A 70399-nucleotide genomic window follows, 5' to 3' on the forward strand; every position below is an offset into this window, starting at 1 on the left:
TGAAAACCTCGCTCCTGCCTCCTGCACCCACCTGCCGCCTCCAAGAGGTCGTTACCCCTGTGGGTTTCCGGAACCAGGGACTGCTCCCTCCGGCCCTGTGTGAACAGACAAGCCCGGGCCAGAGTGGAGGTTGCTGCTGGTGATGGGGCTGGGGTCAGGGCAGTCCCCATCCGCGCCCGGGGCCGCGCAGCCACTTCCCTGCCAACCCGCCGCAGCCCTCCCCCTCTCCCGGCCGCGCCGCTCTGACCGATTTGGCCCGAGTGGTGGCGCCCGGGGCGGGGGGGGGGGGGCGGGCGGGGGACGGCGGTCCCCGAGAGCAGCCCCGCCCCCTCCCGCGCACCGCCCCCGAGGAGTCCGCGGGGAGGAGGAGACTCGGGCGCAGAGCGGGGGCCGCGGGAAGCGGGAAGGGAGTGCGGGGGAGCGGCGGGGCCCGGCCGGCCCAAGGGCGCCCTCGCCTCCGACCTGGGCGCGGGGCCGCGAGGAGGCGGAGGCCGGTGGGGCCGTGAGCGCGGCGAAGTTTGGCGGCAGAGAGGCCAGGCGTCCCGGGGTCGCGAGGAGGCGGCGGCGCGGGGCCGGGGCCATGGGGGCGGGCGGCGGGGCTAGCGCGGAGGCTGCGCGGCGAGCACCGAGCCCCATGAGCGGCGAGGCCGCCGCGGCGCAAAGTTAGCCCGGCGCCCCGGGACGAGCCCCGCAGCCGCCGGCCGCCCCTGAACCCCGTCTCCGCCATGGGAGAGCACCCCAGCCCGGGACCCGCAGTGGCCGCCTGCGCCGAGGCGGAGCGCATCGAGGAGCTGGAACCCGAGGCCGAGGAGCAGCTGCCCGCAGCGCCGGAGGACGTGAGTGCCCCTTCCCCGCCCAGGCAAACTTTCTGGGGGGCGATAGGCGACGAGCTGCCCCCGTCTCGCCCCTACGGGGCAACTTGGAGGTTTCAAGGTGACGCGGGAGCGCCCAGGATTGGCCGGGGCCCCGCGGGCGAGAGGGGGCGGAGGGACCCAGCTCCCCCAAACGCACGCGCGCGCCACCCCTGCTGGGGCTCCCGCGGCTTCCCTGCGGGACACTGCTCAGCAACCCGCAGCTGCTGCCGCCGCGCTGGGGACCCGCCGGCCGCCGGAGCCCCCTCCCCGCAGCTGGTGCAGTGCCCGGGACACGGCGTTTTCCCGCAGAGGCGGCCGCGTCACGGCAGTGACTACCCTCCCCTGCCTCTCGCGACCTGCGGGCTCTCTCGGAGCCTCTAGAAGGAGCGGGTGCCGCCGAGTCCCCGGCCCCTGGCATCGCAGACCCGTCTGGCGACCCCCTTCTCCGCTCCCGGATTAGCTCTCGCCCTGCACCTGCCCTGTCGCGACACTGATTGAAATTCAAACTGATCCCTCTCGCTGAAGCCGGCCGAAGGAGGGAGGGAAGGGGGACTGGAGCACTTTGGCCCTTAGAAGAGGGCTTGGGAGTCCAGTCCCGCGTCGGTGCCAGGAACGGTCCCCTGGGCGAGGATTGGGAGGAGCAGCCCCAGAGGGCTTCCCTGCCATCTGGTGCCCGAGTCTCCCTCCCTACGGTCCTGGAGCCATCAGCGGAGCCGGCACTGTGGAGTCCTGGGAACTTGAGTTGCTTAAGCTTCTCCCTTCAGGGATTAAGCCGCGAATAGAGGAGAAACACTGGGCGGGCCTAAACCCTGTCCTGCCCCGTCCCCCCCTCAGGAACGGGAGATGGGAGTGAAGCCAGGCCCCCCAACCTACGGAGTAACCTGGGGACGCTTTATCTACAGTGATTAAACCTATCACTTTCTTCCGGCCCCAGCCCCCTGGTAGGATCTCCTGTACTCAATCAGCACTTACGTTCAGCCTTGGAAGAGATTGGATGTGCTGCAGGAGATTTGCAGCCCCCCACCCCCCCAAACTGTAGGCAAAATGTTAGTGCTTCTGCAGGAGTGAGTTTTCCTGGGTGGGCGTCCCTGGCCCTTAGCAGGTTAAGAAGGGCTGCAGCAGGGTCTGATGGAATTGCAGCAGGAGTGCGTTCCCTGGGCCTGGGTGCAGAATGTGCAGGACCCTTAGGCAGCCGAAGTTATTAGAGGCGCTTGGACAGAGTTGGACAGCTTTATCTGGTAATTGCTCAGAATCACCGTTGTTCTGCTCATCCCTCCACCTGCCTGTCCCAGAACTAGAAAACAGCCTCCAGCCCCACCCCGGAAGTTCCCTGCCTTTGCTCAGCGTGAACTCCTTTGAGGGGAGCTCCTCCCAGGTTTTCCCTGGTCTCTTGTGCCCATCTCAAGCCTGATGATGACTCCTGGGCAGCAGCTGAGAAGCTATGTCAGAAACATCAAAGGGATACAGAGGCCTCAGTGATAAGTCTGTGTTTCTTTTTCTCCTTTTCCTTTTCTCCTTTATGGCCTCCCTCTCTGCCAGCACTGGAAAGTCCTGTTTGATCAGGTATGTGAGCAGTTAAATCCTCCCTCTTCCTTCCAGCCCTCCCCACAGTCAGTCCCCCTGCTTGCGTGGGCTTCCCTAAGCTCTGCACTCCTGAGATGGAGATGTGGAGTGGGGGTGTGACTTAGTGCATCTCTGGGGCTGAACAACCATGCCGCTTTCCACTGCTCTCCAGGTATCAGGAGGAGGCCTTGGGCTTCCCTGAGACAATCCTTCCCGCCAGCTCCTCCCAACTCTGCTGCAGCAGAGCAGGGTTTATACTATGTGGAAATTGCACAATATGAATTGAATGCCCAGTAAATTCTCTATATGACAGGGGATTGCAGTAGGGGGCCAGGGAGGTGAAGAGAAGGGATTGGGTTAACATCCTCCCTCCCCTTCTACCGCCGCTACCAAAGGTCCATGGCCACCACTGAGGCCCAACCTCTGCCGTCCTTATGTGCTCTTTTGAAGGCTGATTCCACTTCTTTAATTCTCCGGTAGGGATGCGGGAGTGCTTGGGAGTTGCAGAAAGAAAATGGCATGTGATGGTTTGCGATGCCTAGAGCCTAGGTGTGGGGAGTGGAGTTGGGAGTGTCGGCTTTTGAATTTGGAGATAGGCATTGGACTTTCAGCAAGGAAATGTCTCTCTTCTTAGCTTGGTACTGGTGTGCTGTTGTATCTCCCAAGACTGTCCTGCTTTCTTTTCCCTGCTTATCCCATAGTGCAGAAGGAGAGGAGGCAGGGCATGTCCCAGCGTGGGGGAATCACGACTTGAAGAGATCGGTCTGGTTGGGCCAGGGGGAGTGTGTTGGGTTGGAGTGGGAGGTAAAGCTGAGAGAGTAGCTTGGATCCGACTTTAGGCAGGGGAAGCCTTTAGAAGTTTTTTCAGCAGATTGTTTCATGATTCCAAGCAATGCTTTGGAAAGATTCCTCTGTGATAGTGGGATAGAGGTGAGATAGTGTGCAGGGATGAGAGAGACTAGCCAGGAGTCTGTTCAATAAATGGAGACAAGCACCTTGACTTGGAAGATAACAGTGAAAACAGAAAGGATGGGATAATGGTAGGGCCTTGGCAGATGATTTGGCACAGAACCAAGCGTTATATGTTCTGTTATACATAAGGTCGTCATGATTCGGAAGTGACTCAACGGCAGCAACACAACAACAGGTGATTGGAGCTTTGAGCAGAATCACATATACAGCTTCGAGATTCTGAACCTAGGAGGAAACAGAAAAGTTGAAGCAGGGGGTAGTTGTCAAAAGTGACAGCTTTGGTTTCGAACGGTTTGAGGAGCCAGCCAAATGCAGGTGCCAAGAGTGGGACTGAAAACATGGAAGTGTAGCTTGAAAGACATGGCAGGCCTGGGGTGAGGGTTTGGGGTTTGGGGAGCACACCCTGACTCCTGTCCTGACAGGGTGGAGTATCTCTCCCTTGGCTCCCTCCCGAGTACCACCCACTCTCCCTCTGGCTCCTAAGAGCACAGGGGCTGCTGGCCTGGCGCCCTGAGGCAGGAGGGAGCTGGCTCTGCTGCCACCGCTGCTACTACCACCACCACCACCAAGCTGCCAGCCCTTCACACCTCCCGCCAGATTTAGAACCAGAACCTAGTACAAGATGTATCCTTTTTTTCCCTCTGTGTGGGTCTGTCGTTCTCATTTGGTTAATTTTCTTTGCCAGTCCCTGTGTGTGTGTGTGTGTTTATTTTTTTAAAACGAACCATTTTGGTGAATGGCAGAAGCTTCTAGTACAGAGATTTTGGAATTTGAGGGAGCAAAGAGATGGTGTAGCACCTGAAGTTACCAGGTGGCCTGTGGAACCTGATTTTCAAACTGGAGGGGATCCTGGATGTTACTGAGGTCGCCCTCCTGCTTCTGGGAATACCACGCAGAAACCATTCTGGAAGGACACAATGAGTTCTGTAAAAGAAGTGACCAAAGCTTACTCAGGGCAAACAGCTCTTCTCACAGTGAGTGGCCTCATGTCTGCTCCCCATCCCCATGCAGCATTAGAAGCCCATTTCTAGCTTCTGTCATCCTCCTGGTGCTTTGTGTTTAAGAAGGGCCATTTATGAGCAGGGCTTTGACCTCTGGTCAGATTTCCAGTCCCTCTGTGTTCATTTCTTACTTTGTTAAACCATCATAGACTGGTCCCCTAATAGGGCTAAAAGAAGAATCTGTATGAAGCTTCACAAATGGACACAACCTCAGCAGGATGCCAAGTTGTTCAGAAAGCTGAAGTGTTGTAGCCTTTCTGCCTCTTCCTCTAGACTTGCTTGAAGGTAGAGTTTGGTGATTGGTGAAGTTGGTACACTTAGGAAAGAAGGTTTGGCTGGGGGTTGCAGGCAGTCTCCCCACCCCTTCGTACAGAAATAGACACATCGATAGTCAATGGGGGCAGCTGTCAGTCCCTTCAAGCAAATGTGGCTCAGGAGTGCACCTTCCAGAGGTCAATGGAATGGGAGGCTGGGGACAGTTAGGTGTGTCCTCCTTCCCTTCCTGGGTCAAGGGGACACCAGTGGTCACCCAGGTTCAAACTAGAACCTGCCAGGACCTGTATTTCAGGTCTTAAGATAGATTGGACCAGTCCCTCCATGCTGTCTGGTTCTTCAGCTCGTGAAGTAGTCCTGACCTAGCATGAAGCCAACTGGACCCCAAGGGCTAGAACCCATGACCTTGGCCTTATTGGTCCTCTGTGGTCATCCTTCAACTAAATGGCCAGAGATACGTTTTGTGGGAGTTGGAGGTGAAGAAAACAGGTGGCCCAAGGTCCCTTGGAATTTTACCTGCACCACTGGTGTCCTGGGCATTTGTCTGGTAGCTTAAGCAGGGGTGTAGCAGGGCCAATCCATGCCATGACCTCTCACCCATTCTCCTGCTTCCTCCCCAGGAGTCCCAGAAGTTAAAGCAGGCAGGAACCCCAAAGGTCTTAAGTTCAGCCCCTGATTTTCCATGTATTTGTTTCCTGTTTGAACTTCTCCTCAAGGGAGTTGCCCTTTCATAACCTTAGGATCTTAGTGGTTTTCCTAAATATTTTCATAGATTTTAAAGTTACCATCAAAATTAATCTTTTGTAATATTTGATGCAAACACTTTCCCAAAACTTTTGCTTTCTCTCTTTGTCATTGTTGTTAGGTGCTGTTTGAGCAACCTTATAGGACAGGGTAGAGTTGCCCCAGAGGGTTCCCAAGGAGCAGCTGGTGGATTTGAACTACCGATCTTTTGGTTAGCAGCTGAGCTCTTAACCAGTATACCATCAGGGCTCCATCTTTGTTGTAGTGTATGTAATATTAAGCTAAACGTGACTTTGTTTGGTATCATCAAATCCATTGGGCTTTTCCTTCATGATTCCTTCAGTTGCTTCAGCCCTGGGACAGTTTTCATCATCTCTAGACCTCGTAAATATGCACTTCTGTTTTTCTTTTCTCTCTTTTTTAATTTAATTTTATTTTTTATTGTGCTTTAGGTGAAACTTTACAGAGCAAGTTAGTTTCTCATTTCCACTTCTATTTTTCTACTACTTCTATGATTTAAAAGCAATCATTTAACCCTTTATTCCATCTGTATTTTATTTCTATCCATCACTTATTAAGAAACCCTTCCTTTAAACATTGTTTGAGAAATTTTATTATTTGGTAGATTTTTATATGCAGTTGGGTTTATTTTTTATTTCTGATCTAGCCCATTAATATTTTTAATTTTGCACAGGTAATGTACCCTTTATGGAGCCCTGGTGGCAAAACAGTTAAGCCCTTGGCTGCTAAGCCACCCAGTGGCTCCGTGGGAGAAAGACCTGGTGATCTGCTTCCGTAAAAGATGACAGCCTAGAAAACCCCATGGAGCAGTTCTGCTCTGTCACGTGAGGTTGCTATGAGTCGAAATCGATTCAATGGTACCTAACAGCAACAATGTACCCTTGAGTTATTCCTTTATATCTGTTATGTAGGTTTCCTACAGGGTCCTCTTTTTCTGGTTGTGCTTTGATCACTTAACTCTCAGTCCCTTCCTGAATCCCAGGGTCTCCCCTGAACCCAAGCTGTCAAGGATCCAAAGTCAAATAGCAGGTCAGTGGCAGATATGGGACTGGCATCCATTTAACACACAAACTGCTTCCTGGGCTGGAAGAGCTGTTTCCAGATTCACCCTTAAAAATGCCTCCAAGATCTCCAAATGTTTAAGGAGCAAAAGAGTTTGAAACTGTTTTGTTAAGTCAACAGGCACAATAACTTTAGGAGCTCAAACCGGAAAGAGGGCAAATGAAGAATTGAAAGAAACTTGATTATATCATTGTGTTTCCCTTTTCCCCTTCCAGCTGGGGAGGATGCATTTCCCAGACCCTAAAAGGAGACCTCAACTTTGCTAATCTATCAGAAGCAGTGCCATCACTAGGGTTGGTGTTACCCAGTGTGGTAACTCATGGCGTCACCTCCCCATGCTAATTAGCACAATATTGTAGCTAAAACAGCAGAAAAATTGACAAAATCAGCAACTATACAAACACTGGCAGCAGCAACAACAACAGTGCATGCTTGTAGCATGTGCAGATGAAACCGTATAATTTGAAGGAGCATTTTGACTGGGTAATAATGACAGCTCTGACCAGTGTGCATTAGAAGATTCGAAAAGTAAATTAGCATAGAGTTTTAGCCTTGTAGGTGTATTGATACATGTAAGCTGGGCTTATAAAAATTTTTTTTGCTGTTATAACTAACTATGGGAATATTTTTATAAAAAATAATAAATTTCTGCAGAAACACTGTACAAAAATGTTATAGACAATCATTTTGGTGTCACCCCCTCTGACAGCGTCACCGCCTGCCATCCGCAGGCTGCTCACTCCCCGAGTGACGCCACTGATCAGAAGGAAAGCAGACAAGTCCTGGCTATCCCACTGAAATTATAAGTATGTGGCACGAACAGAGCACAAGGTAGCTTGGGTGGGCAGCTGCAGGCAGAACCTTGGATTTGGAGTCAGACCTACCTGGTTCAAATCTTACTGACTTTGTGATGGGGGGCAGGTCACCTTAGCTCTCTGAGCCTCAATTTCCTCATCTGTAATGAAAATCCCTTTGCCGCTGAGCCGATTCTAACTCATAGGGACCCTACAGAAACCCTGTACAACAGGGTAGAACTGCCCCATAGGGTTTCCGAGGAGCGGTTGGTGGATTTAAATTGCTGACCTTTTTTGGTTAGCATCTGCGCTCTTAACCACGTATGGGGACACTAATCTCTAACTCCATGGGAGACTGTGGGCATTAAATGGAAGTGGAAACTCCCTTCGCAATGTCTGATACCCAGTGGATGTTCAACACGTCTCTTGACTGGGAATCAGACTTTGCTGGGAAGACGCACACAGACCACGCCTTAGATCCAGGCTCCACAGAGAAGGCAGTGTCCACTCTAGACCAGCTCCCTCCCATTCTGGGCTCCTAGACAGAGAGCAACTCTGAGCCCAGAGGATTCCCGCTGCCTCCAGCCTGGGAGGCTTCCCTTGGCCTCACCCTGAAGCCCACCTCATTTGCAGTCCTCCTGCAAGCTGGCTTAAGGGGCTCTGGGAACTGAAAGAGGTTCAGATGGAGCGCTGAATGGATTAGCGAGTAGTCGCAGAGAAAACACCTGCTCCAGAGGCTGCAGCATTGGCCACGGGCCCCTGGAACACACGATTAACCAGCAGAGAGAGGTTCCCAGAGGGGGACAAAGCCATGGGCTTAACTGGAGCCTTCATGTGGGCTCTGCAGCCCCAACCCCTTATCAAGTGGCCTCCAGGGCCACTGAGGCCATGGACTTGCCTCCACCACAGAGCCAGCTTCCCTATCCCACCCTGTCCCAGTGACCCCATCAGTCATGCCAGAGTTAACCCTTTTACCCCTGACCACTCACGAAATAGCACTTGATAGTGTTTGAGCAGTAGGGCCCAGACCTTCACGATTGCGTGCTGCCCGCCTGCCTCCTGATGCAGTGAGGGAGTGACAAATTGGACCACGGCCCCAGGTGTATTGTCTTGGGTTAAAATATCCTCTCCAGGAGCAGGTCCTGACTGTGGGGCTACCTTGCCCATGTTGGCCCCTCTAGGTCTGCTGCCAGCTCAAGGCCCATGAGAAGATTGGTGGAAGCGTTTTTCCCATCTGCTCATTTTGCAAGTGAGGAAACTGAGGCCACAGAAGATGAGTGACCTTCCGAGGTCATGTTGTGTGCTGGTATCAGAGCTGAGACTAGAGTCCAGCTCTCTGTCTCCGACCAGAGTTCCTGCCACCAGGCCTTCCATTTGATCACTGGGCAGCCTGGGGTGACTAAAGCTGGCGGGGTCCTTCAGTGGAGAGGGCACAGACTCTGTAATCAGGCAGATGTGGGTCAGGTCCTAGGCCTGCCCCTACGAGCTGTGTGACAAAGGACAAGCCAACTAACCACTCCATGCCTCAGCCTTCTCCTCTGTAAACTGCTTAGAATAATATTGTCCCCCCAGGGCTGTTGGAAAGATTAATGAGATAATAAAGTGTGTGTAGTACTAGGCACAGGATACAGTGAGTACCTGGTACAGATATTGTTATCATGTTACTGGAATTTAAAGAAATAAACACCGTTTTCAAAATGAGCACTGACATTTGATAGATCCAGACCTTTAAGTGTCCAGATCCCCAGTCTGGGTGTTCCCTCTACTATATCAAGCTGCCTCCTTTGGGGCAGAAGCTGGAAATCCATGTCCCCCCTGAACTTTCCAGAGAAAGGAGAGAAGTTTTTAGACAAAGGCTGCCTGGGGGAGAGTTAATGCCCAAGCCTTTCGCCTCTGCTCTCCCAGCTTGTCCACACCTGTGTGGCAGGAGTGGGGCTGAGAAGGAGGCATCTGGTCATGGGGGGTTGGGGCAGCCTCCCCTCTGCCCAGTGTCCAGATTTGTCAGTTCCTGCTGGAGCGTTAGTTAGTGGTTCACCGTGAGATTGAGACCAGAGCAGCGCCTTGTGTTACAGGAGTGAATCCATGCATATTTGAGTTGTGAACAACCAAAGGTAGCTCCCATCCCCGCTCCCCCAGCTTTTTTGAAGTGGGGTACAGGTTTGAGATTGTAAACATTTCTTTGAGAGAGCAAACACCAAATGTCTACTATGTGCACATACCTGTGTTGTCTTGTTTTGTTCTCTCAGCAGCCCTGTGAGATAAAGGATGTTCTCCCCTCTTTACAGAGGAGGAAACTGAGGCCTGAGGGTGCGGGGCTTGCCCAAAGACACAAGAGCAAATGAGGGCCCTGAGCCGAGGAGGGGTGTGTGTGTTTGTACAAAAGGCTCTGACTAACTTCTGAAACAGGGCTTTCCCCTGGTCCCCAAATCATTTGGGCTCAGTGCAGTTGGCAGAAGGACCACGGGAAGTGAATGGGCAGGTTACTGGTAGCCAGACCTCAAAAGTGGAACTGTGTTCCATTGAGTTTTCAGTGGCTTATTTTTTGGAAGTAGATCTCCAGGCCTTTCTTCCAAGGTGCCTCTGGGTAGACTCAAACCTCCAACCTTTTTGGTTAGCAGCTGAGCGCATTGACCATTTGCGCCACCCAGGAACCCCAATGGGCAGTTCAGTGCCTGTTTATCCTTCCCGCCCTGCTCCTCTTCCCTGCATGGCGCGCCCTGGATCTCTGAGTCCTCTCTTCTTCCCAGGGGAATGCAGGGACACTTGGAGGCTGCTGGGAAGCAGAAGGAGGAAATGGGTTTGAGCTTCAGGGCAAGAGAAGAAGCAGATGTAAGACCCTCCCCCCACACTTAGCCCCACCTCTCCCTGTCTGCTGCTCCCCTGAGACTCCAGGGCTGTGACTCAGCTGCAGTCCCCAGGCAGCTGTGATGGCTGGGCACCAATGAGTCAGCACAGTCATTACGTCTGCTCCTAGGTGCCCAAGGGGCCTACCTCTGAGTCACAGCCCCGTCCTGCTCCCTCAGAGTCTGTGGCTATGGCAAAGGCAGGGGTCATTCCTGGAGCAGAGCCTTTTGTATGCATCGAAGGCCTCCCAGGCCCTAGAGGGGAAAGCAATGTCTTCCTGGGGCTGGCTCCTCCATAGTGCAGACTAACAGGCCTGGAGGAATGAAACAGCCCCTTGCCCCTCACTGCCCACCCAGCCCCAGCTTCCTGCATTCCAGGGAAAGTCTGGTGCCTCTTCTTTCCCTCACTGGGCAGATGTGGTTTTCTGGAAGCATACTGACTGTCCAGTGGCTCAGCCAGGACATAGGCCTGGACACCAAGGGACCACAGGGATGAGGCTTCCCCACTGAGAAAAAGGTGTTCTAGTTCCCTAATCACCCCTAGCCCCAGATCTGGGGGTTCAGCTGTCTGACTGACATGAGGGGTGCTCAAGAGTCTGGCTTGGGGCCCTTGGGAGAAGCCCATGTGATAGTGCTGAGCCATCTTGAGCTGTGGTGACAGCTGAAAGGACAGAAATAATCCACTGGGAATCCTGGAGCTGCTGAGCTTCTCTAGCTGTCAGAGGCCTTGTCTGGTCAAATCCCAGAGGAGCAAGGGCCATAGTGCCTCCATCTGGGGAAGCCCGAGGACAGGAGGGGCCAGAGTCTGGATCCTAGAAACTGGTCTCTCTCCCTCCCAGGGAGGCATAAGACCTTTGAAAATCCACTCCCAGCCCCAGCTTGAGGCAGGCCAAATGGTGGCTTTTATACTCACTCTTGCCTCTGTGCAAGCCATTTACCTCTGTGTACCTTGGTTTCCTTGTCTGTTAAATGGGACTAATAACACTTGAGGTAAGAATGTTGTTGTTGTTAGGTGCCATTGAGCCGATTTTCGACTCACAGTGACCCCATGTGACAGAGTAGAACTGCCTCTAGGGTTTTCTTGGCTGTAATCTTTTACAGGAGCAGATCACCAGGTCTTTGTTGCAAAGTGCTGTAGGGTGAGTTCAAACTGCCAACCTGTTGGTTGGCAATGGAGCACTTAACAGTTGTGCCACCAGGGCTCCTTTGGTGTAAGGATAAAAATGATAAAATATATGTGAAAGGAAGTATTTTAAAGAGGCAGGGGAGGGGGAGCCAGGGAGAGGGTGTGAGGTGGTTTTCTTTCTGGGGTGAATTAGCACCCTCATTTGCAAGGAGGAGGAACTGGAACAGAGAGCTCCTGCTCTCATGACTTCGCCTCCTGACCTCAGCAGCTGCAGGCCTGGACCTAATTTACAGGGCTGTAAATATCCGTGAATGAGCCCGAGGTCCCTGGTGGGCTCTGGCTGTTGGGTGGGGACAGTTGACTCTGCTCTGCTCAGAATCCGTGGTAATGATGCCAGGAGCTGACAGATGAGCCATGGTAACCCCGCCCCAAGAGAGGAGGAGAGACAGCTGCTTGTACCTTAGCCCCTACCCCAGCACACAGGCCCTGTGTTCATTTCCCAGGGCTCCTTCTGCCTTGATGGACGGGGAGAAGACAGTGAGGATGGAAGTGGGAGACTTGCCCTAGATCATACAGGTCCCTACCTGCTCGACCCCACAAGTCTTCACCAGGATGGCAGCTGGTTCACTGGCCCCAGGTGCTGACTTTGGGATCCTTGAAAGTGCCCACACCCTTGATTGAGGTCCTGGGTTCTCCAGATCCCAATGGAAGAGGTTCTTCTTGGGAAAAGAGGATCAGAGAAGAGAATTCATGTGCTGGGAGCAAGTACCAATGTATGATTGTCCTGGGAATGCCACTTGTGCAAGTCACACGTATATAATGGATATAGACTAGATGGTTCCCTTCACTCCTTTCTGCTTCGTAGCTGCGGGTGAATTTGGAAGCCTTAGCAGGGCTTGCTGGCCTGGATCAGGGAGGGGAGAAGTGGTGCTGCTGTCCGGGGTGCTGAGCAGGCAAATCCCGCTGGGGCGGGGTTTGCTCCCTGAGAGCTCAGACTCAGCGGCCCCATTAGGTCTGTCACTGATATCTCGGCCTCTTCCGAGGCTTGGTGTCCTCAGTCAACCCTCTGGCTGGGGCCTGGATCCTGCAGACTTCTAGCTTTGCTGGAGAATTCCAGGCAAAGTGTCAGCAACGCCGAGGGCCTCTGGTCACTCACAAGATGGAAGCAAAAGGCTGGTTCAGAACTACCAAGGAAGGGGCTGAGCTCCACAAAAGGGAAAAATGGACTCTACTCTGGACTTGTGCATTTTTCCCAAAGAGTGTCCCATGGAGTGGAACTAACCCTAGAGCAAGTGTTATTAGTCCCATTTAACACGTAAGGAAACTGAGGTACACAGAGGTAAATGACTTGTGCAGAGGCAGGAGCCAGTATAACAGGCACCATCTGGCTGTCCCAAGCTGGGGCTGGGAGTGGGTTTTCAAAGACCTTAAGCCTCTCTGCTAAGGAGAGAGACCAGTTCTAAAAACCGGCTTCTGACCCCTCTCATGAAAAAACACTATGATCAAAGATCAAATAAGTTTGGGAACTGCTGTGCTGAACGAAATCAGACAGATTTTTCCACTGTAAGACTTTGCGGTGCTCTTAATAGGCTTCTGTGTATCATGGCTCTCCAAGAGGGTTTCCCAAACTAATGGAACCATAGAACCCTTATTTCTTGCACCATGTTAGGCCTGGTGTTCCGTAAAATGCACATTGGGAAACCCTGAGCATGTGACTGAATTTCATACACCTGAACAGGCCAGAGAAAAGCAAGGGAGGGGGAGTACAGGGCTGGAACCAGCCAACCCCAGCAGGGGAACCTGAGTCTAGTCCCATCTCAACCACTAACTCAGTCTGTGACTTCAAGCTCTTGCTCTCTGCGCCTCTATTTCCCATCTATAAAATGAGCACAATGCCTGGCCCGTAATCAGCCCTTAACAGATATTTGTTAAATGAATGAATGAGAGGATTGGGCTGGGATCTGCCAAACTCCTTTTAGCCGCAGCATCCTAATGCTGGAAGAGGGTGCAGCCTCTGGGCCCCTCTGGCTGGGTGTAAATCCAGCTGCACCAATTACCAGCTGTTCAAACTTGGGCAGCTCAGCTCTCCGTGCCTCAGTCCTCACCCCTGTAAAATGGAACTAATAATAGTATCTACCTTATTGGGTTGTTGTGAGGTTTAAACGTTGTTGTTGTTATTACTTGATTCCCATTCACGGCAACCCCATGTGTACAGAGTAGAACTGTGCTTCACAGGGTTTTCAAGGCTGTGACCTTTCAGAAGCAGATGCCCAGGCCTATCTTCCAAGGCACCTCTGGGTGGGTTTGAACCGCCAATCTTTCAGCCAGTAGCTGAGTGCCTAAGGAACCCTGGTGGCACAGTGGTTAAGCAGCTGGGCTGCTAACTGAAAGGTCAGCAATTTGAACCCACCAGGCACTCCAAGGCAGAAAGATGTGGCAGTCTGCTTCCGTAAAGATTTACAGCCTTGGAAACCCTGTGGGGCAGTTCTACTCTGTCCTGTAGGGTTGTGTGAGTTGGAATTGACCCAGTGGCAATGGGTAGCTAGGTAGGTAGTCAAGTATTTAACTGTTTGTGTCCCCCAAGAACTCTGAGGTTTAAATAGGGGGACCATATAATTTTTTTTTTAATGTAAAAGTGGTTCTTTTTTTTTTTTTAATAATTTTTATTGAGCTTTAAGTGAATGTCTACAAATCAAGCCAGTCTGTCACATATAAGCTTATATACACCTTACTCCTTACTCCCACTTATTCTCCCCCTAATGAGTCAGCCCTTCCAGTCTCTCCTTTCATGACAGTTTTGCCAGTTGCTAACCCTCTCTACCCTCCCATCTCCCCTCCAGACAGGAAATGCCAACACAGTCTCAAGTGTCCACCTGATACAAGTAGCTCACTCTTCATCAGCATCTCTCTCCTACCCATTGTCCAGTCCCTTCCATGTCTGATGAGTTGTCTTCGGGAATGGTTCCTGTCCTGGGCCAACAGAAGGTTTGGGGACCATGACTGCCGGCATTCCTCTAGTCTCAGTCAGACCATTAAGTCTGCTCTCTTTATGAGAATTTGGGGTCTGCATCCCACTGATCTCCCGCTCCCTCAGGGGTTCTCTGTTGTGCTCCCTGTCAGGGCAGTCATCGGTTGTGGCCGGGCACCATCTAGTTCTTCTGGTCTCAGGATGATGTAAGTCTCTGGTTCATGTGGCCCTTTCTGTCTCTTGGGCTCATAGTTATCGTGTGACCTGGATGTTCTTCATTCTGCTTTGATCCAGGTGGGTTGAGACCAATTGATGAATCTTAGATGGCCACTTGTTAGCATTTAAGACCCCAACGCCACATTTCAAAGTGGGATGCAGAATGTTTTCATAATGGAATTATTTTGCCAATTGACTTAGAAGGGGGGGCCATATGACTTATTATTTAAACTGGGATGCTTGAGAGTGAAAGGGGCATTGTGAGGTTGTGGGTTTCCTTTCCCCAGCCACCATCTGTATAGGGCGTGTTTATGCACACAGGGGTGGGTGTGGACTCCCTTACATCTCCTTGAGAATACAAGGAAGGGTTCCTACCACTTGGTTTAAGGGAAGACTGAGGCAGGTGGTTAAATGATCTGTTCATGTTGGCACAGCAGCTGGGGATGGGGCTCCTTCTGAAACCCTCCTCCTCCCCTATCCCCTTGCCCCAGAGAAGGAGAAGGAGCCCCTGGTGGCGGCATTACAAGAGAGGGCCATTACAGAGAGGAAGAGGGCCAGGGTGGGAGATGGGAGATATGGCAGTGGTGTGAGGCTCCAGGCTGGGGAGAACTGGTGACCTAGAGGATTAGGGGCCAGCAGGCTGGTGCTGGCAGGATTAACGTCCTAAGGAGCCTCTTGCCCTTGCCGCTCTTTTCAAGGGCCAGGCAGGTGGGCGGGGGAAGCTGGAGGGAGCAGCTCCTCACTCTGTGTCTTTCTCCTCCCTCTGCCCCCAGCATGCTCCTTTTTGGCAGAATCTGAACTTGGCCCCCCTCCTTCTATAGCAGCAGGCCCTATTCAGGAGGCAGCTGCGAGGATGCTCCTTGAGTCCTGGCTCCCTGCGGGGCTCCTGTGGCCCGTTCACAGCCCGCATTCCTCTGACTGCCCTGGGACCATCCCCAGACCAGGCCAGGCAGCCACCTCTAGTGGATCCAGCCCAGACCTTATACTGAGAGTGCCCTCTGCCACTGTGGGAAAATGCAGGGCGCAGAGTACCCAGGGGAGCTTCTAGGGCCTCTCCAAGGAGGTGGCCTGTATAGGACCTGTTTTTCCAAACACTCCAAACCATGGTGTTAGTATCACCTCATTCACACAGTAGGCTGTGAAGGAGACCAAAAAGGCAGAAGCGTGCCCAGAGAGGGCCACCTCCGGCTTTGCAGGTACTTCACCCCTTGATTCGACCAGCCAGTGAAGGCAGGCACTGAGTCGGTGCCGCCTGGTCCTGGGTGAGCTGCTGTCTACATTTGCTTGGTTCAACCCACCACAACCTGAAGGGACACTAGCCCCATTTAAGATGAGACAGCACAGCTCAGAGAGGAGCCATTTGCCTTAAATATACGAACCAGTTAGTGGCCAAAGGAGCCCTGGTGGCTCAACGGTTAAGCACTCCACTGCTAACTGAAAGGTTGGCAGTTCAAACCCACCAGCCTCTCTGAGGGAGAAAAGGCCTGGCCATCTGCTCCCATAAAGATTACAGCCTCGAACACCCTCTGGGGCCGTTCTGCTCTGTCATAAAGGGTCTCTATGAGTCAGAATTGACTCCATGGCACACAACACAGCAACAGTTAGTGGCCAAAACAAGAATGGGATTTTGCCTTGATCCTTGCTACCCCTGGGGGAGGGTGTAGCCTCCTTTAAAAGCTCTCTTTTTCCCTTGAGAGCAATGGGACCCTCTGTCTGCTGCCTTCTGTGTCCAAGCTCTCTGGTTCTTTGTCTCTGTTTCTCCCTTTGTCTCTCCCACCTCTCTCTGTCCTCCCTCTGACCTCCCCTCCCCAGCTCAGTGCCCACTGTCAGTCTCTGCTCCTGCCCTCATCTTCTCAGGTGTTGGGGAGTGGTTGGAGAGTGTTCTGGGTACATCCGTGGGGCCCAAGCAGCCAGCCCTATCCCTGGCTCTCCCTCACCTCCCCCAGTGTCCCTGAGGCCTCATTATCAGGGTAACGGTGACCCCCACTGTCTGGCCTGTCTGGCCCTGGCACGAAAGGTAGAGTTTTGGCAGAGAAGGGAGGCTCGGCCTGATTCCAGCTTGTTTCTGCAGTCTGGAGCCTGTGGTGTGCCTGGGCAGGGCAGGGCAGGGCAGGGAGGCTGGTGGGGGCCCTGGAGGAGACACAGGGCAGCCCCTGTCACTAGGCCAACAGCAGGGAGCCCTCCGGGTGGGGGGAAGGGGAGCAGGTGGTTCTTTGTCTGGAGCCAGAATGAGGGAGAGGGGCCCTTGCCTGATCCCAGCCTACCTCCCTCGCCCCCTGTCCTCCCAAGCCTCCAAGGCAGCCCCTGGGAGAGGACTGGTGTCCCTGTTCCCAATGCACACAAGGCCCCTGGGCTTCCTCCCCCAAGCTGAGGCGGGAGAGGCACCATGCTGAGTGGCCGATCACTGCCCTGCCCACCCTAGTCCCCCTGTGGTGGTCACTGGGAATCTTTCCAGGACTCATGGCTACTTCTCAACCTGTACCCCCTACCCCACCCCCATGCCCACCCAGCACCTGAGGGCCACATGGGACCAGGCGGGTCCAGGGTAGTGAGTCCCTGTGATGGAGTCGGTGTTGGTACAAGTGGCCTGTGCCAGCCTGAGGAGAGTGGGCAGCTGGGGAGACTCAGGGGTGGGAAGGGTCCCAGTCACTGAGGGAGGAGCTGCTGATTCAACCCACCACAACCTGAGGGGGTGCTAGCCCCATTTAAGATGAGACAGCACAGCTCAAAGAGGAGCCATTTACCCTAAATACACAAACCCTAGTTAGTGGCCAAAAGGAACCCTGGTGGCGCAGCGGTTAAGCACTCCACTGCTAACTGAAAAGTCGGTGGTTCAAACCTACCAGCCTCTCTGAAGGAGAAAAGACCTGGCGGTCTGCTCCCATAAAGAAAGATTACAGCCTAGGAAACCCTATTGGGCCCTTTACTCTGTCATATAGGGTCTCTGTGAGTCGGAATTGACTCGTCAGCTCACAACAACAGCAACACTTAGTGGCTGAGACAAGAATGGGATTTTGCCTTGATCCTTGCTACTCCCTGGGTGAGGGTGCGGCCTTATTTAAAAGCTCCGTTTCCCTCCAGAGCGATGGGACCCCGTCTCTCCTACCTTCTGCATCCATGCTTTCCCTTTCTGGCTGGTTGCCACTTTCCCTCCCTCTTCAACTCCCTCAGCTGAGCAGTAGGGTGGTAGAATGGTTGCTGTTTGGGGGCTTTTCTCTGTTTAGGGTGGAACCTGGACACCCCTGGGGCCCCCACGTGTCCTGGGTTGACACTTACCTCTTTAGCCCTTGAGGCGAAGGTCAGCGCCTACCAGCAGTGTTTTAGAGGCAGCACTAAGCTCCCTGGGTGTGGTATCCTGGCTCTGCTGCTTGCAAGGCAGTTACTTAACCCCTCTGTGCTCACTTTTCTGTGCCTCCATTTCCTCGTCTGTTATATGGGGATAATAATAGGACCTACTTTGTAAAGTTATTGGAGGGGTTCAAAGAAACTATCAATGGAAAGTACTTAGAACAGTACTTGGACCCAAGAAAACATTCAGCAAATATTAGGTGTTTTTATTCTTGAGGGCCTTCTTTAAAGCCTGGGCAGCAAGTCCCATCCCTGACTCTCCCTCACTCCCAGGTATCCCCCAATGTCCCTGAGGCTTCATTATTAGGGTTGTGATGATCCCCCACCGTCTGGCCTGTCTGGCCCTGGCATGAAAGGTAAGGGAGGCCCGGGGTAAGTGAGTATCTTAGTTATCTGAGTATTTCTGCTATAACAGAAATACCACAAGTAGATGGCTTTAATTAAAATTTATTCTCTCACAATCTAGGAGGCTAGAAGTCCAAATTCAGGGCACCAGCTCCAAGGGAATGCTTTCTGTGTCAGCTCTGGGGAAAGGTCCTTGTCATCGATCTTCCTCTGGTCTACGAGCTTCTCAGCACAGGGACGCGGGGTCCGAAGGATGCGCTCCACTCCCAGTGCTTCTTTCTTGGTGGCTTGAGGTCCCACTTCTCTCAGTCTCATAAGAGATTGACTTAAAATACAACCCAGTCCTACAGATTGAGCTTGCCTCATAGCAAAACTGCCTCTAATCCTGCCTCGTTAACATCATATTTGCAATACATAGGATAATCAGATCAGATCACAAAATGGTGGACAACCCCACAATACTGGAAATCATGGCCTAGCCAAGTTGACACACATTTTTGGGGGACACAATTCAATCCATAACAGAGTTTCCTGAAATACTTGATGGTGATAACCAAATAGATATCATCTCTGAAACTTGGTATTTGGGGGTGGAGGAGGGGTATGCAGATTTTAAAACAGGCCTCAGTAGAGATGTCCTCTTTTGTTGAGTTCTGGGGAGAATTGAAATAGCCCCTGACATGTGGCTCCTGGCTCTTTCTCTTGGATTGTCTCAGAAATGCTGCAGAGAGAGGCAGTTTTCCTAAAATAACCTGGAGTGACCTTAGCTATAAAAGGGGGAACAAGTCGTCTGGACTTCCCGGAAGCAAACCTGGCAGCACAGGAAGCCACCCCTCATCTTCCACACACATACACCCCAACATCTGTTTGCCTTTTAGAATCGAAGCAGCCCACAGTAGAGCCTCTGTGAAAGCACTTTGTGACCAGGAAAGCTCTCGCACCCAGGAGAGACCAGGGTGTGTGTGAGGGAAGAAGCGTTGGGTAGACTCTGTGAGGAAAGAGGGGCTATGGAATAGGGACAGAGAGGTTGTGTTCTTCTCTTGGGGAGATTAATACAATCTTGGATTTCTCAGTGAGCCACTGAGACTTCCTGTAGAAAATTAATACCCATCCATGGTGGCACACTGGTTGAATGCTCAGCTGCTAACCAAAAGGTCACTGATAGGAACACACCGGCTGCACCATGGGAGAAAGATGTGGCGGTCTGCTTCCACAAAGATTTACAGCCTTGGAAACCATATAGGGTAGTTCTAGTCTGCCCTGTGGGGTCGCTATGAGTAAGAATCGACTCAACAGCAACAGGTTCGGTTGATCATCTGAGTGGAGTCCCTGGGTGGGGCAAACTGTTAAGTGTTCAGCTACTAACCGAAAGGTTGGCGGTCGGAGCCCACCCAGAGGCACCTTGGAAGACAGGCCTGGTGATCTACTTCCAAAAACTCAGTCATTGAAAACCCTGTGGGGCACAGTTCTACTTTGACACACACGGGTTCCCCATGAGTCAGAATCCAGCCAACACCAACTTGTTTGGTTTGATTTGGCTTGGGTATCCATCCAAATATCCACTATTGCATGCCAATTACGCCAAGCTCTGTGCTGAGCGCCAGGGATAAGATGTGATGCCAGCCTTCCAGGAACCTGCAGTCTAGTGACGAGGCGAAAGAGAGAGGTATCAGCAGGCAACCAGAGAATAGTGTGAGAATGGTGCTAGAGGTCTGTCACAGCGCAGGGGGCCCATCAACAGGTGGACAGATCAACAAAACACAGTGTATCCGTACAATGGAACATCACTCAGCCGTAAAGAGAAGTTCTCATACGTGCTACAACAAGGATGAACCTTGAAAACATGCTAAGCAAAAAAAGTCAGACTCAAAGGGACAAATGTGCTATGATCCCACTTAAATGAAATATCCAGAATAGACCAAATTTTACTAGAGGTTACCAAGAGCAGGCGGGAAGGGGGAAAGGGGGCCTTCTTGCTTAAGGGACACTGAGCTTCTGTTAAAGGTAGTGAAGAAAGTTGGCAACAGATAGTGGAGATGGGCTACACAACATAGTGAACGTAATGAATGTCACTGAATTGTACCTTCAGTCGGACATTACGAACGGTTGGAATGGCAAATGTTTTGCCATATACACTTTATCACACACACATAAAAAGTTGCAGGGGGAGCAGAAGGACCAGGCCATGTCTGAGGGGAGCCTTCCCAGGGAAGGGGTCACCCGATTCGTCAGGAAGCATAAGTCGGGGTTTTCCAGGGAGACGGTGAGGTAAGGGAATTGGAGGCAGAGGGCTCTCGTGGGCAAAGCTGCAGAGGGCCAAAGAGCACAGTGTCTTTGGGAGCATTGTACAGTTCTGTGTGCCTGGGTGTAGGCCATGCGTGAGGCGAGGGGACATCAGAGGGACCATAGTCAGATGGAAGGGCTTGCAAGGTTTGCTTCCTGCTCCCCAGGCCCTCCAGAATTCCCCACTGGAGTCCCTTGGCCCAGCCCTCTTCCTCTTTGCCTCTCACCCCTGGAAGGCCTTCTGTAGAAACTTCTTCCTCCTTCTTCTGCTCTCTTCCCTGTCCAGGCCCCAGAAATGCCTTCTTTGCCTCCACTCACTGCGTTTTCATTCTCGCTTTCCTTTTGTCCAGGGTCAGTAGTGAGGGTGGAGGGGAGGGAATCCTTGAGCCTTTTTGAGCCTCAGTTTCCTTATCCGCACATGAGACGGCTGGATGAGGTGATCTCATAGGTCACCAGGGTCTGCTAGGATTTAAGTGGTTGCCCATGCCCTATTTGGATGTTTCCCATGAGGGCCTGGGAGATACCCCCAGAAACTGCCTGGGCCTCTGTTGGCAGAGGGCTGGGACCAGGAGCTGGTGAGTGGTGGTGAAGATTGGGCACCTGTGCTGAGAGGAGGGGGTGCCCGCTGACGCCATGGCTGTCTGTGCTTCTCCCCCAGTTTGACCCTGGGAACACAGGCTTCATCAGCACAGGCAAGTTCAGGAGCCTCCTGGAGAGCCACAGCTCCCAGCTGGACCCGCACAAAAAGGAGGTGCTCCTGGCTCTCGCTGACAGCCACGCGGATGGGCAGATCTGCTACCAGGACTTTGTCAACCTGGTGAGCACTACGGGGCCCTTGCCACTGGGAGGGACCTGTATGGGGTTTGTGGCTTAGATGACCCTTTTAGACAATTGAAAGGATCTGTTGGCCCATAGCAGTGAAAACGTCTAGGCTTCAGCAAGTGAAAGGATGTCACCAACGACCCAGTGTCTCTTTATGTCTTGGTTCTGCCTACTGCAGAGTCAGCCCATCCTCAAAGCAGCCCCTGACAGTTCCAGACCTTCCCCCCGCTTGTGGCAGCAAAATGGCTGCAGCTGTTCCAGCCCTCACACCCTCAGTTCACATCATGCAGGGGAGGAGAGGGACTGTTGTGGTAGCTCCTGCACAAGGCCTGGGATTCCTCCCTCCCATTGGCCTAGTTGGGGTCAGGTGGGATCTGTTAATTGGTTCAAGTCAATCATTGTCCACCCTGGGAGCTGGGAGTGGTGTCAGTCCTATCAAAATGAAGGTCCAGGAGTGAGAAGGGCATTGTTGGCAGGGGAAGGGGGTGGGGACTGGATGCTGGGGCAGGGGGTCAGAACAGATGTCCCCAGGAGCAGTGGGGGTTATTGCTGTGCTATTACAGGGGCTACTGTGGCAAAATTGGAGTGGGGTTCAGTGGGGTTAAGCAGGCAGCATTTTACCTATGGTGGGATGGATAAGACATTGGTAGATGCAGTATGAACCAGCAGGATGACTACAAGGCCAGAAGTCTTTACAGTTTCCCTATCGGTGAAACGGAGACTCGCCTCTCTTCAGGTCACACGTGGAGGTGGCAAGAGTGAAATGACTTGTGTGAAGCTCCCTGGGCTCCCAGAACCTGAAAGCATGTGTAAGGGGGGAGCCGCTATCCCTCATACCTGTCACTGTGCCATGTGAGCTCTCCGATGTGAATGCCCAGGCTTCCGAGTTGTGTGAATATCCTCTCGGTCGAGGGACTGCCTTTGCCCGGGAGTTAGTGGGGTTGCAGGGAGCAGCCATAGGGCTTCTTGGGGTGGAGGCCTCTGCTGCTGCTCAGAGCAGACCCAGGGAGCAGAGCTCATGGGGGGGGCGGGCAGAGCTCAGTGGGCAGGCAGAGCTGAGCTGAGTGTAGGAGTTGGGGACAGTTGGGATTCATGGGATGGGCCCAGCAGTGCCACCAAGGCCAGGGCATGGGTTTGAGCCCACACAGCCTCTTCAGCAGCCTCAGTGCCAGCATGCTTGCTGAAACAGGGTGTCTTGCTCAGCCTCAGAGCAGAGTGAGGACGTTGCTGGGCCCATGAGATGCTTTGTCTGGGCCGGATCAGTGAGCTTGCTTATTACCGATGTCGAAATTTCTCCGTTAAAATTCCAAGCTGGGCCAGTCAGCCATCACCTGGTCTCGTGTGAGTAGGGCTGCCCTGGAGAATGGGACCGAGAAGGGGCTCACTGAGGGGACAGGTAGGGGAGAGAGCTCAGGGGCTGAAGTCAGGCAGCCTGGGTCCTCGTCCTCTTCTACCTTTGCCACTCCCTGTACAACCCTGTCAGCCTGGGCTTTCCTGTTGTCAAGTGAGGCCACAGAATGCCCTCTTCAGGGTTGTTGTAAGGATTAAATAAAATGAAGGTTTTCTTGTCTTTTAATGTTTTTGCACCAGGTGAACTCCTCTGCATCCCTCGTGAACCCTTCCCAGCCCCCAAACCAGGCAGAACGAATCGCCCTTATCCAGGGCTCCCACAGTGCTTTGCTCAGACTTTTTATATATATATATATATATATATATAAAATATAGCATTACAGCTGAGTGGCCAGGGTTGTCATGTATGCGTGTGCAGGTTGTGTACTGTACAAGGGTGCCTGGCTGACAAATGAGTGGGGACTGAAATCTGGCCTGGGCACGGGGTGCATCCGACTAGAAGAGGCCTCTTTATCTAATTGGCACAAAAGTGCCATGTGGGCTAGCATGACTCTGGATTTGTATCCAGCTCTGTGATTTACTAATTATAGGTCCTTGGGGAAATTACTTACCCTCTCCAAGCTTCAGATCCCGCGCTTATAATGTGGGGATAATACTATCTACCAAATAAATACGATGATATCACTTCTTGCTGCTGTTTACATATCTCTCTCTCCTTGTAACCTTTGTGATTCCGGAGACCAGGATTACCACTATGTTTGAAACGGTTCTAGGGCTATCAAGGGTATAGGGTGAATGGTGAGTGTGTGTATGCACAATTGTACACACCACTTCTCCTGTACTCATGCTGAGTCTGTCCCCACCACAGGTCCTCTTGGCTATGAGCGTGTTTGGGAGCATGTGTGCACATCTGGGGGGTGGTAAGGGTGGCTGCAAAATAATCTGACAATGTGGCCCTGCCTGGGGCTCCCAGTGTACATGGGAGCCCAGCCCCTGCCTACATGTACAGAACTCCTGAGCCATTCAGAGCCAGAGCCAAGCTTTATCGGTACAGAAGGGATGAGAACAGGGAAGAGGTGGCAGGGGTTCACCTGGGGAGGCCTGCTGGAGGGGGTGACTTTAAGCCAGATTTCGAAGATGAGGATGGTAGAACCCAGGAGTATGGTAGGCACTGCAGATGGAGGCTCATACCATCTGGTCTGGTCTGAACCTAGATCCTCTCCAGCTACCTCCCCCGACAGTTCAGACCCCTGTACCTTGGTCTGGCATGGTTCACTTCGCCAGCCCTGTCTGGTTCCTGCCTTCAGGCTTAGCCTAACGTTAACTGCTGGCCCATAGTCCCAGGTACACTTTGATAATCCCCACACCATCTTCCATGGACCAGCCACTCAGGCAGTACTATGTGGTCTGGGGTTGGGAGAGCTGTGTCTCTAGGACACATCTCCATAAGAAGGGGCTAGAGTGTGGCCATGGAGGGCAGGAAAGGCAAAGGAGGCCCCCCCAGGTGGAAGTCAGCAAGGCCGCCTCTGGTCTCTGAGAGTCAGGCGACCACTGGGTGAGGCAGCAAGAGCTGTACTGAGGGATGTGTCAGGGCAGCCTCAGGTCCCACCTGAGGGCAGGGCCAGTAGTCAGGTGGACACTACATGTGCCTTGAGGGTCCAGCCAGTCCCTCGGCTCACTAGGGGTGCTGGGTCCACAAAGGCACTCCAGAGTGGTGGCCTTCCACAGGCACAACTTTGGCTCTGGTTCTGGGGATCTCTCACCTGCTCTGGGATCCTCTCCACCCCGGGAGTCCTGAAAGCCTCTCATTCATGCTCAACTCCCAAAGAAGAGTGGAAGTTTTGGAGGGCCCTGCTCCAACTCCAGAGGCTTTTGGCGGGGGTGTTTCTCCACAGCCTGGCAGGAGAGGCAGCTAGTTGGAGTGGGGTGGGAGAAAGGGGGTGGAAGCTATCTCTGAACCCTCACCCAGGCACGTGCCCATCTCCCCTTATTTCCCTTCTCCTTCCAAGAGGAGAGTTAGCAGTTGTGATGCTATAAGGTGGCTGAAGGGTCTGAACACGTGAACAATACCGTTGTACCATGTATGATGATGTGTAATAAACCATTTATTGTGCATTTGTCTATGTTTCCAGATTTGGTGGCCACCTTGTAGAATCAGAGTCAGGGTCATATCCCATTGAAACCTAGGCATGCCTGACTCAAGGAATTGGACTTTCACCACTTGGCCATGGCTTCTGGGTCTCCAGCCTTGAAAGGGGCAGGGAATGAGCTGCTGTGGCTCAGCGTGGATGGGGGAGGAGGCAGGCTCACTGGCTGTGGAAGAAGAGGGTGTGGGTTCCCTCTGAGGCAGCTTCCAGGCTCAGACTGGGGTAGGGATGAAGGAGATGGGGCTGAGGTCCTCCAGAGCTCCTGGCTCTTCTTGACCAGTGAAGCTCAGGGTGTGTTGAGCATGGTGCTGGTTTGTGGCATGAAGGAGGTTAGGGTGCTAGAAATAGAAAGGAGGGTATAACTAATCTGGACCAACCCTTCCCCTCCCCTTTAGAAGATAAGGAAACCGAGGCCCAGAGAGGCTAAGTGACTTGCCCAAGGTCACCTGGCTGTTTAGTACAAGACCCAAGGCTGGAACCCAGGTCTTCTGACCCAATGCTCTTTCCTTTTCTCTGAAACTTGCTTCTCTAACCGAGAGTTACCTTCCTCTTTCTAAGCTAGTGTGTCTGAGGATGCTAACTCCCACTCATCCTTCAGTTCTCACTCAGATATCACCTCCTCCAGGAAGCCCTCACTGACCCCTTTAGGACTGGGTTGGGCTCCCCCTGTGCTCCCACAGCAGTCGTCACTCTGAAATGTGGTTGCTGATCACTTACCTGTCTTGAGCACCACTGTATCCCGTGCATCCGGCGATGTGCCTGACACGTAGTCGTGGCTCAGTAAATTGTGATGGATGATGGATGGAAAGAAGGCATAGGGATTAAGGATACAGGCTCTGAAGACTTACTGGGTTTGAACTCGATAGGTTACTAGAACTCTGTTACCTCAGTTTCCCCACCAGGTAGGATGAGGATATTCATTACCTTACCTTATCTAACCTTATCATTGCTAGAAGAAGGAATATTATGTTTGGTAAAATAGAGGGTCAGTGAGGAAAATGCTCATTGAGATGGATTGACACAATCCCTCAACAACGGGCTCAAACATACCAATGATCATGGACGTGGCTCCGCACCGGGCAACATTTCGTTCTGTTATATATAAAGTTGCCATGAATCAGAGCCAACTCAATGGCATCTAACAGGTAGACTAGTTGTATTAAACGAGCTAAAACATGTGAAGTTCTTAGAACAACCCCTGGCCCATATTTAAGAGCCCAGTGGGTGTTGTTTCTTATGAGCTATTATAGAACTATTGACGATTATGAAAGAAAAAGGAAGCTGGGTTAGGCCAGGCCTGAGTAGACTCTGACCCGGTCCCCCACCCCGTGTCCTGTGCAGATGAGCAACAAACGGTCCAACAGCTTCCGCCAGGCCATCCTGCAGGGGAACCGCAGGCTCTGCAGCAAAGCCCTGCTGGAGGAAAAGGGGCTGAACCTCTCTCAGCGACTGATCCGCCACGTGGCCTATGAGACTCTGCCCCGGGAGATTGACCGCAAGTGGTACTACGACAGCTACACCTGCTGCCCCCCGCCCTGGTTCATGATCACGGTTACACTGCTGGAGGCAAGGACGAGTGTGGGGAAGGGGCTGCTCAGCCTTGGGGTTGGGGAGAGGAGCAGAGAGGATATCTGGGATCATGAGGAGAAGGACAGAATTCTCCACTAAAAGGGGTGGTCAAGGATCAAGTGATGGTTGTCATTACAAATTGGGCCCCTTACAGTGACTACAAGTGTTAGTAGACTGTATTATAGAGAGATAGTCCAAAGATTATTTCAAGCAATATTCACTACAGCAAAATCTCTATGTAACCAAAACCAACAAACTGTTGACATCGAGTAGATTTCAACTGCTCGGGACCCTGTAGGACAGAGTAGAACTGCCCCATAGGGGTTCCTGAGAGCACCTGGTGGATTCCAACTGCCAGCGTTTTGGTTAGCAGCCAGACTCTTAACCACTGCACCACCAGGGTTTCCCCTACCCCTGTACCATTCATCTATTTAGAGTGAGAGGATGGGTATTGATGTTTTCTGAACACAAAAGCATCCCACTAAAAACAGTTGCCGTTGAGTTGCTTCTGGCTCATGGTGACCCCACGTATGTCGTTAGAACTGTGCTCCGTAGGGTTTTCAGTGGCCGATCTTTTGGAAGTAGACCACCAGGCCTTTCCTCTGAGGCACCTCTGGGTGAATTTGGGCCTCCAGCCTTTCGGTTAGCAGCCAAGCACATTACCCATTTGACCATCAGGGACACCACAAATATCCGTATCTATATAAAGCCCATTGTGGCCGAGTCAATTCTGACTCATAGCAACCCTATAGGACAGAGTACAGCTGCCTCATAGGGCTTCCAAGGAGCGACTGGTAGATTCTAATAGCCAACCTTTCGGTTAGCGGCCAAGTGCTTAACCACCGCACCACCAGGGCCCCATGCCCATACATATATATATGTGTATATACATATATATTCATATACATGTATATGTGCGTGTAGATAGATAGGAGCATGTGTTTATGAACAGGTAAATATGGGCTTAACATATTGTCAAAGAACATTCTCCCCTTAGGGAATCATTCATACCTATTGTTCTGCTGAAAGTCCTGCTTATGTAGTAGAAATCCAAAGGTACCATTTACAGAACGGGTGCCTTTCTGTGGTGAGCTCTGAATTCTTTCGACTCTTCAGCCCAAGGACCTGTAGCCTTCCCACCCCCACTCCTGAATGGATGCTTGACTTTCCTTTGGCGTTTTATTATCTCCACCGCTTCTCTTTCAGAGCCGTGGGCCTAATTACCACCTCTGCATGTGTTTTTGCAAAGTTCCTGCCTAATCCAACGGCTAGATGGTTAAGCTTCATGCCATCCTTCTTCTTTTAGGTCTCGGAATATCTGGTCTGCAGGCCAGAGCACCTCTGTTTGTTGTTATGGCTTCCTCCAAGTACATGTTGAAGTTATGATTTTCTGAAGTATGCTTGGATTTCTTCTTAAAGCGCGTACTGTGTCGGTCTATTTATTAACTTCTATTTGAGGACCAATAATAACAAGATGCCTTGGAAGCTGTTGTATTTGCTGCCAGGCCACCCACATGTTGTTTGGTGGACAGAATGGCTCCCCACAGAGCTCAAGGGAGCCCAGCTGCCGGGGGGCCAAAGGCATTCCCAGGTTTAGCACAGGGAGGTTTTAACCTGCCACTAATTATAGCTGCTTTCACTGAGTGTGTGCCAGGCATGGAGCTGGCTCTTCAGGCACTTCGTCACTTTTCAACCTCATGACAACCCTGGAAGTACAGGTATTGGTGTTCCCATTTCCAGATGAGGAAACCAAGGACCCGAGAATTCCAATAATTTGCCCAAGGTCATCCTGAGGAGCCAGATTTTGTGTCCAGGTTCTCCAACTGCAGTGTGCTTTCGAATTTCCAGAAGCCTCAAGTATGCCAACTCGAACCACCGATCTAGAGGAAACTGAAAAAGTTCCAATAGCTGAAATAACTATCTCAAAGCCCTTGTACTAACGCCAGGGTCCCTGGGTGGCACAAATGGTTTGCGCTTGACTACTAACCTAAAGGCTGGTAGGTTGAACCCACCCAGCAGTGCTGTGGAAGAAAAGCCTGGCAATCTGCTTCTGTGAAAGATTTCAGCCAAGAAAACTCTATGGAACAGTTCTATTCTGCAACGTATGGGTTCACCAGGAGTTGAAATTAACTCGATAGCAACAAGCTTGTTTTTTTTATTTTATTTGTTTTTTGTACTAAAGCCCAAGGCTTTTGCTTTACATACAGTTCTAATAACCTGGTTTTCTGATTTCTTAACAGATAGAAAATTAGAAGGGATGTGGTGGGAAACTGTTAGGAGGGACTCACTACCAGCAACCAACAAGAACTAACAATTGATGACCTTGCAGTAAGGGGAAAGACAAAAGAAAACTTAAAAGCAGACCCAAGTCTTAAAGAAACACAAGAGTCTGGGGCCATTGAGTGTAGGAATAAAAACCCCGTAATCTCCATTGCTGGAAAGAACATCACTGTCATAGTCCAAATCAATCCCTGTGACACCCTTAAAAGGTTATACATATGCCCTTTTAAAGAAATCAGGGACATGAATTTTTTAGAATGATTTCCAGGAAAAAAAAAAAAAGTTAAAACAATATGCCTTTAGGGCTTAAACAAGTACACTTCAGTCACTGGCAGAATCTACTCATGTGGTTTGCCTCATCTCCCAAGTGAGTGTGTCAGTTGTTACTGGAATAAAAGCTTTAAAATCCTCCAAACTCTTTCTGCTTAGTACCAAGGAAGTGTGAGCAACGAGACCAGGTGACCATTTCTTGAGGATTTGATAATCAAACAGAAGGGTGACCAGGAAGAGCTGGTTGAAGGCTAGGTTACCTGCTGGCCATGGGGTGCCCCACATTTTCTGGGAAGGCTAAACGATGGACAGCTTCTGGTAGTGGTTATGAAAGTCAGGGGAAGAGAGACAGTCCTGGGCAGTTTCACACCTAGTAATAGGTCCTCTCCATTCTGTGGCTTCATCCAGGTTGCCTTTTTCCTCTACAATGGGGTGTCGCTGAATCAATTTGTGCTGCAGGTAACCCATCCACGTTACCTGAAGAATTCATTGGTTTACCACCCACAGCTCCGAGCACAGGCTTGGCGCTACCTGACGTACATCTTCATGCATGCGGGGTGAGTGCCTGACTTCTTTCTATCAAGAGTCCCTACAGAAAAATAAGTGGTCTAGGTAGGCTGGGTTGAAATCTATTTTTTTAGTTTATTCATATCTACCTGGACCCAGGGTTTGAGGTGGTTCCTTGAAACTCATCTAATACCAAAATATAAAAATAAATTATTGAGAGTATCTTGGAGCAGAGAAAATATAGAAAAGAAAATGCTGAAAGCCAGCAGTGAAATCAGAGCTCACATACATAGCATGCAATTCTGTGAACTTTCTAGAGGTAGGTTGCAAATTCCTTCTGAGCTTCCTACTGGCCAAAGCAAAGAAAGAAATGTGGTCAGCTGCCAGATTCATTGTCCATAAACCATGTAAGGGCTCCACAGGTGGAATAAAGGACTTATTTGTTGAAATCACCTTCCTGCTAAGGTTCTTCACATATGGTGAGGGTCTTCCTGAAGAACTCTAGCAATATTCAGTTTTTATTTGCAAAGCCCTGTGGCCTCTTTTGGGGATGGAGCACAATCATTTCTCCCTGGTGCCTCCTACCCTAGTTCCATAATAAGGATCTAGTAGCTGGCCAGAAGGTCATTCAAACTAAGTCTCTGGAAGAGCAGCGCCCTTAACTAGAGACAGTTTTTTCATAGCAGAGGCACTGAGTTGGGAAAGCAGAGTCCTAGGACACCAGGCCTCTGTTGTGTTTTCTACTGACTTTCCAGAGAAGTGAAAGCTCACTGGTAGCCTGGAAAAGCCCTGGGGGTATCTGACCCTGGAGTTGAAAATGAGAAGGGGATCACTCTGGTTCAATGGCTCCGTCATTCCCATTCCTCAGCAGAAAGATCCACAGTGGCCAACAGGGAGCTCTAGTATAAGACTTCCTTCCTGCTGAGCCTCTGAAGTGGGCACTGGACCCAACACCTAACTGGCTGCACCTGGTGGGAAGGGTGCTTTGGGATAAGGAGACATCTCTGTGGTTGCCAGTGAATGTCTCCCACCCAGGCCAGTGGGGGCAGTCAGTAGGGGCCATCTACCCTGCCTGTGTGTCCCCAGGCTTTAATTTCACAAAGTTAAGGAGCAGAGTAGAGGAGAGGTCTCACACTTTAGTCTCCTCTGTAGCCAAGGTTCTGGAGCAGCAAGAACTGGGGGCTTCCCTACGCGGGCTCCTCAAGCCTGTGGCTGTGCATGGTTTGGAGCTGCCTGCCTTACTTCCAGGCCTACCCTCTGGCCTCCCCTAATTCCTGAGGGTGTGGAAGGAGTAGGGCCATAGCCTTCTTGCTCCATTATTTGCCACCTGGAGCTGAAAGCCAGGAGGCCGCAGCGAACAGGGCACAGATGCCTTTAGCTGTGGCCCATGAGGTGGCCTCGGGCCTTTCTTTGACAGTTGCTCCTGATGGAGCAGTGCCTGCTGGGGAGGGCCCTGGGGGGGAGGTCTCCAGGCCTATGGAGCTTGAGGGAGGAGCTCTTGACTAGTACAATGAAAACAGGAGCAGCAGTAGATAAGAGATAGGGAAAGCTGGCCAGCATCTAGGGAGGACCTAGTAAAGTGACACACTCAGAGCACGCTCTTTGTCTGGGAATCCAGAAGTCGCTGTGGTAGAGGAGAAAGAGCTTAGGTGTATGAGACAGAGGCCCTAGGTCCTCCTCAGCTGGGTTCTTCTAGCCTCAAGTTCTGAGGCTGTAAAACAAGGGATAGGACCAGAAAACCCCTAAGGTCCCTCTGACTATGAGTCTGATGCTCTCACTCCTCATGTCCATGGAATCCTTCAGCTAGCACAGTCAGAAGAGGGTAGAAGGTTCTAGACCTGATAGGAATTTGGAACAGGAAGTAGGTAGCCACATGTACTCCAGGTAGCAGCACAGCAATTGGGCCCCAGGCAGGGCCCTGTGGGCCAGTGCAGAGCTGCATTCCAGACTAGCGTCCTGGCCCCTTGTTACTTGCTCTGTTGCGCCAGAATTTAAGTGGTGCCAGGAAGCCACCCAGCTGCTGTCAGCTCAGTTTAAATGAGATAATAAATGTTAACATGCTCTGTAAACTTGAAAGCACCACTTAGGTTTAATAATATTAATATCACAATCTTTTCTGGTAATACACACACTCAACTAGACACCCCACACATTTAGCGGCAAGATCTGGTCGTAGGAGGCCATCGATGGGGTAAGAAAACCTGGGACCCCATCTCCAGCTGGGGCAGAACAGGCTGTTCTCACACCAGGAAGGAGAAGCTTCCCTAGCAGCTCACCTGGGAGACTTTAGGGGATGATGTTGAGTTATTGAGCAACAAGGGACATTCGTATTGCCTGCACTTGTTTTGAATCCATCTCTGTCTTCAAATATCAGTAGCTCTTACAAAGACAATAGACAGGCAGAGAGACTGTGTGGGCTGGTGAAAGGAACAGGTCAGGCAGATCAGAGACCTGGGCTGTGATGGTCCCTATGCAGCCACTAGTCAGCTGTATGACTTAAGCCAGTCAGTGCCCCTCTCTGAGCCTCAGCTTCTCATATGTCCACTAATGGAGTTGCTGGGCTGGCTGGGGCTGGTCCCTCACCGTGACAAGTGCGGATACTGCCAGTCACCGCCCAGGCCCTACACACACGTTCCTGTCCTACCTGGCCGGGAAGGTGTAGAAGGCACTGTCATCCCTGGATCTTCTGTCTGCATTGCAGTTGCCTGTTTCTGTGCCTCCCCCCATGAGACTGTGAGCTCTTCGAAGCCAGGGCGAGTCTTGTTCACCGCTAGAATATGCAATGTTTGTTAAGTGAATGAATGACTCTGAATGAATGAATGTCATCTCTTTGTTATAGGATAGAACACCTGGGACTCAACGTGGTGTTGCAGCTACTGGTGGGGGTCCCCCTGGAGATGGTACATGGAGCCACCCGCATCGGGCTTGTCTACGTGGCTGGTGTTGTGGCAGGTAGCTGGTGGGCCCCAGTGTTCACAGGGTAAACCTCCCCAGGGTGGGCTGTGAGATCCCCATGAGCTTGAGCAAGCCCCAGGCTTCCAGGAGACACACAGGACCGTTATCACGAAGGCTGGAAAGGGACTGCCACCTAGAGAGGGAGGGGGGTGATGACGAAGGGAGGACAGCAAAGGGTTTGGACCTGGCTGACTGACTGGGTTTCAGTCTTCACGCTGCTGTGTTGTAGCTGTGTGACCTTGGGGAAATTCCTTACCCTCTCTTGGCCCTATTAAGCTTTCAGGTGGCACTAATGAGATGTGCCTACAGGACTATTGGGAGGATGGAGCCAGGTGATACATGGGAATGACAGCTGTGTAAACCTGTTGCCGTCCAGTCAATTCCGACTCATACCGACCATACAGGACAAAGTAGAATTGCCCCATAGTGTTTCCAAGGAGTGCCTGCTGGATTCGAACTGCTGACCTTTTGGTTAACAGCCATAGCTCTCAACCACTATGCCACCAGGGTTTTCTAAGATGTGCAAGTGGTGTCAAGGTAGGGGCATCAAAGGTGTGGGTGGAGCCAGAGTATCACCTGTACCCAAAGGTTCAGCACCTGTGCCTCTGCCCAAGCCAACCATTGTCCCATTGGTTGAGCCTACAAGACAGAGTCTGGGCTAAGAGGTAATGAGCACTCACCCAAGTGGAGGAGTTTGGGGCCTCGGCTTTGGCAGGTGATTGTGCCATGTCTGGCGGATGGTGGCCATGGTGACCACAGTAACTCCAACTGAGCCCCTCCCACCTCCCCCTCCCCCCTCTTACATCCCCCCGCCCCAGTGGGAGGGGAGGGGAAGTGGAGTGAGGTGACAGGGGAAGCACAAATCTGCAGGAAAAGTCAGCTGGCTTCTGAACATCGTCGGGGCCCACTCTCATGATGCTTCCAACTAACTGCTGGCTTTTTAAAATATTTTTTTTAACAAGGTTTGCCGCCTTAGCTCTTCAGCTTGACAGCTGCGCCCAGGGGAGCTTTGTGTGTATGTTTAAAAAAAAAAAAATGTTTAAGTAAGATCTTAATCCTTTCCGAGTGGCATTAAAGTTGTCATCAGGAGAGCGGGGCAGCGCCGGCCTTGTAAATAATAGGCAGGCAGGGACTCTGGGAGTAACTGAAGTGGTTTCAGGAATCAGAGGGGAGGGTCCCACCTACACGAGGCGCATTTGCTAGTTCATGAACCCTCAGATGGGGAGGGTCACCCAGGTCATCTCCTTGACTCCTCCCTGTGGAAACTGTAACCTTGGCCTCCTCACACTGCACCCATGAGCCTCGCCCAGCATCCAGCACCCACCACGCCCTTGAGCAAAGGTCTAATGAGCATCTCTAAGTACCAGGCTTACTCAGCCATTCACACTGCCCCAGCCCTGACATCTGGGGATATATGGCTGCATTTTCCACACCTAGACACCCAGAGACCCAGATGTTAAATGGCGAGGAACAGGAAGATGGTTGTAACACTTGTGTTAGTATTCAATTACATGGAATTGCCAATAGCCCAGGAGACAGAAATAAAATGCAAACCGGGTGACACTCCATGGGAAGCCAGTGGAGGTAGTGCACTTCCCAGCGACACCTGTGCAGAGCGGGGAAGGCCTGCAGGTGCTCACACCGAAGCGGGTTCACCCACTCAGTGTGAGGGTGTGGGGTTGTCAGAATTTGTAAGGCACATGACTGCGGTCTTCTGTATGAGTCATTGATTCAGATCAGAGGGCACTCAGGTCACAACATGTCACGTCATTGATTGCCAGGATTGAACTGATTGATCTGGCTGCACTGCCCACCCCTGCCTCCCTCTCCGCTCCAGGCGCATCCCTCCTGGAGAGGAAGGGCCATTTCCAGACAGTCAGGCCCCGTATTTATCAAGCGGGAGCCCTGGGTAGCACAGTGGGTTAAGTATTCAACTACTAACTGAAAGGTTGGCAGTTTGAACCCACCCAGAGGTGCTATGGAAGAATGGCCTGGCAATCTGCTTCCGAAAGGTCACAGCCGTGAAAACTCTGTGGAGCACAGTTCAGTTCTGAAACACATGGGGATACCATGAGTCAGAATTGACTTGAGGGCAACTGGTTTGGTTTTGGAGTTATCAAGTAGGAGTCCCTGCTTAGCACAAATGATTTACTGCTCGTCTGTTAACCAAAAGGTTGGCTGTTCAAACCCACCCAGAGATACCTCGGAAGAAAGGCCTGACCATTGGCTTCCGAGATGTCACAGCTTTGAAAGCTCCATGGAGCACAGTTCTGCTCTGCACAGTTGGGATTGTCATAAGTCAGAATCGAACTTCACAGCAACTGGTTTGGTTTTGGGCTTATGTAGTAAGTGCCTACCATATGCAGGCTGTATTTAATCCTCACAACAACCCTCTGAGCAGGTACTATTACTATCTGCTTGTTTTAGAAACCAAGGCTTAGATAGGCCAAGTAACTTGCCCCAAAATACACAGCTCATAAAATGGTGAAGCTGGATTCAAACCCAGATTGTCTAACCCCAAAGGTCGTGCCCTTAACCACTACCATAGTGTTAAGAGAACCTAAGGGCAGACCTTTTCCTTTGTGCAGATTATTTATCATCGGAAACCAAGAGAGGTCTTGGCCCTGCTCTCTAATTCCTGCCCAGTGGACCTACTCAAGTCCAAGGCCATCCATCGCATTTTATAACAATGATAGCTCACCTCCTCTGGGCATGTATGGAGCTCCAGGCATGTGATAAAGGCATGACCCGTTATCTTTACACTCATCCCAACAATCCCATGAGGTTCAGAGAGGTGAAACAACTGGCTCCATCCGCCCAGCTAGGAAGTGATAGAACTGAAGACAGACCCTTCCCATGTCTATCCTCCAGTCCCTGTGCTTTTAACCAGTGCCTGAGGCCAATGTGTAACTCACTTAAGGCTAACAATCAGATGGCTAACAATTAAGTACTTTAAAAATCAGTGTATTAAATACTGCACGGAGAACTCAGTTGATAACCCACACGTACATCCCAGAGCAGCCTGGCAGAGGGTTTGGCAAGTGTTCCAAACCTAACCCATCGCCTTCAAGTTGATTCTGACTCATGGCGACCCCATGTATTACTGAGTACAACTGCTCCATAGGGTTTTCTTGGCTGTAATCTTTATGGAAGCAGGTCACCAGGGCTTTCTTGTGCAGTGCTGGTGGGTGGGTTCAAAACACCCACCTTTAGGTCAGTAGCCAAGTGCTTGTACCACCCAGGGGCCTTGGGACGTGTTAGGCAATAAATAATTGTAGAATGAATTAAAACTACATAAATAAATACAGTTTCATGGCTTAAAGTTAGATGTTCTTCAGATTTTTATTTGGATTTTTTTTTTTAATGGCCCAGGGAGATGTTAGCGAACACCTGCTTTACAGTTTTCCAGGCCAAAATTATCGCAGCGTGCGTTGTGCACCAACTTATCTGTGTGCTGGCATGAGCCCAGAATTTTTTTGGGAAAACTTATAGCCCTGACTAGAGGTAGCTTGGCATGTTCACCCCATCTTCTGCCCCCCACCCCACCTCCATGCAGTTCACACCACCTGCCCCAATGGAACAGTCATCCATTAGGTTCACAATAGCTTGTAAAGAGGTCCTGCCTGGCCCACACTGCCTGCCCCGGGACATCCGTCCTCCGCTGGATTTTTTATTACTGTGTCTTTTCTTGTACATCCTCATGCTTGTGTCTATTCTCTCCCACTCACTCTAGTCTAGGACTACCCACTATATACCCATTGCCGTCGAGTCGAAAGCTGCGGTTATTGAGGGGAAGTTTTTCTGCCACAAATGTCTAGGTCATCACCCTCAAGATTCCAGAACCAGGTTAAGAGCCTCGGACCCTAGGCGTTAGGCCAAAACTGGATCATTGAATTTCAGGTCTGGAAGGCACCTCGGGGTTTCCTCCAGCGGGGGGCCACCTTTGTTCCCCAGGCCCAGACCCCGTTCAGCTGAAGTGGCTCACTGTGCTCATAACCCTGGGTTAGGCTTCTGGGTCAAGTTTCCTTTGAAAAGAGGGTCTCGCTGCTCAAATGTTGGAACGCTTCAGAAGTCCTCATTTCACAGAGGTGGAAACTGAATCCCAAAGAATTTGGGCTGTGCCCAAGGTCACACAGCTAGCCAGACACGCCCCCATTCAGTACTCCAGCCACAATTGCAATCTGTTCCCTAGCCCTGGGCTCAGGACTTGGAACCATGGGTAGGGTGAGGAAAAGGTCAGTCAATGTGTGGAGGCTTGACCCCTAGCAGGGCGCCCCCTGCCCTGCGGCTGCCCTGATACCTTTGCAGACCAAGCTGGGGAAGGAAGGGCTCAGGGGCTGGCTGGTTGTGGGGACTTGGGCTGAGGAAAAGGGCCAGCCCAGGGAGCTAGGGCTTCCTCTGTCCCAGCGGTAATTAATGAGCAGCGGCTTGGGCAGCCAGCCCTGCACAGCCCTGCAATGCAGCGCTCCCAGACAGCCCTCCCGGGGAGCGAGCGTGGGAATCCTTTGTCATGCAGATCCTGGTGCGTGTTTGTTTGCCACCCTGGGATTTTTTTTTTCCCCCTGTTATATATGGCTGACCCCATAGCTAGGCAGTAAAAAAAGAACGTTATCTGACAATAGGTCAATACCTAATTAAAGCCAGAGGGAAGGCATGAAAGGGGAAAAGAAAGATTTATAGCTGCCCTGAGAGGGGAGAAAAACAAAAGAGGGGAGAAGGACTTGGAAATTCTCTGTTCAGGACAGTTTTTTTTTTTTTTTTCCTGAGAGATTACATTCCCCTGTGAGACAAAAAGGTGTTGTGAGGATCTCGTCTTTGAAGGATCTTAGTGAGTGGAGGTGGCTTGGGAGAAGGTGGAGAATGTTCCAGAACGGGGGCTGCCCATGCCCAGGGTTGCTGTCATTCCTGGGATGGACCCAGCTTCCTCCTAGGTGGTGGATCCTCGCCTCCTATGGAACCTGGAGAATGTGGCCTTCTGCCTGTCTCTTCTCTCTCCACCCAAGCAGGGGCTAATTGGTTGATGAGCCTGCAGGCATTTTTGAGTAGTGATTTGTGCACACTCATCCCAGCCAGCCCCCTCACATCCCCCCAGCCCTGGGCTCTACCTCCCAGTTATTTTTAGTCTCCGTGTCCTTCCCTGGAACCCAAACCATTGATCACACTTAAATGAGACCAGAACAATAAATTTCCCATCTCCTCTCTGCCCAGCTCCCCCTCCCGGGACAAGAGCTTGTCATCCCAGACACCCTTCCTTTCCCCCAGAGGGTGTGACATCATCCTTCTCTCTTCTCGCTGACTTTTCAAGGGCATTTTCCCTCCAAAGGATCCCCACTTGGGAGATCCTGTTGGCCTTTTGTGATTTAGCTCGGCTGGAGGAAGGTTGGAGGTGATGTTAAGCTGATTTCTAGCTGGTGCTGGTGAGAGAGAAGGTAGAAGGTGGAGGTTAACTCTGTACCAGTGTGGGGAGATGTTACTTTAGAGGCCAAGAGCATGGGCATCATGTCAGGCAGACCTGGACTCAAATCGTGGCTCCAGCACTTTTGATCAGGTGACTCTGGTCTCAGTTTCCTCGTCTGTGCCATGAGATGACTAGCACCTGCTTCAAAGGGTTATCTTGAGGACTAACGGTGAAAATGTGTATAAAATGCTTGGCCATGTATCTGACACACCAACCATAAAAATCCCCATTGTCGTCAAGTTGATTCTGACTCATAGTGACCCTATAGGACAGAGTAGAACAGCCCCATTGAGTTTCCAAGGAGTGCCTGATGGATTTGAACTGGTGACCTTTTGATTAGCAGCCGTAGCTCTTAACCACTACACCACCAGGGTTTCCACCTGACACACAGTGCCCAATAAATTCAGCTGTTTCTGCAATAATTTAACCAGTTGCCTTCCTGTCAATTCCAACTCATGGCAACCGCGTGTGTGTCAGAGTATAACTGTATTCCATAGGGTTTCAATGGCTGCTTTTTTTTTTTTCTGAGGTAAGTCACCAGGCCTTTCCTCCGAGGTACCTCTGGGTAGACTTGAACTTCCAACCTTTCGGTTAGCAGCCAAGTACTTTAACCGTTGGCACCATCCAGGGATGCCTCTGCAATAACTACTGTTACTATTTTTGGTTAATGTCAGGCAGGGGTTGGACTGAGAGGCAGAAGATGTGGGTCGTAGTCAGAGTTCTACTTCGGGCAAGTCACTTCCCTTCTTTGAGTCTTTGTTTCACATCTGTAAAATGAGAACATTGAATCATATGGTTCTTTTGGCCGTAAATTCATCCTCCATGTGATCCACAATGAGTTCCAAGGTGACATGGAATCCTAGGAGGAAGAGCTCTAGGGTCTTACCCCCAAGGCTGCTTGGCCCTGTTTCTGGACCTTGGGGCCATCCACCCCAAGGACCGTGGGGTGGGGAGCGGGGTCCAGGAGGGAGGTGTGAAAGCAGTTTTTTATGTGTATTCTGACACTCACAGGAATTCCCGTGAGGGCCTAAGGCTGGGGTGGGGAAGGCTGACTTCAGCATTCTTGGGAATTCTCTGTTTCTTTCTGTACCAGGGTCTTTGGCGGTATCTGTGGCTGACATGACTGCGCCAGTTGTGGGCTCCTCTGGAGGGGTGTACGCGCTTGTCTCTGCCCATCTGGCCAACATCGTGATGGTGAGCCCCTCCTCATCCCAGCATGTCTCTCTTGCCCTCTCTTCTGTGCTCCCTGGGTGTGGGTGTTAATCCTCCAGAGCTGGGTTTTAGATCCTCATCCGCCTACTCTCCAACCCAGACCTGTCAAGCGCCAGGCAGATCTGGCTAGTAGCAGAGTTCACACTCCTCACTCTCTGCAGGCCCATTTCAAATGGGTCCCTTCCATACACAATTCATATTTTCTCCAGTCCTGGATTTTCCTGTGTTTGCCCATCTTCTTAGTCCACCTCAGTCCCACTCAGTGACTTAAAAGTGTTTAAATTCTCCTTTACTAGAGCCCATGATAATTACAATTCATGGTTTTTTATAGATTGTTAAAAGGGACCTTAGAGATTATCTCATCAAAATTCTTAAGTAGGAAAGGAGACTGAGAGGTTAAGTGATTTGCCCAGAGTCATAATCAAGTTTGTGGCAAAACTGGGCCTTGAACGCACATCTTCTGACAACCATTCAAGTGTTGCTCCCCTGCACCAGCTTCTCACAGTGGCAGGATACTACCTTTCCACTTCTCACCCTTTTCTTTGCCTTTTCCTGTAAGAGTATGGGCTGTGGAGTTCAGCCTGGATCTGAATGCCACTTCCTAAAGGGTGACCTTGGGCAAATTACTTAACTTCTTTGTGCCTCAGTTTCTACATCTGTGAAATGGGATGATATGTGATAAATAAAGCAAGAAGTAATAGCTCAATATAAATGTTAACTTAATGAATTCCCTACTCCTCACAGAAGAGGCCATGGTGGGCTCAGAATAGAGACAGAGTGGTCAAGGCAAGAAATCTCAATCAGTCTGATAGTCTTAGAGGAGACCAAAGTCCTTGTCTTGAAGGAATGCTGAAGGTTGGAGGCTGGTGGAAGAGTTCACTGGAGGTGCTTGGATAACCCAATCTAATGCTCCTGCTGGCCTGGAAGCCTCCAGGTAGGGCCCAGGGTTATTCATCTGTTTCCCCAGGCACAGGGCTAGGCACGTGGTAGGTGGTACCCACTCAGTTTTGGTGAAGGAAGGAAAGAAGGGAGGGAGGAAGTCCAGAAAAAGCGTAGCTCTTTTTGAGGTCCTCCTTACCCCACCTCCCTCCTCCATCACTGTTGCCACCCATCTGGCAGGTGTGTGAATGCTCAGTTACAGCAGTTTTTGGAGTTCTTGAATTTTCCCATGTTTTCCTTCTTTATTATTCCCACTCTCACCTGCCCTACTCCTTAACGCCATCCTTTTCTTTTCACCTAAGTCATATTTGTACATTAAGAGAGAGAGAGAAAGCACGGGAGGGAGAGAGGGAGAGAGACACACAGACAGACAGACACAGGCTGACTGCACTTGCTGCTTGCCTGAATTTCAGCAACTTCAAGTGCGTACTTGGAGAGCTACTGTGGGTATCAGTGCATGTGTGAATGTGAAGGTCTGAGTGTGTGCTTGGGTGTGTTTGCACACACAGCTCAGTCTGCTGAAAACCTGGAGCACAGGGCTACCTCACATGGGCCCCTTCTAAATGGGTCATTCTGTATCAGTGCCACATCTTTCCCCAGACACAGGTTTCCTCTGGATTCTGCCTCCTCCACTGCCCCCTCCCCCTGCCCCAGTTCCTTTCCGTAGGGGAAGGAGATGCTAACCTCCCTTCTCTTGTCCCTCCATCCAAGGGGGTGTAGGGGAGGGATAAACAAGCACAACCAAAAGAGAACATGGGAAAGAAACAGGAGTTTATAAAGATACCCTGTTCCTACCCCGCCCTTGCCCATTCTCATGGGAAACAGCCCTGATGCCCCGAAGTTTCCATGGTGAAGGGCCAACCACCCCAAGGACTGTGGGGTGGGGAGCGGGGGTCGAGGAGGGAGGTGTGAAAGCAGTTTTGTTCCAGTTTACACTTCTTTCTGGCAAGGAGCCCATGGCCCAGGCTGTGGAGATGAACAGCCCCACGTGAGAACCCATTGCCCCTCCAGAAGGAAAGGGCTTCTCTTGGCCAGTCAGAACCTTTGCCATCCCCAGAGCATGAGATACTATAACCCTTCTCTAGAAAGTTGTCTGGTACTTATGATGAGGAAAAGAAGACTCATTTTCTCACTAGAAAGGTCAATTTCCTTTTGACAAAAGGCCTTCTTTACCCAAATTAGCCCATTGCCCAGCAGTTCAGGAAGGCGTTGCATCAAACCATATGAAATTGCCGTTTCTGCAGGTCAGAATCACCGAAACATTGGCAATTTCATATGATTCTGCCTAATAGACATACTATTGTTTTTAATTCCAAAGTGAAGATTTGTTCTGTGTGTGTACACAATAAAACACCTCATCAGACCAGAACATAGAAAAATTATGGGTTGGACCATCAGAAAATTGGGATTTGAGTACCAGTATCACCACTCGTTGGCCATGTTGCCTTGAGTGAGTTCCTTAACTTCTTGGGGCCTGAGTTCTCTCAGCTGTAATCCCTTCTTCACAAGGTAGTTGTGAGGAAAACGTGGAAAAAATGGACATGAAAATGGCTTCCATATAGCAGATCACTATACAGCTGTGAGATCCTGTGTGTATATGTGTGTGTGTGTGCTGGAGTGTGTGTGTGTTTATATGTGTGTGTATATACACACATATACATGATTTTTATCTTTATTATTGCTACCTGATATCCATATGGAAACCCTGGTGGCATAGCGGTTAAGTGCTACGGCTACTAACCAAAGGGTCAGCAGTTTGAATCCGCCAAGGGCTCCTTGGAAACTCTATGGGGCAGTTATACTCTGTCCTGTAGGGTCGCTATGAGTTGGAATCAACTCGACGGCGCTGGGTTTTTAGTTTGGTTTTGGATATCCATACGGAGAACAATAAAAAAATATGTTCTTTTTGCTTCAGATACGTAATAGAAAATCGTCTAACACTTCTTTATCAGGGCTGATTAGATAAGAGATTCAACCTTAAAGGAAAGTTATGTTTTTTTGTTTTTTCGTAAAAATACTGAGTTTCCAAAAGCTTGCAGTTCACATCAAGGAATTATATTTAGAAAACATTTCAACAAAAGATCTGGATTGCATAAAAGACTGACAATCAATATTTCTTATTTTAAACAACTGGAAGTATAAAGGTAAACATAAGTGAATAATTTATTAATGGCCTTTTCCTTCTGCCCATAGGCCGGAGTTCCATTTTTTTTTTTTTTTTTCAGGAGTTCCATTTTTAAATATCCAAGATATATACTTATGTATTTTATGTAGGCACAGTTATCCTCTGCTCCATATGATAAATGTTTTCCTAAAATTTTTGAGATCTGAATTTTTGCAAATTGAACCGTATTGTCCAAGCACTAGGAGAGATTGTTGTCTAAAAGACACAGAATGTTTCTATATTAAAAAGTTCACTTTGTTAAACGAAACATCCTTCGTAGGACAAATAATCACACCCTAACTTACCTGTGTCATGCTTTCCCGTTTCCTGTACTGGGTTTTTTTTCAAGCCGTTTAACAAGTCACTGTTTCTCACTGGGAAATGAACCCATACTGGAACGGAAGCTCCTGCCTGGGTTTCGACCTCTTTACTGGTTGGGTGAGCAGGATGCCTAGGGGACAGGTTATGGGCCTGTTTACTGCCGGTGAGTTACTATCTCACCCTACAAGACTCTGGGAGAGAATGAGATTAAAGGGCCTGCAAAAGGTCTGCATTCCCCTGGGGCCAGCAGGCTTTTGAACATTTATAGCAGCAGCAGTGGCCGCCACAGCAGCAGCAGTGCTGGCTGCGTAAGATTTCTTCTCTCCTGTTGTTTCTGTTTCACGGCACTTGTTTTATTGGAGGGAATAATGGGTTCTGGGACGCGAGGCAGCTGGTGGGAAGGGGTGACCTTCCAGGTTAACCCCTCAGCTGCTGGGAGACTGGCCATTTTCTGACATTTGTTCAGCTTTGGGGGCAATTGGGTCAGACAGCAGAGCTGCCACAGAATGTGCCCCTGTCTTGAAAGCGTGGGTGGTTTGGTGAACAGAGCCCTGGATTGGGAGCCCTATCTCAGTTTAGCCATTACTGGCCGTGACCTTGGACTTGCCCTCCTGGAGCCTCAGCTGCTGCCTCTTTAAAGTACTGGATGTGATTGGACCGGATGGAAGGTGGAAAACGCCCAAGTCTTTAGGTGCCAAGCATCTACTGTAAAGGAAGGAAGCTGGCCTAGGGCAAAACTGAAGCTCCCCTACTCTGCCCAGGGTCATTCAGATTCACATTTTTTTAAGCCACTCGGCAGGGCGAACTAGCAGGCCTTTGCCCCCTGGCCTGCCCACGTGCAGCCTCCGATATAGATACTAACATCAGACACTTACATGGCACTAACCATGTACCGGAGTCCTGGTGGCTCATTGGTTAAGAGCTCAGCTGCTAAGCAAAAGACTAATGCAAATCCACCAGCCACTCCTTGGAAATCCTGTGGGGCAGTTCTACTCTGTCCTATAAGGTTGCTATGAGGCGGAATCGACCCAATGGCCATGGGTTTGGTTTAGTTTGGTTAATGATGTGCCAGGCAGTGTCCCTAGGGCTTTACACGTACTAACTCATTTAGTCTCACCACAACCTGATGCAGCTGCAGCAGTACATTGACAGGGGACTGCCAAAAATTCAAGCCGGATTCAGAAGAGGATGTGAAACCAGGGATATCATTGCTGTTGTCAGATGGATCCTGGCTGAAAGCAGAGAATACCAGAAAGATGTTTACCTGTGTTTTATTGACTATGCAAAGACATTCGACTCTGTGGATCATAACAAATTATGGATAACATTGCGAAGAATGGGAATTCCGGAACACTTAACTGTGTTCATGAGGAACCTGTATATAGACCAAGAGGCAGTCGTTTGAACAGAACAAGGGGATACTGCAGGATTTAAACTCAGGAAAGGTGTGCATCAGGGTCGTATCCTTTCACCATACTTATTCAATCTGTATGCTGAGCAAATAATCTGAGAAGCAGGATTATATGAAGAACATGGCATCAGGATTGGAGGAAGACTCATTAACAACTTGCATTATGCAAATGACACAACCTTGCCTGCTGAAAGTGAAGAGGACTTGAAGCACTTACTGATGAAGGTCAAAGACCACAGCCTTCAGTATGGATTACGCCTCAACATAAAGAAAACAAAAATCTTTACAACTCAACCAATAAGCAACATCATGATAAAGGGAGAAAAGTTTGAAGTTGTCAAGGATTTCATTTTACTTGGATCCATAATCAACACCCATGGAAGCAGCAGTCAAGAAATCAAAAGACATGTTGCATTGGGCAAATCTGCTGTAAAAGGCCTCTTTAGAGTGTTAAAAATCAAAGATGCCACCTTGGGAACTAAGGTGCGCCTGACCCAAGCCATGATGTTTTCAATTGCCCCCTATGCATGAGAAAGCTGGACTATGAATAAGGAAAACCAAAGAATTGACTCCTTTGAATTGTGGTGTTGTTGAAGAATATTGAATACACCATGGACTGACAAAAGAATGAACAAACCTGTCTTGGAAGAAGTACAACCAGAATGCTCCTTAGGAGCAAGGATACTTTGGACATGTCATGAGGAGGGACCAGTCCCTGGAGAAGAGCATCATGCTTGGTAAAGTAGAGGGTCAGCAAAAGAGAGGAAGACCCTCAACTAGACGGATTGACAGAGTGGCTTCAGCAATGGGCTCAAGCATAACAACGATTGTGAGGATGGCACAGGACCTGGCATTGTTCGTTCTGTTGTACATAGGGTCTCTGTGAGTTGGAACCGACTTGAGGGCACCTAACAATAATAGCAACCTGGTGTGATCTGTAAATGAGATAGATAAGCACCACTCTTATCTCACATTTACAAATGAGGAAACTAGAGGAAAAGGGATTCTGATCCCAGGGCTGCTTGAGACCACAGGGAGTAGGGAGTAATGCCGTCTCTAAGAAGGTAGCCAGGACAGCATGAAGAGCCATGAGCCTGCAGTGGGCCAACTCACCGATGGCCTTGCCAGGCCAAGAATGCAGACTTTGCTTTCCTAAAATGAATCCCAGAGGGCCTCAGAGGCAGAACAGCATGGAGCCAGAGGACTTTCAGCTGGAAGTGGAGAGTGGCTGATACATTCTAGACTTAGACAGTTTTTATTACTCAGAACACAGTGAAAGAGATGCCTACTTCAGATAAGATATTCAGAGGGTTTTATGAGGAAAAGAGATATTAGAAGTGTTCTGTATAGCTTTTTGAGGGAGAATGAAGACCCATGGGGTAGATGTTAGATGTTGTTGAGCTGGTTCCCAGCTCATGGCAACTCACGCACAATGCAGTGAGATACCACCCGGTCCTTTGCAGTACCCATGATCAGTTGTAGATTGGTCCATTGTGATCTATACGGTTTTCATTGGCTGATTTTCAGAAGTAGATTTCCAGGCCTTCCTTCCTAGTCTGTCTTAATCTGAAAGCTCTCCTAACCTATTCAGCATCAGAGCAACAGGCAAGCCTCCACTGACAGACAGGTGGTGGCTGCACATGAAGTGCGTTGGCCAGGAACTGAACCGGGGTCTCGCTGATGGAAGGGAAGAATTCTATCACTGAACCACCAGTGCCTCATGGGTAGACGTGATAAGGAGGCAAAGCTTGGCCAAATCACAGCAGGAAGAACTTTTTAGGGATTAGAGCCCCTTCACACAACTGCCTCAAGAGGTAGTGAGCTCCCTGTCACTGGCGATGTTCAAATGGGGACTGAAGGGGCATCTTGTTAGCTGCTTAGCAGCAGATGTTGTTCCTCTTGGGGATGAGATAGTCCACCAAGAACCCTCCCATCCTAAGGCTTCAGCCTGGTGGGGGGCAGAGCGGTTGCCCACCATCAGCTAATTGAGCTTCTCAGATTAGGCTGCTAAATCCAGTGGAGGGCACCAACTCTCGTTTTGTTCCCTGTCTCCTGGCAAGGCTCCTCTGAGCGCAGACACCAGCAGGTGACAGTGCTGTCCTGCCATCTGCTTCCTAGAATAGAGCGTGTCACCAAGCAAAGATTAGACTCCCCATCTAAAGCAGGGCCGTGTGTCACCCACCCCGCCTTTTGTGAAGAAGGGGTCGCTGGTCATTGGGGAATAATGGGGAAAAGAGAGGAGTGGGCAAAAAGCCGAACGCCGTAAGGATTTCTCCCCTTTTTTGGCAGCGGAACCATGCCTTGCTTGCTAGACTGAAGCTTTCATAGGCATTATTTTTTTTATTATATGTGTCAGTGTTCAGGGCCTCTGTAAAGTTCAATGTATGTTTCCTCCAACCTCAAAGGAGTGTGAGACATGCCCCCAGGTGGGCCTGGGCCAGGCAGCGAAGGCAGATTGGATGGGTGGGAGGGACCAGAAGCCCCCTGGCCGGACCCAGTTACCTCCTTCCCTCAGCTGATGTGTTCCAGGCAGACCCCAGGCTCCTTTATGCTTGCGTACGTCTGTTTAAAATGAGTAGCATTTTGAATGTGCTGCAGGAGTACCCCTCAAAGGAGCCCTGTGGTGAAGTCTTTTGTAAAGTGGAAAATCCTTTTGTAAGGTGAATAATGTGCTCTGTTTATCTGCTTTGGAGGTTCAGAGTTTTCAGAGGTTCTCAGGGGAGAGAGGGATTTGTTTGAAGGCCATCTGGCCTAACCCCTTTCCAATGCCTGGTTCTCAGCTACAGCATCCTCTCCAAGGGATGGGAAGCCCCTGTTCGAGCCCCTCAATGATGGGAAACTCATGACCTCCAAGGTGGATCTTCCATCTTTGGACAGCTCTGCTTATTAGAAATGGAAACTGATCCTGAGCTAAGAAATCTCTCACTGAAGTCTTCCGTTCGTAGGTTACACTGAATAGGTCTTTTCCTTGTTTTTGGCTTACTTGATACTTGACGAGAAGTCTTTACTACTTTGGACTGAATGTTCCTGGTTCCCTCATTCATTCGTCATATGGAGGATTTTGAGTTCTTTTCACATCCTCATGGTTCTGCTTTGATCTTACTCGGTTTGCTGTTCTGCATCCTTTTCAGTCTCATCGTTGTTGTTAGGTGCCACCAGGTCAGTTCCTACTCATAGCAACCCTATGCACAACAGAGCTAAACACAGCCCAGTCCCGTGCCATCCTCATGATTGCTGTTATGTTGAGCCCACTGCTGCAGCCACGATGTCAGTCCATCTTATTGAGGGTTTTCCTTTTTTTCACTGACCCTCTACTTTACCAAGTATGATGTCTTTCCTGAAGGACTGGTCCCTCCTGAAAACATGTCCAAAGTATGTGAGACAAAGCCTCGTCATCCTTGCTTCTAAGGAGCATTCTGGCTGTACTTGTTTCAAGACAGATTTGTTGATTCTTTTGGCAGTCCGTGGTACATTCAGCATTCTTCGCCAACACCATAACTCAAAGGCATCAATTCTTCCTAGGTTTTCCTTATTCATTGTCCAGCTTTTGCATACATATGAGGTGACTGAAAACACCATGGCTTGGGTCATGCACACCTTAGTACTTAAAGTGATATCTTTGCTCTTTAACACTTTAAAAAGGTCTTTTGCAATAGATTTTTTTAAGCTTTGGAACCTAGCAATTAATCCAACTCTCAAATGTTGTTTGTCCGTGTAGAGGAGAGAGGGACATTCACCTCCCTAGATCTAGATTCTCCTATTCCAGTGTTAGTGCAACTGAAGTCCTTTTATGACAGTCATAAATACTCAGGTCCAGTTACTAGTGGGAGGAGCCCTGGTGGCTCAATGGTTAAGTGCTCGGCTGCTAACCAAAAAGCTAGCAGTTTGAACCCACCAGCTGCTCCATGGGAGGAAGATGTGGCAGTCTGCTTCTGTGAAGATTTACAGCCTCAGAAACCCTATGGGACAGTTCTACTCTGTCCTGTAGGGTCACTATGAGTCAGAATTGACTCAACAGCAAGAAGTTTGGGGGGTTTTTTTGGAATTACTAATATCAAAAACACTTATATGGCACTTGGAGTCCCTGGGTGGCAAAAATGGTTAGGAGTTTGACTACTAGGGACCATGGTTTCAGGGGACATCTGTGTCAATTAGCATAACAAAGTTTATTAAGAAAACATTCTGCATCTCGGCATGTGGAGTCTTAAAAGCTTGCCAGCAGCCATCTAAGATGCATCAGTTGGTGCCAACCCACTTGGAGAAAAGCGGAATGAAGACCACCAAACCAAAAACCCATTGCTGTTGAGCCGATTCCAACTCCTAGCGACCCTATAGGACAGAGTAGAACTGCCCCATAGAGTTTCCAAGGAGCACCTGGTGGATTTGAACTGCTAACCGTTTGGTTAGCACCTATAGCACTTAACCACCACTCCACCAGAGCTTCCAAGAACACCAAGACACAAGTGAAATATTAGCCCAGGAGACAAAAGGGCCACATAAACCAGAAAATCCATCAGCCTGGGACCAGAAAAACTAGAGGGTGCCTAGCATCAGTGGCCACCCTAACAGGGAACACAACAGAGAGTCCCTGATGGAGCGGGAAAAAAGTGTGGAGCAGAACTCAAATTCAAGTCAAAAGACCAGACTTAATGGCTGACAGAGACTGGACTAACCCCCAAAGCCATGGCCCCTGGACACCCAGTTAACCCAGAACCAAAACCCTTCCCAAAGCCCATTCTCCAGACGAAGATTAAACTGTACTATAAAACATAAAATAATACTCATGAAGAGTGTGCTTCTTAGTTCAAGCAGATTCAAAAAATCAGAAGGGCGGCTCCTGTCCAGAGGCAGGGTGAGAAGGCAGGAAGGGACAGGAGCTGGTTGGATGGACACAGGAAACTCTGGGGTGGAAAGGGAGTGTATGCTGTCACATGATAGGATTTGCAACTAGTGTCACATAACAATATCTGTATAAATTTTTGTATGAGAAATTAACTTGGGCTGTAAACTTTCACCTAAGCACAATTAAAAAAAAAAAAGAGCTTGACTACTAATTGAAAGGTTGGTAGTGCAAACCCACTCAGAGGCACTTTGGAAGAAAAGCCTGGTGTTTTGGGTTTTCTATATGGCACTTGGAAACCCTGGTGGCATAGTGGTTAAGTGCTACGGCTGCTGACCAAGAGGTCGGCAGTTCAAATCCACCAGGTGCCCCTTGGAAACTCTACAGGGCATTCTACTCTGTCCTATAGGGTCGCTATGAGTCGGAATCAACTCAACGGCAGTGGGTTTGTTTTTTTTTTTTTATATGCCACTTACCATTGCCTAAAATCCTGAAGCCAGACTGGCATATTCTGCTGCTAAACCACATCTCCCTCATCCAGGACTTAATGAAGGCTTTTTATTTAAATGTCAGCTTTTCTTAAGTAAGAAAAGTAGTCTGATCTGGGACTAATGGAACTCTCTCCTTTTTCCCTAGAACTGGTCAGGCATGAAGTGCCAGTTCAAACTGCTACGGATGGCTGTGGCCTTGATCTGTAGTAAGTACCGACGGGGGCAGGCTTGGGGGAAAGGAACACTGTACCAGGCCCTAAGACACAAAGATGCACAGTCCCTTCCTTTAGGGATTTTTGGTCAAGAAAAAACAAAACCAAACTAGACATGTCAATAAGTATGTACAACAAAGTAGGGGTGCATAGAGAAGTCTGTCCCTTAAACTTTTTTATAGGGGCATTAAAATTGTGGTTAAAGAAAAAAAAAATATATATATATATATAAACATAAAATGTACCATTTTAACCATTTTTAAGTGTGCGATTCAATGGCATTGATTATATGTACAGTGTTGTTGCAACCATCACCGCTATTCATTTCCAGAACTTTTTCATCACCCCAAATAGAATGTCTTAAACTTTTTATTGACATATAATATACATACAGAAACACGCACACAGGATAAATGTTCAGCTCAAAAACCAGGACCCAGATCAAGGAAAAGAACGTCTTAACCTTTTGGGTCTCAAAGTCGATCCTTTGAGATCCTCTGTTGGAAACCAGAGACCCCGTGTCCAGAAAATGTGCACACACACACAAACACATACATATATGCACACACGTTAAAATTTGCGATTTTAGCAGGTTCCACGGATTGTAACTAATTCATGCATCCCTTCTGAACAGGGGCTTTCATCCCAGCCCGGGGAAAGGTCAGTTCTACTGCAGAGGTCATTCTGAGTGGTAAAGAGAAGCAGATGTTGACCATGTAGACAAGGTGCAGGACCGCAATGTGGGCAAAGGGGCAGCATGAATAAAGACAGCCGTGGGGCAAGTGTCACAGACAGCAAGGCGTCTAGCAAAACTGACTGGGATTTGGGACTGTGTGTGATTGTGGTTAGAGATAAAGCTGGTGAGATAATGGGAGTCAAATCCTGACGGGCTTTAAATGCAAAGAAAAAAAAAAAATCGCACTTCATCCTGAATGCCCTGGGAAGCCACTGGAGGGCTTTAAGCAAGGGAGTTATTGACAGATTTGAGTTTGAGGAGAGCAGTTAGGCTTCAGTGCAGAGAATGGGTTGGGACAAGGTGGAAGGAGATGAGACCAGAGGCCAAGAGGCTCATTCTGAGGTGGAAAGAGGTAAGAGTCTGAACTGAAGTGATGGAAACAGACGAGTGACTGTTCTCTCCTTTGGTCCTCAGAACAGGCCTGTGAAGAAGGTACTAGGCTTAATTTACAGGTGGGGAATTTGAGGTTCAGAGAGTTAAGTTCTTTGCACAAGGTCACCCAACTAAGGGTTGATAGAACCAGAATTCAGAGCCAATCTGTGCCATTTCTAATGCCCTATATATTAGCCAAGCTGGGCAGTGAGAACTTTGATGTTTTCTGCCCGAATCAGCCACCTACTCGGCGAGTAAGAGGAAGATTAAGCTAGGACACACTTGGGATGAAGGGTCGGGCCTGTGTGGGTGTCACTGTAATCCACTTCCACACTCCTTGCTCCTTACCTTGTAACCTTCAGTCTGTCTCCAGGAAATTGGGCCTGCCCCTGACCTATGTGGGGCTTCTGCCCTCTGGATCTCAGTTTCCTTACTGAGATTGGATGATCTCTAATCCCAGGGAGGACCTTCCAGCCTTAAATCCTATGGACTCTTTGAGCATGGGCAGGAGGGTGCAGCTGAGGTGAAGGTAGGGGAGAAAACCCTTTGGAGATGAGGGGTGACCATAACTTCAGTGCCTGCACGGACAAACGAAGTTTGTCTGCTTTCAGGAAGGGAGGAGGAGCCCGAGTCTTACTGTTAAATAAAAATCCAGCTCTACGAATCATAAAAACTAAAATGCTATTTTGAAGTTGGAGACCAATGCCTTTCAGATAGATCTTTATCTAACCTAGAACCTGCTAAGCAAAGGCAGGAAGGATGCCCCAGGGCCTGGGGGTGAAGTGGGGGCGGTGCCGAAGTCCATCACTGGGCTGCTCCGTTTCCGCCATCTATCGGCTATCCCGAGAGTTGCAGGACCCAAATTAGAAGGTCAGGCAATCCCAAATCCCTGGGGATTCTGGCACCCCTGGGGTGGTTAAGGTGGAGAGAGGCACCTTGGCTAATTAAATGATAAATGAGTAAGTACAAAGTTCCCCTCAAAGGGCTTTCTTTCAAGCTATCAAAGTTACCCTGGTTTCCTCATCTGTAAAATGAGGATACGAATACCTAGCCTCCGTGTTATTTTAGTGGTTGGTAATGAAATGGTACCATTTCCCAGCACCTGTCCTTTCAAAAGACTACATCCGCCTTTGATTGGCAGGCCCAAGAAGGAAGGATTGGAGAATGGGGTGGTGGCATTTTAGAATCTGTCAAGAGAAATTCCAGCACTTTTGGGGGGTAGAGTTGGGATTGTTTATTTTCATTCTTTCTTTGTCCTTCTCCTCCTTCATGCCTTCCTTTGGACTACAAAAAGGACTGATTCTGAGGGCTTCCTAGGGGTTTTGAGATAATATATGAAAACACTTTGTAAACTGTAAAGTGCTGGGCACGTATTGAAGCCGTTATTAACGTTCAGGCAGTGCAGCCGATGACATCGAGGCTGAGAGTTTATACAGATGGGAAGCTGAGTCTCCAGGACACGCAGTATGACTGCAGAGGTGCAAGGGCCTTTGGGCTTCTGCACGGGCTGTCCCCTCTGCCTGAAATGCTCTTCTCAGGTCCCTCTTGATATTCAGATTTCAGCTCAAATGGTATCTCTTTGGGGACATCTCGTCTGACTTCTTACACTAAAAAATCCCCCTCACCCATGCCCAGTGCTGATTTTACATCACTTTTTCCCCTCATAGATATACCTCTTAATGGAATTATCTTACCTGTGTAATAGTTTGCTGTTCAATTGCCAGCCCCAGTAAGCTTGGTGAGAACAGAGGCTGTCTTCTGCATTATTATATCTCCAGGGTGTAGAACGGTGTTTGGCCCAACAGATAACAAATGAATGAATGGATGAATGGGTGGGTGGGTGGATGGCATGCCAGGCCCTTCTCTGCCCTTGCCCAGTTACCCTCCTATGACTTCTGTGTGCTTCCTCCCCTTGCAGTGAGCATGGAGTTTGGACGGGCTGTGTGGCTCCGGTTCCACCCGTCAGCCTATCCCCCGTGCCCTCACCCGAGCTTCGTGGCACACCTGGGTGGTGTGGCTGTAGGCATCACCCTGGGTGTGGTGGTCCTGAGGAACTATGAACAGAGGCTGCAGGACCAGTCGCTGTGGTGGATTTTTGTGGCCATGTACACCATCTTTGTGCTGTTTGCCATCTTCTGGAACATCTTTGCCTACACCCTGCTGGACTTGAAGCTGCCACCGCCCCCCTGAGGGGCTTAAGGACAGAGGTGGGGAAGGGGAGAGAGAAGCAGCATCGAGAGAGAGCATCTGCATTCTTTTTTTCTCATCACCAGCTGAGTTAGGCCGGGAGGAGAAGACAAGGGACGCTGAGCTGCTGTAATTGTCATGTTTAAATTTGGACAGAGAGTGGAGACTCTTTTGTGAAAGGTACCTGTTGGAAGAGTCAGATGCGGCTACCATCATTTTTCTAGACTGTTCTGATGACACTGGGCTAGGGCATGGGCCTGGGTGGCAGTGAGACTGGCCCTGCCCTTGGGCTGGGCTTGTTCGATCTGTTCAGGGGTCCCCTGTCCCCACACCCAACTGAGCAGCAGCCTTCTCCCTCATCTCCACCCTGAGAAATCCTGAGAGATGTCAGGACGGTCTGAGGGCCATAGAAGCCAGGCAGTCCCTTGTCCAGGCCAGAAGCAGTTGCAGACCAGGAAGCATTCCCTCCACAGCTGCTGAGCCTGGAGCTCTGGTCTGAGAAGAGGACCTGGTGATGAACATGTTGACTCTGGCCTGAGGGAAGCCCCTCTGTGCCTGTCCGTGGGACTGGGGCATGGCCACTAGTGCCTAGGGTAGGCAGAGGAAGGAAGTGCTATAAGCTCCAGGCCCCACCCTCCCCCTGGGGACACTCAGTGAGGAGGGAAATAAACTTGGCCCGGAGTTCCACCCTGGGGAAGGCCCAGTGTCTACTCTAGACTTCTCCCACCCTTTGTCCCAGAATGCTGACATCTCACACATCCTATGGCCCTGCCTTGCTTTTAGGGTCTTTTCCTTCCCTTCCACTGCCTTGATCCTACCTTGTACCTCTCCTTTGGTTATGGAGACAGTATTTAGATAGTGTGTGTGTGTGCGTGTGTGTGTGTGTGTGGTCTGGTGGGCGGAGATGTGTATGATGGGAAAGATAAAGTGACCACTAGTAGGAGACTGTAGAGGAGGTAGGTGAGGGTCAGTGGTAGCCTGTGGATACTCTGCATGTGGGAAGAAAGGTGGTGGTGGTGGGAGCCTGGAGGGTGTATGGTGTGGTGTGGTTGCTGAGGAACCTTGCTTTTAGCAAAGCTTGTCGCCTTCTTTCCCATCCTCTACCCCTTCCAGGTGCCTCCCTGAGAGTCTTTGGCCAATGGGAAAATTGTTATCAGTTGGTGGGGGGGGAGGGAACTGGGCCCTTTCGGGGACCCTCGGGGTGCTGAGGTTTTCCTCAGCTTTGCCCAGTACTGCTCTTGTGTCCCTCTGGAATGGCCTTCATACCTGAAAAGGCTCTACTGTCTCTTAGGAGGGAAGAGAACCTGTGGCTGGAATATTGAGGCCACATGGCCATTTGAGTTGGGGGGACAGGAGGCTGCAGGAAAAGGAATTCCAATTTAGGCAGAGAAATTCAGTCCTGGAGAAAGAATTGTTGGATGCCTGGATGAGTGTCAGAGGTGAAGACATCCCCCTAGACTCAGATGCTTAGAGCTGGGAGGGAATCTGGAGATTATCACCTCCACCCCCACATCTGTTTCACAAGTGGGAAAATGGGAGCTGGGGCAGGCCCCAAGGTGAGGGTGTGAGGACAGTGGCCTTTGACAAAGCATGCCATTCTCTTTATGTGTCACTGACAGCCCAGAAGGATGAAGAACTCTAGTCCTGGGAGGCAGAGGGTGCATGCAGGAACAAGGACAGAAATGTGGGACCTGCCCTCTACCAGCCTTATGCCCGTCAGAGCTCCAGAGTCACCCAGGCCAAGCTTTTGGGAGGTCTTGGGCCACTGTGGCTCCCTGTCCCCAGCAATCACATGTAAACAGGCAGGGTCTTCCCACCCAGGGACACACTAAGCCATCCCCCCCCCACCCCCCCTGTGCCAAGCCCTTTCCTATCTTTGTCCAACACTAAACAGATTGTCTTGCTCCCCACACTCAGCTCCTAAGGTCATGCTGAGAACTGTCAGTCTGAGGTGGTCCAGATCTTTGGCTGAGTCTCATCAGCCCAGGGCACCTTGCCTGTTTCCTGTCTGCCCTTCTCTGTGCCTTAGTGAGAGGAAGGTGTAGATGGGAGAGTCAGCTACTTAGGAGAGGAGACTCTGAGGCCGTGAGCTAGGGCCTGGGAAGAATTGGATAAGGACGGAGAAAAGGGCCAAGACTTTGCTGTTGCCATCGTGGCTGCAGCCACCACTGAGCCTGAGCGGTGCTGTCTCTTCTTGAAGGGGCAGACGGAGCCGGTGCCCTCTGGAAGGCAGAGCTGACCCTCCAGGTTCCTGTCCTGGCACCTGGGGGATCTTGGATGTGGTTGGAGGGAGCAGAGGGCCACCCCTGCCTTTGTCTGGGTTTGGGCTGGAGAGGGGTCTTCCTCTCTCACGGGTGAAATGGCAGTGAACTGGAAGACTCGAGAAAGCCATAGAGATGCATCTAGTTCCCTCAGGGCTTCAGACAGAGGCTTATTACTGAGAACTGCCTGAGACAGAAATCCCATCTCCATCCTGTTAAGTCTGTGCTCTGGATTCTGGGACATGCTAAGGGGACCTCGTCTACACCTCAGGCCACCGGCCCCACCTGCTCCCTGTCCACAAGCAAGCCAAAAGGTCTTTGGTCTGCTTAATACCCACCCCACCACCCTCTCGCTTCTAAGCAGGGCCACATAGGAGTGACAATAGAGTCACCTCACAGAAGCCAGGCCTCTAACCCAGAGCTGAGGGACAGCTGTCTGGTAAGAAAGGTTTACTTTTTGGTCTCTGGCTTTCTCCCCAGCAGGTCCCAAAGTTCCCACCACCCTCCTAAGCCCCTCTGCACCAGCAGTACTTCCTGTCACTGAGGAAGGCAGCGTCTTCCTCTCCCTCCCTCGTTCCTCTTCCAGCATGGCTGCCCAGCAGTGTGTGGTGAAGTGGTGGGTAGAGTAAACCTTCAGGCTGGTGGAGGGAGGGAGGTCAGCTTTAATCCACAGGATACAGAAATTGAAAGCTGGGGAATCCCCAAGGAGCAGCACTAGGCTCGCTTGCTCGTTAAATGGAAGAGGAATCACAGAAACTGGGGAAGGAAAAACAAACCTTCAAAGGAGAAATTTCATTTTAATGACACCATTCATCATTCGTTTTTTAATTAGGAAAAGCTGCCTAATGAGGCTTTTTTGCCAGCTAATAGGACTCTCCATTTCCATGAGAACAATTCTCGCCCAGAGGATTAGGGCAGTCATTGCTTACCAAGCCCAGATCATCCCCCCGGCATCCAATTTCATTTGCAAATAATGCAGATTCCCAGGTGCAGCGAAAGCCCTTTCCTGGCATCCCTCATGTTGCTTCCAGCACTGGCTGAAAAGCACCAACACTCCTCTGCCTTAAATTACAGTGCTGAACAGTGAACTTCCCCTCGGAGAACTTGAGTCAACGGAAAGCTGAAGAGAAACACAAGCTGCAATGTTTGTTTCTAAATATTTTTGTATTGTGTACATTCTGTATATTTTTGTTGTAACATATTATTTGAGCACAGATTCCATTAAAGATTTTTTTTTTTAAGCCATTGGTTCTGCAGGAAGCGACGTGCAGGGCTGGCGTGGGAGCCTGTCTCAGCTGGGTCTGGGCAAGGGTGGGTGGGAGAAGGGGAGCAGCCACAACGGCAGTGGATCTACGGTTTATCAAATACACATGCGGCATCGGTCCAGGGCACCAGTCATCCTAGGTTCTAAACCTTTTTTGAGTCATTGGACTTTCCTGAGTAGTTGAGAAAGCCATGATCTCTCTTCTCATAAAAATGCACACGTATAGACAATTCTGTGTACAATTTTGAGGGGCGTTGTGGAGTGCCTGCGTGGTGCAAATGGTTAATCCACTAAGCTGCAAACCAAAAGGCCCAGAGGCACCTCAGAAGAAAGGCCTGGCGATCTGCTTCTAAAAAATCAACCAGTGGAAACCCTGTGGAGCACAGCTGTACTCTGACACAGGTTAAGAGCCTCTGTGCCAGCTGTCCTGGTGGGTGCCCTACATTGCTCTTCCACTCTTATACTCTACCCCTATGAGAAATTAATATTAGGACTATCGTTATTGAAGAAGTCTTCTTTGAAATATCCTAGATTCTTCCTCTTCACCTCAACAGCCTTGCCTTTTGGTCTTTCTGGGGGCTTTCACCATCCTGATCTTGAGAATGGGCTAGGAATGTCCTCAGGGTAAAAAGGGCAAGGTCAGTTCACATACCTGTTGCCATCGAGTTGGTTCCAACTCATAGCGACCCTGTAGGACAGAGTAGAACTGCCCCCACAGAGTTTCCAAGGAGTGCCTGGTGGATTTGAACTGCTGACCTTTTGGTTAGCAGCCATAGCACTTAACCACTACACCACCAGGGTTTCCAGGTCACATACAGTAGAGGGAAAAAGAGGGGAGGATAAGTGTAAAAGGTGAAGTTTGATGCTTGGCAAGTTAAAGAGCCGAGCTGGTTTTGAATGGATGGAGACTTGGAAGGTGAACTGTTTCCACCAGTTTTCCTATATCAAGGGCAGGGTGTAGTTTTGCTATTCATAATGTTAAATTTTATTTGCGGATTAAACTACCCTATTAAATTCAGCCTGAAGGCTGTTTCCCGTAATGACCTTACACATCAGTTTTCTGGGTATCATTTAAAAATGTTCCTAAATGCTACAGAAACCATCCCAGAATAGGCTTTAGGATGCAGTTCAGGCTAAAGATCATAGAGCCTACTTCTATTTGGAAAAAAACTGACTTCTAGAAAGAAAAGTTGGGCCCATTTTGAGCACTGGAATTCTGACTTGTGAGTTATAGGCTCAAACACCTGAGGCATTTAATAGAAGGCAAGCTTCTTGGATAGCCAGAAGCTGTTAACTTGGCCTTTGGCCTCTTATCATTTCCCTTGTCTGGTTCTCCTTTCTAGCAGATTGTCATCCTTGCAAAAACTTCATAAGGTGTTTACTAATAATAAGGTAATTAAGAAATGCAATTTACTGAGTACCTATTAGGCATGTGGGTGGTGGTTGTATACTGCTGAGTCGACTCATAGCGACCCTAGAGGACAGAGTAGAACTTCCCCATAAGGTTTCCTAGGCTGTAATCTTTATGGGAACAGATCACCAGGTCTTTTTCACTGCTGATGGGTTCCAACCACCAGCCTTTACCAACCGTTATGCCACCAGGGCTCCTTGGCATGTGGGTAGGCATTTTCAATATTCTCATTTAATTGCATCACTTCTTGGTGTGAAACAGGTACAAATATCCCTATACGTACATGAGGGGAAGGCTTAGAGAAGTTTAGTAACTTGCTTATAGTATATATAGCAGAGCTGGAGTCACAAAACAAGGCTGCGTGGTTGTAAAGCGCATGCTCAGCTCTCAGGTATTTGTGCAGGACTCTGAGGACATTAAACTTGTGGAAGCTTTGGGGTGTTTGTTTAATGATCCAGTCTCCTTGCATTAGACCTAGGGTCATCTAATGTCCCCGTAACGAGCCTTGGAATATTCACTTAGTGTTCATTTAATTTTTTTCTACTTTGCCAGCCCTCCTAGAAGTAGTTTACAGAATAATTATAGCTCTAAATTTATGACTGCTCCCTACCACCTCCAATTTCCGGAATATAGGCATTTACACCACCTCAGTGACCTGTCTGTGTGACTGAAACTCTGCAAGGCACATTTAGGATGTTTAGCAGTTAAAAGAACTGGAGCTGCCTCTTAGACCTCAAGTGGAAAGATTTCATTGAAGCCAGCAGGGTTTCCATTAACTGAGAAGACACAGTTAGGAAAATGTGGTCCTAGTAACTGAAACTTATTTCCGAGAAGCCTGCAGGCTTTTCCGGCATCTGGTATAAGTGATCCTCTGGTAAAGGACAGGCATTCTGTCATGGTTAATAATGAATGAGAGTGAAAGGAAGTGACTTGGTTTATTGAGTTCTATGGGTGTAACTTTACTGGACAATGAATAAAACATTGTAAAGGAAATTGCTTTTGCACCTTGCCTAATGCCTTCCCAAAGATGCAGAAAGATGTATCCCAGCAGGCGATTTGATTTTCTTCAGCAAATTCTTTAGCATAACAAGTATAATTTCCCCCATAAACTTGCTGGGAATTAATAAAAACATCAGGCTTGAGAATTGAGTTCATTAAATAAAAATGACTGCCTTGATTAGAAGCTAAGTTCTTTATTATTATTATTATTACAAGTATAATTAACAGGTAAACTGAGATCTATTTTTGACATACAACATACATTTCCTTTGTGTATATAGCACACAAATGATACATAAACTTACTCTAGGTCTATACAAATCTTTTTTAAAATGTTAAGTTAATACATTAGCTTATTAAAATTTGAGTATAGTACATGTTTCTGGTCACGAACTCTGTGAGTTTCTTCTCATGGCCAACAAGATACTCGATTTCATGTTACCGTTTTCCTTGTCTATAGTAGTGATAAACAGTTTGCCACAGACTTCAAATAAGACTGTACTGTGTACAACTGTATAATACAGGGACCCTGAATTACCATACAGTCATGCGCCATATAATGTCCATTTGGGCAATGTCCAATCGCATATACATCCCTGATCCCATAAGGTCACACTAAACCCATTGCTGTCGAGTTGATTCCAACTCATAGTGACCCTATAAGACACAGCAGAACTGCCCCCATAGAGTTTCCAAGGAGCGCCTGGTGGATTTGAACTGCCAACGTCTTGGTTAGCAGCTGCAGTACTTAATCACTATGCCACCAGGGTTTCCAAGGTCATACTAGAGTTCACAAATTCCAATCAGAGAACAGGATGTAGTGGACATGTGACACTTAAGAAACACTTCTAAACTGTGCAATGTTTTCATAAGCATCACAAAGTACTTCATGAGTTTATTATGAACCATTATATGCATTTAACTCAAATTTTCCATATAATAGGCTTTATGGTAGCCTGTTCTTAAGTATGAGTTTTCCATAAGGCGGACATTAGTAACCTAGCGACTGCCCGTGTATAATATGGTGTTCACACAAGATCCAAATCACATAACATCCTATTTCACAGAACATATTGTGGACGTTAAGCGACGCATGACTGTGTATATATAAATATATACACACAGAAAGAGAGAGACTATATCGTTACACCTTGCCTATATCCATAAATGATTTGAAGCAGGTAATATATTCTCTTTTAAATGCCATTTACAACACAGACTCCTGAATAATCGGTTAATTTAAAAATGAAACAATTTTTCCAGACTCAAAATTTTGATGTCCTAATGTTGCTTATTAAGAAAAAAAAATAATAATTTCTAAGTGGACAATCAAGTGCATTAGAAAAAAGACAGTCGGATTCAAGGATAGCATCATAAAATGCTGATTTTCCATAGTCACCCTAAATGTAATGTTATTAAAAAAATGCTACTTGGATTTTTTTCTACGCTGTCTACAATCTAAATTATTAAAGTTTAAAGGCATATGAAAGCCTTTAGGAAGATCCTGAATTGTAATTCTCATTAAAGGAAAAGGCTAAGTGAGTCATGTCCCTAGACTTGCACAGAGAAGAAAGCAGAAAGCCATTGTCAGTCATTCTGACAGTTAAAACTCAGCACTTAATGTGAACTGAGATCTGTTAAAGAGCACTCCTCTGTGTTACGGGCCTGTGTCCCTGTGAGCATCTTGAGGGTAGTGAGAACTGACGTAGTCTCCTCAAGAAAAGTCATTATCAAATAGATTTATTAAAGAGCTATGCAGAACAAATTGCAATCATATGGGTATAGCTGCAATTGGCTTCCATGGGAATTATAAATGGCTAGCTGAGGGCACTTTCAATTGATCCAGAGTAAAACAACCTGAGGCTTATAACAAATGTGCAAAACACTAAAATCAATGAATGACTCTGATATGAAGAATCTCTGTTTGCATTCTTTATGTTGCTTTGTTTTGTTTTCTTTTCTTTTCTCTCAACACTTTGTTTAAAACTCCAGCATTTTTATCTAGAAGAAGAAAGAAAATATAGGTTCTTGACAAGTATCTGTGAACAAATGAATGAAGAAAAGTCGTGATGGAGGCCACTTCTGTAGTAGGTTGCCATCAGAGATGTCTTATCTTGAAACTAGTACATCTATTTCTAAAGTTCATTTAATTTCTCTAATGGACATCTAACACGGCCTCCACCAGACTGAGTCCAGTACAACTAGATAGTGCCCAGCTACCACTACTGACTGCTCTAACAGGGATCACAACAGAGGGTCCTGGACAGAGCTGGAGAAAAATGTAGAACAAAATTCTAACTCAAAAAGAAAGACCAGACTTGCTGGCCTGATAGAGACTGGAGAAACCTTGAGAGTATGGCCCCCTGGACATCCTTCTAGCTCAGTAATGAGGTCACTCCTGATGTTCACCCTTCAGCCAAAGACTGAACAGGCCCAAAAAACAAAACAAGACTAAAGGGGTACACCAGGGACTGGAGGGCAGGACGGAACAGGAAAGCTAGTAATAGGGAACCCAAGGTTGAGAAGGGAGAGTGTTGATGTGGGGTTGTTAACCAATGTCATAAAACAATATGTGTACTAACTGTTTAATGAGAAACTAGTTTGTTCTGTAAACCTCCATCTAAAGTACAAAAAAAAAAAATTATCACTTAAAAAAATAATAATCACAAAAAAGGGTCATTTAATTTCTTATATGCTCATTATTTGTTTGCGTATTGACTTAAGTTCTAGCTTTATCATCACTGCCATTATCAGTCAGACAAAAAATGTACCAGGCACCCACAGAGTGCACAGACCTTTTTTTTGGAATGGTTTAGTAATACTAATCTGCACTAAATCTAGGATTACGTTTTTGTTTTTTTTTAAAGAAGCTACAATCCACTGAGAAAGAAGCATTGTGACCTTCCTGAGACGAAAAATTGCAAACTACTGCAGCAAACTCCTAAGAGAAGCCACAAAATTACCTCTGACATTTTTTAAGCAACCACTCCCTAAAGTCTAGAATTTATGGGATTGGTGATATACTACAATCCCACAACTCTGAAACACATATCTATCTAGGACTTAGTGAAGACGTTCCTCGGATTTGTATATTTAATTAAGTTAAATTTAAAAATTCCAAAAGAAAAGAGAGTCTGAAATGAGTTTCAAATAATCTTAAACAGCAATCCTATATAAACAACTATAACAACTGCAATTTCAAACACCAAAGCTTGCATATACAACTTCATGATACAGTCATCTGAAAACATGATCAGAAGCTTTGGGTGCGGGATTCTCTCATGAATTCTTCAAGGACAGCTACCACATTTTTAGCTTCCGGCATTTCTTCATGTTCCACTTTCACTATCTTCAAAAGGATATCCCCACTACCACAGTTCTTCAGGAACAGGTAACACTTAAACAGAGCGTAATGATTCATTTCTGCCTGTCGGATAAATCTCTTCAAGTTATTTGTGTCTTGTATGGCCTAGAAAAAGATTACCTAGTTAAACATGTAGCGAGATAATAATGAAGCTTGAAAAATACCTCCTATCCAGCTGAGAACTCAATGTATGTTCCTGAGATGTTTATTTTTAATTTTAAATATTTCCATCATTTCTATGCTAATATGGTTTGCCCTTGATAGAACAAAAGCTCATCTATATTAAAAAAAAAAAATGTCCTAGCTAAGGTGACAATATTTCCCTCCTCCCTCCTGCCCCAAATTTTGAACTTTAGACGCTGGATTCTGTTTCTGTGCTTTGCAACTAAGATACGTGACAAATTAAAAGATCGCTGTCCTTAAAGATAAGCATTCAAGCCAATTAATTGGAAATGAAAGGATACGTATGCAGAACCTACTGAAAAATATAAGTAAGTGCCCTCTGAGGATTCCAGCTTTCAGAATGTCCTATTTCATAGATATGGCAGCTACAAAGCAGATTTGTTACTTTGTCATGGGTACTAGTTAAAATTGAGACAAAAATTGTCCGTGGTACTTGGTACGCAGCCAATTAATTACCTTTAATTTAAAGTTCTCCAGTACTTGTCGGAAAAGAAAAGGGTTGCCTCCTTCAGCACCGTTTAAAAATGCCTGCATCCAATCCTCACAAAACCGATTGCTTCCTGCAAATACGTTGGAAAAATTAAATAAATAAAAATGTAATCCTACAAAGCATAAGGCATTTATTTTTCTTGCTTTGTAAAAAATAAATGTTTTTAATTATAAATAATGCATTATTTAAGACTTCTATAATAGTCTAAATAAAATACCACCCATACCTATGTACTCACCACCTGGCTAAGAAACACCAAAATAGCTGAAGCCCCCGTGTACCCCTCCCCAATCAGATCCCTCTCCTTTCCCATCGGAAAGGGTTATCATTCCCACATATTTCTTTATACTTTTACTATGTATCTCTGTAACTCTAAGCCCTGTACAGTATGATTTTGCATATGTTAAAATTTTACATATTTTCTTTAATGGCTTGTCTTATTACATAGTACGCTTATGAGCTATATTGATACATGTAGCTCTAGCTCATTCATTTTCACTGCTGTATGAATACAGCAAAATATTAATTGGCCTGTAGATGGACATTTAAGTTGTTCCCATTTCTTTGCTATTTCAAGCAATGACTTTATAAACACTTTTGCATGTCTCTTTGTGTACACGTACATGAGTTTCTCTATATTCCTAGGAGTGGAATTGCTGGGCATGATATTATTTCCATGTTTCTAAAACTGCTATTGTTTTCAGCAAATTTGGGATAGACATGCAAAACTAAACAAAGGCAAGAAAAATAACTTTGTACTATCTTCCTCAGTGCAAAAATGAAGGCTCACAGGGACCAGGAAGGCTGTTTCAGAGTTTGTGGCTCACCTGCATTGAAGAACTGAGGCTGGGAGCTACTGCAGTCGATGACCACAGACTTATGCTGCTCCCCCGTCATGGCCATGCACAGAGATGTCATGGTGCCTTCATGAATAAGCCCTTGGAGACTGGCCACACTCAGAAACCTGCCGCACACAGAAGTCCGTATCCACAAACAACATTATGGAGCAGGAAGGGAAAAGCAAATACATTCTGCACTAGGGAGGTTTTAGTAAAAATCAGGCTTTGTGTGAAAAAGGTTCTGTCTTTGAGAAAACCATGTTCTTTACCTGTTAATGTCTCTCTTTGTTTTTTCATCTGATTCTTTAACCTCAACAGGAGTATAACTCAGAGCCTACAAGAGAAAAATAAAGCCTGATTGATACATATATTCCAGTTTTTCTTATGGTGCAGCTATTTGTGACTAAGCATCGCCTTCCCAAATCACCAGCATGCCAGATGCTTGATGGGTGTTGCACACGAGCTCTGCAGAGCCTTGTTCAGCTGCTGCCCACTAGAGCCGAGTCCTGGCCTTACTGCCTTGGTCTCGTCTAGTCTCCGCATCTATCCACCATACATTAAAATGAAAACTAACGGTCATTCACTCAGGCCTCTGCCATCGTTTGAATATGGCAGTGAATTTTTCATTTTTTATCTGGACATTTTTATGGAGTTAAAATCATGTCGGATTTTTGTTTTCCTTCTCAAACTGTTTTGGAAATCACACCACTCCCAGATACTTTAAAAAAAAAAAATTATTTTTACAACAATTACAAAAAATTGTTTTAAAAAAGTAATTATTTAAATATGTTTTATCCTATTAGGAATACTTAGCCCACATTTGCAATTTACTGTAGTAATCTAACTTTCTAGAACTCGGTAGATAAGGTGCAGTCTATCTTATACCAAGTGTAGTTTAAATATTCAAGTGGAAAAATGAATATTCAGAGAAAAATGGGTGATGCCACTAAATAACCCAAACTGCCCAAGTGATTCTTGATTAAAGAAATACTTTTGTTTGGAGAATACTTACAGCATGTAGCAGAAAGGTAAGTTTCTCCTGAAAGAGAAGAACAACCCTTTGGATTGGGCATACAACATCCTCAAACCAGCTGCTCAGGTAGGGTTTTATGCGGTTCTCCAGGCCCCTCTCCTAGGGCAGGACAGAATGTGTCTGCTTTAGCGTAAGCCTTCGCCTCTCCTGAGTTACCATTTCCTTTATGATACCCGACAGGGGAAGGAACCAGGGCAGACACCTCCTTTGTTGAAGCTAACCCCATCAGCTCAAAAAAAGGAATTGTGAGACTATAGCATTTCCGGGCTTGTTGGGCAGGGTACGGATTAATTTTGCTCTGAATGTCTTAAAAAGCATGTTAGGAAATGCATTATATAAAATGAACACACTGAATTAATAGAGTTCCGTGCCATTTCTTCACTGGGAGAAGTTGGACACTTACTTGTCCCTCTCCCCAGTGTACCATGCCCTAGCTGGAGATACCCTCTCCTTAAAATCCTGGTATCGTCAGAACCTGCTGCACTGTCTAAAATGCCCACAGTACAAGCTTGTTATATATTCGAATGACTGGAGGATGTAGACAGAGTTCATTTTTCAGACTCAAAATGCAAATAGGGAAGGTACACATTAATGTACCACGCACGCCCCCCATGCCAGTTGTCAGACATACTGCCCAGAGCATATCACACCTGCTTCCTTGGCTGTGCTGCTCTTTGGGGACTTGTGTCCCACAGGAACAACACCAATCTGGGAGAGCAGCGCCCCAGACTCATATACTCCTAGCTCATTCCTACGCTAGCCTTCCCTCTTCTCCTGCAGTATCTTTTAAGGACATGACAAATGAGAGGAACTATTACTACATGTAATGAGCAATAAATTTATGAGAGTCATGACTTTAACAATTGCCACAAGCTGAAAGCCCAGTTTTTAAAAGCTTTAGATAAATTAATCAGTGTGGATATACCTAATTCATAAAAAATCAATTAGTGAAAAATGGAACGTCTCTCAAAATCTTTGATGTGGACTTGGAGGACAGCCGTATCATTGCACAGTATATCTCTGACGCCAGAGGCCACATGGACTGTTGGTTCTGGCCAGAGTCACAGGCTTATGAACCAGGAGAAGAGCATTCTTTTCCTTGCTGGGTGTGCTGCCACACGCCACCAAACCTAATGGATTGAATTTTCCACGTGTATAAAACACCAGAAGCAGTCTTGTGAAACTTTCAGCACATATAGGACTACGTTCCCTGCTTCCCTAACAGTCATCGTTCTCCTTGCTCACAAAGTAGCATTTTTAGAATTGAAGTGTCTTTGTGTCCCACCTGTGGTTTGACAGTGTAGCAGTCACAGTATATGCATCAACTCAGTCTTAAAAAACTATTAAATCAGTCATCTTACCTCACAGTTCATGCTGTTTTTCAGCCCTTGAATGTACTTGTCCAATTCCAGCCTGAAAGTACATTCTTAAGGAAGCAATAAAGGATGAATCAAGATGGTGTTTTAACTCCTAATATATAATTTCTCTCAAGTAACACAAACTGTAAATTAAAACAAGCCACGACAAAATGGCTGTACAAAGATATGACATTCAGGTAAATATATAAGGGGGGAGAGAAGCTTTTTGGAATTTAGTAGTAATTTTTTATCCCTCTGCACTCATCACTCATGAGGTCATAGGGTCACCATGAGTCGGAATCAACTCAATGGCACTGGGTTTTTTTGGGTATCCCTCTGCATGCCTTCTCAGATTTTCCCTCCTGATATCCTCAGACCAGTGAAAGGATATAGCTCAAGCCCTTTTTCAGACCCTCCTAAAAAACAGACCACATACTCTGAAGGCTTATATTCAGAGTCCACTGTTGCTGCTTCAGCAAGCAATTTTTCTTGTTGGAAAAGGCAGTAATAACAACCAACTCGGTAACCTGGAGAACTAGAAAAGAAAGAAAAAGAATAGAATATATTATTTTGGTGACTCATGCATCTAATTTGTGGACTACTCTAAATCCTGGTCATCTTGGTCTGACAACACTGTTACACTGCCCACTAAGTCAGAGTTTTCCAGATTTCTCCCTTCGTTTGTGCGTAACAGCAGAGCAGAATGAATGTATACCCTAGTGGGCTTTAGCCAAAGCAGCCCCTCACAAACATGAAATTTCTTTGAAGTCTCTTGGCAGATGTACTACATTTATCCTGTGGTTCTACCCTTGGGCCATGGACTCCACTCCTGGGAGGACTTGTATGCCAACTTCATGGTCTGAAGTACAACCAAGGGGTACAATGGAAAGACAGCTGGAATTGGACAGAGAACACCTATGTCAAAGCCTCCACTGATGTGACCAGACCTATGACCTTGGGCATTCCACTTAACTTCTCTGAGTTTATTTTCTCATCTGCTCTATCTCAAGCTTTCTGGAGAAAGCTACATTAGATAAAAGTTCGTCAGAGCAATTTATAAACTCCAAAGTATACAATTCCAGTTACTTTATTTAGTTTTGGTAATTAACTCTTCTTCCAAGTATAAACTAAATAAACATAGGAGGCAGAGTCTCTGCCATTCAATTCAGTCTATACTGCAAAGGTTTATGCGTGAGTCCCAGTACTTAGGCTGCAAGAGAATAAAGATAAACTCTGCGGATCTAGTAGGAGCTGGTCTTTTAGAGTTTCTCATCACTTCTCACATTTAGCTCAGAAATAAAAACTTAGGACAGCACATTTTACAATTACCTCAGTTCCACGGATGTAACATTACCCAGTCCTTCAAAGACTGCTCCCTTAGAAAGACGCTTGGCAATGAAACTGCGCAGCTGTGGCTCCACTTCAGATGGTAGATTAGTATCCACCAAGGAGAGGCTTGTCAAATGAAAGACACACATTCCTTACTAGTGGATTACTGCCTTCACACTCCATAAGTCAAACATGTATACGTAAAGCCAGCGTCTCTTTTAAGGACTTGAGAAAGCTATGTCTCTCACCCCTGTTGGTGAGGCTTCTAGGAACGTACGTCACCAAGTATGGTCCACCTCAACAAACAGTTTAAAATATTCCTCTATTTCCAGCTCGTTCTCTCTAGTACTCTGACTCCACTCAGGCCCCCAATCCACTGACCCTATCCTCTTTTTCATAGTCCCTCAAGCTTCTCATCTCATTTCCCTTCTCTTTACCCAGCTTAAATTCCTAGGTTAGGAACTTGGCTGCTAACCAAAAGGTCGGCAGTTTGAATCCACCAGCCCCTCCTTAGAAACCCCATGGGACAGTTCTAGTCTGTCCTGTAGGGTTGCTATGAGTCGGAATCAACTCAACAGCAACGGGTTTGGTTTTTTTTGGTTTAACCTTGAGCGAGCCCTTACTGCTGCCCAGCTTTCTACATTTCCTGGTCCATTTGCTTGTCTACTCTCCTAGATCATATCTCATGTCATCTCCTCTTTCATCGACCCTCCAACTACCTATTACCTATGAATGAACATACCAGGTTAACTTTCATTTATGAACTAAAAATCTACAATTTGATTTGATTTACACTATAAACAGAGACTATAACTCGAATATATGAGAAGAAAAGGTCTTCTATCACTAAATATCATAACAGAGAATATGAACCCAATACTTTTCAAGGTCTTTTGTTTTAATTTTTATTATGGAAATTTTCAAACATACACACAAGTGAAGAAGAAGAGTATAATGAGCCCACATATACCCATCACCCAGATTCAACAACTCACGGCCAACATTGCTTCATCTGTACTTCATGCTGTCCCTTTCCACTCACCCCCCATTCTCAAATTATTTTGAAGCAAGTCCCAGGAATCATATCATTTCACCCACAAATTTTTCATTATGTATGTCTCAAAGATGAGGACTTTAAAATATATATAACCACAATACTATCATACCCAAAAACCAAACCCATTGCTGCTGAATTGATTCCGACTCATAGCAACCCTCTAGGACGGAGTAGAATTGTCCCATAAGGTTTCCAAGGAGTGGCTGGTGGATTAGAACTCCCGATCTTTTGGTTAGCAGCTGAGCTCTTAAGCACTGTGCCACCAGGGGTCTACAATACTATCGTAGTACCTGAAAAATTCTTTAAACCATCCATTATCCAGACAGTGAACATAATATTTTTGTATAATACCTTATTTTGGATCAAGTGTTAAGGTTCCTTTATTCATTATTCATTTAATATGGATGAAATGCCTACTCTGTGCCAGACACCACTCAAGGTACTAGATAAGAAGATACAATAAGCAAGGGAGACAACAAATCCCTGCTGTCCTGGAGTTTACATCCTAGTGTGTGGCAGAGTTGCTACAAAATACTACGCGGGAGAGGATATTGAATTTCTTTATAGCAATATGACAATGAATATTTTACTGGGGTTGCAAGCAAGAAACTCAGAATAACGGGCTAATGACCAGGGGTACTATCAGTATCTGGATCTGCCTCAGCCTTGAATGAATGAGTCAATGAGGCAATCAGGAAGAGGTTCTTGGAAGACAGGTAAGCTTGATGGTTTGACTAAGGGAAAGCTCTGTGGAAATCAGGTACCCACCGACATCTACAGGCCAGAGGTGCAGGAAAGAGCAAAGCACATTGATGGGTTAGGGTTAAGCTGGTTTTACCTGAAATCGTCACCGGAGGGAGTTTCTGCACTTGTGCTACTTCCATCATCGCTGTCCCCTCGCTGCTGTGCCAATCTGTAAACCAGAAGAGCAACACGCTGGCTTTCAGTTATGAGCTCCAACTCTTGGGGATTATGGGTGGAGTGCGGGCCAGGCAGGCAAGAGTCAAAGTCAACTCAAAACGCGGCCAGGCAGAAGTGCGTGAGTTCTCATTGCCTGTCCTGAGGGCAGGGAAAACAAACCCAGAAAACGCTGCTGACAAGAGCCCCTTCCCTCTCCAGGCCCACCTCCGGGGCAGAGGAAAAGTTAAATACCCCGAAAGCACAAGGAAACTTCTTCTTAAACAAAAAAACAGACTTTAGAGGGCAAAGAGGGTCCCAGAAAAGTCAGCCAGCCCGGGAGGATGGAAACGAGGCAGCCAAGTCAGAGGGTACCAGTAGCTGGGGGGGGGGGGGGGGGGGGAGGTGCAGAAAATCGGGGAAGTGAGGCGACAACGACAGGGAAGGCAGGGAATGAGAGCTGGCACTCCGCCAAACAAGGGACAGGGACCACGGGATGGGGCTGAGAAGACAGGGGCACATGGCGGGCACCGGCTTGGGGGGAGCAGGCACGAAGGTCCGGGGTGGGGGCCGGAGGGGAGCGCGCGGCGACGCGGGCCCTCGGGAAGGAGGCCGCGGCCGGGGACGAGTCTGTGGCATTGGGGAGCGGCCTAGCCGCTGGGCCGCGGGGGGGCTGCGAGGCCGGGCCGCCGGGCGGGGCGGGGCCGCGGGGCCGGGCGCCTCCACCTGCTTCCGCGATGGCTGTGGAGACAGTAGTGGCTGCTGGGCGGCGGCTCGGCCCTCCGCTCCTCCGCGGAGCCGCCCTCCTCGCTGCTTTCCAGCTCCTTATCATCCCCGTCCAGCGACTCCTGGAAGGAGGGGAGCATCGCGGTGGCCTCCAAGCGGCCCTGTGTCCCCACCAAACCGCTCCCCCGCTGCCGTACAGTCCTTCGCGGCCGGGCTCGTCCAGCTCCTGGCGCTGCCACACCAGCGTTCCGCTGATTTCCTCAGGTTGTCAGACAAGGAAACTGAGATGGGGTTTTTCCCCCCACAGGGGCTAGCAGACTTTTGTTGTTGTTGTTGAGAATATACACAGTAAAACATAGACCAATTCAACTGTTTCTACATGTAGGATTCACTGACGTACACTGAGTACATTCTTCAAGTTGTGCAACCATTCTCCCCCTCCTTTTCTGGGTTGTTCCTCCTCCGTTAGCATAAACTCACTGCCACCTAAGATTCCTACCTAATCTTTGGAGTTGTGTCCTCACTTTGATCC

General features: G+C 48.5%; 2 protein-coding genes across 5 annotated transcripts; one reads left to right on the forward strand and one right to left on the reverse strand.

Moving 5' to 3' along the window:
• Positions 1-651: 651 nt before the first annotated feature.
• On the forward strand, positions 652-53663 carry RHBDL3 (rhomboid like 3). Its single transcript, XM_049859035.1, has 8 exons — positions 652-836; positions 21072-21230; positions 26074-26298; positions 29260-29408; positions 32198-32310; positions 38865-38965; positions 49295-49355; positions 52388-53663. The coding sequence occupies exons 1-8, from the start codon at positions 726-728 to the stop codon at positions 52657-52659; spliced, it is 1191 nt and encodes a 396-aa protein (XP_049714992.1). The 5' UTR covers positions 652-725; the 3' UTR covers positions 52660-53663.
• Positions 53664-58782: 5119 nt separating this feature from the next.
• On the reverse strand, positions 58783-70074 carry C19H17orf75 (chromosome 19 C17orf75 homolog). 4 transcript variants are annotated; one of them, XM_049860775.1, is made up of 10 exons: positions 69868-70073; positions 69083-69157; positions 67188-67313; positions 66250-66393; positions 65862-65919; positions 64480-64506; positions 63737-63801; positions 63456-63592; positions 62595-62698; positions 58783-62060 (listed from the first exon to the last, which is right to left on the reverse strand). In XM_049860775.1, the coding sequence occupies exons 1-10, from the start codon at positions 70005-70007 to the stop codon at positions 61845-61847; spliced, it is 1092 nt and encodes a 363-aa protein (XP_049716732.1). In that variant the 5' UTR covers positions 70008-70073; the 3' UTR covers positions 58783-61844. The 4 variants fall into 4 exon arrangements, with proteins under 4 accessions (XP_049716732.1, XP_049716731.1, XP_049716733.1 ...); XM_049860774.1 differs by having other exon boundaries at positions 64480-64599; XM_049860776.1 differs by lacking the exon at positions 67188-67313 and having other exon boundaries at positions 64480-64599; positions 69868-70074.
• Between the last annotated feature and the right edge of the window lie 325 nt (positions 70075-70399).

The sequence above is a fragment of the Elephas maximus genome, chromosome 19, assembly GCF_024166365.1.
Source record: "Elephas maximus indicus isolate mEleMax1 chromosome 19, mEleMax1 primary haplotype, whole genome shotgun sequence".
Classification (NCBI taxonomy): domain Eukaryota; kingdom Metazoa; phylum Chordata; class Mammalia; order Proboscidea; family Elephantidae; genus Elephas; species Elephas maximus.

Excerpts from the sequence above, each read along its gene's own strand:
- RHBDL3 (XM_049859035.1), top strand. The coding sequence starts at position 726 with ATGGGAGAGCACCCCAGCCCGGGACCCGCAGTGGCCGCCTGCGCCGAG. Across the intron at positions 26,299-29,259 it reads TCACGGTTACACTGCTGGAG|GTTGCCTTTTTCCTCTACAA; the intron begins GCAAGGACGAGT and ends GGCTTCATCCAG. Across the intron at positions 29,409-32,197 it reads TACATCTTCATGCATGCGGG|GATAGAACACCTGGGACTCA; the intron begins GTGAGTGCCTGA and ends TCTTTGTTATAG.
- C19H17orf75 (XM_049860774.1), bottom strand. The coding sequence starts at position 70,007 with ATGCTCCCCTCCTTCCAGGAGTCGCTGGACGGGGATGATAAGGAGCTG. Across the intron at positions 69,158-69,867 it reads CACAGCCATCGCGGAAGCAG|ATTGGCACAGCAGCGAGGGG; the intron begins GTGGAGGCGCCC and ends TCTGGTTTACAG. Across the intron at positions 62,699-63,455 it reads GCCTCAGTTCTTCAATGCAG|GAAGCAATCGGTTTTGTGAG; the intron begins GTGAGCCACAAA and ends ACGTATTTGCAG.